The sequence below is a fragment of the Chionomys nivalis genome, chromosome 26 (assembly GCF_950005125.1).
Source record: "Chionomys nivalis chromosome 26, mChiNiv1.1, whole genome shotgun sequence".
In the NCBI taxonomy this organism is placed as follows: domain Eukaryota; kingdom Metazoa; phylum Chordata; class Mammalia; order Rodentia; family Cricetidae; genus Chionomys; species Chionomys nivalis.
In genome coordinates, this window is record NC_080111.1 from 34,995,525 (window position 1) to 35,067,613 (window position 72,089).

At 38.2% G+C, this 72,089-nt stretch overlaps 2 protein-coding genes across 2 annotated transcripts; one reads left to right on the plus strand and one right to left on the minus strand.

Annotated features, from left to right (window-relative positions):
* Positions 1-5,634: 5,634 nt before the first annotated feature.
* LOC130866942 (zinc finger protein 431-like) lies at positions 5,635-9,184 on the minus strand. Its single transcript, XM_057758603.1, has 5 exons — positions 9,151-9,184; positions 8,899-8,959; positions 8,094-8,102; positions 7,696-7,747; positions 5,635-7,617 (listed from the first exon to the last, which is right to left on the minus strand). The coding sequence occupies exons 1-5, from the start codon at positions 9,182-9,184 to the stop codon at positions 5,635-5,637; spliced, it is 2,139 nt and encodes a 712-aa protein (XP_057614586.1).
* Positions 9,185-14,716: 5,532 nt separating this feature from the next.
* Positions 14,717-59,148, plus strand: LOC130866852 (zinc finger protein 431-like). Its single transcript, XM_057758466.1, has 6 exons — positions 14,717-14,749; positions 19,080-19,145; positions 53,221-53,409; positions 55,866-55,992; positions 56,193-56,253; positions 57,669-59,148. The coding sequence occupies exons 1-6, from the start codon at positions 14,717-14,719 to the stop codon at positions 59,146-59,148; spliced, it is 1,956 nt and encodes a 651-aa protein (XP_057614449.1).
* Positions 59,149-72,089: the final 12,941 nt, after the last annotated feature.

The window sequence follows — 72,089 nt, forward strand, 5'->3', positions numbered from 1 at the left end:
GAGCTAGTTCCAGGACAGGCTCCGTAGCTACAGAGAAACCCTGTCTCAAAAAAAAAACAAATAAACAAAAAAGGAACATCTGTTGACAGCAACATCTTGTAAAACCTGAAAACATACAATGGCACAAAATATCATTACTATTCCAAAAGGGCAAAATGGAAACACTGTGAGGGACAAATGGACTAATGAAAAATGGAAGCAGACCAGGACAAGCAACAAATCCTGTAGCTCTCTTCTCAGATGTATGGGCTTCAGTTTCAAATGGTTTAAATGGACCCGTTCTTGCAACTTCTCATACATTTCTCTCTTTGGTAACTTCGACTCACTATAAGCAGCTAGATCTCAATGGAAGTAGTGTCATAACTTAGTTATCTTAACATTTTTGGGCTCAAAATGCAGCCCAGGCTGTTGTGGAATGATATTTTGAAATGTGTTATTTTGTTTATGCTGTGGAACATTTGTTTTAATGATGCAAAGAAGTGCTGCACTATTTTTATGCTGCATTGGTTTAGCTCTGTGAAGTTCTGATATTTTGCCTAACTAAAATACCTGGTTGGTCTAAAAAAATGTGTGACCAATCACATGGCAAGAAAGGATAGGAAGGGCTGGCAGGCAAAGAGAATAAATAGGATGAAAAATCTGGGAGGATAAAAAAAGAAGAAGCAACAAAAGGAGAGAACAACAGGAGCCATTAATCTAGTTAGTTACAGAGCAAGCCATGGAATAAGAAATAAAGAGAGGAATACAGAATAAAGATAAAGCCAGAGGGAAAAGGTAGAAAGAATAATTGAAAATCAACCTGCCTTGAAACAAGCCAAAGCAACCTAACGTCAGGCATTTATAAGAAAAAAATAAGCCTCCATATGTGAAATTTAATTGAGAACCGGGTGGCAGTGTCTAAAAGAACACAAGAATAAAAGAAACAACCAACAACACCAGACTTCAATCCTCACAGCTTCATTCAATAAACTCCCACTCTGTCCTCACTGGGCTTCAGACTCTGCCAAACACAAACGCCTGCAACAATGATAAACTGTAACTATAAACTAAAAATCCATGATCTTAAATTTTGATTCTTTCTTGTTTCCAAGACAACACATTATTGGTGATGCTGCGAAGTTGTTTTTTATAAATGCAAAGGATACTAACATGCCTGGACCACAGGTGCAGAATGTTTTGAATGAAGTAGTTTCCTAACACTATGAATCATTTGGCTTATGCCTTCCCTAAATTGAAGGTTTATGTGGATAGAGTCTTACCCTTAGAGTACCTTGATAAGCTTCCACTCCAGAGCAATAGCTTTTTCTGAAATTATGATAAACTCTTTCAAAATTCCTGCCTGTATTAACACATAAATACCCTTTGAAACTGCCTTTTTATTTTCATTCATTTCTGTCCTACTAGTTTTTTTCTACTGTGCACCTAAACGAGTCATCAGTGATAACCACTGAACAGCTTCAATATTCCATTTAAGACATTAGCCCATTACCTTTTAATTTGGCATTGCTACATTTCCAAGGCATAGGCAGAATAAGAAAAAAATTAGAGCTAAAATATCACAAAGAGCTGGGCGATAGGGAAAAACACCTTTAATCCCAGCACTCGGAGGCAGAGTTTGAGGCATGCCTGGTCTACAAGGGCAGGTTCCAGGAGAGGTAGGATTGTTACACAGGGAATCCCTGTCTTGGTAAAACAAAAACAACAACAAAAAATCAGACAAAAGAACTCAGGCTTAACTTTTTTATTGAGTTTATTTTAAAATCTTATGATCTCAGTACCCACTTTCTGCCATTACATTTACATTTTCCTGGTCCTAGAAGAACAGTTTTTCTGACTCTCTCAAACTTTCTTTCTTTTTTAATTCCTCTCATTTCTTCCTTTGGTGTGTAGGTATGAAAAATTTTCAAATACAGAAAAATAACTTGAGATAAATTTACAATAAATAGCTGTAGTGCTTAGATTCCAGTGACTATGACAAAGATACCCATGAGAACAATTCAAGGACAGAAAAAAATCAGAGGTTCAGTAGGTCCAGTCAAAGATTATGCTAATGCAGAAACACAACTCTACTATGGAGGGCTATTTTGAAGTTTATAGAATCTGTGTGCAGGGGTGACTTGAGGTGGCACTCTTGCCAATATACTTGGCAGGCCAAGTAAGGAGAAAGCATACCTCCTCTATTAGTAGATTTCCCTGCCAATAGTCAGTCCTTGAGTACACAGAAGTGCACTGTAGTTGACTCACTATGATTAGGTTGTGGTTTATCTCCTGATGAAATGTGTTTATATATTATATTACAGCTAAAGTTATTTCCATAACAGCAGTCTTCTTGTTTACATTAACTAGGACACAAAACTCTTGAAATAAATTGTGACAAAGTTGGTAGTTTCTGTAACTATTTCAAGTATTATGAGAACCTAGCTTGGATTGTGATTTGAGTATTATTAGAGTGCACTGGCTTTGCAATAAAGTATGCAGTTGTATCTTCTACCCTGCATCCCTTGTGTTCTGATTTCTGTGGTACTACCCAGAGTCATCCATAACCGAGGTAGTTGGGAAAGAGACCCCAACAATTGGTGCCTGAAACAGGGACCCTGATAGAATGTCAGGAGTGATGGATAATAAGAAACGTAATTACCAGGTAATGGGACAAGGTAACTTTTCTCTGCTTCTGTCTATGACTAAGCATTTGCTGGAAACTCATAGCACCCATGTATCTATATGAGACTTAGAGATGTGTCTTGAAACTATCAAGGAATATAATCCTTAGTTTCCCTCAGATGATAATTTAATGGATATGGAAAATTGGGCTTAGGTTCAGATCAATGAGGTGAGGAGGATGCTAACTCAAAGACAGGAATGACATTGTAGTCAGATACTTACTGACCACTGTGCTGTGCTTTCTTCTGTCTTTGTATTTAAGGAAGTTCTGAAAGAAATCCTGAGCTGTTTGGCTGCTTCAGCATGACTGGACACAACTCTCGATTCCATCCTGTCTTCTGTTTCTTCTGACTTTTCTTTGGCCTTGAGGATCGATCCCCTATCCAGGAACCCTAGCTGACCTTGTAGGAGCAGCTCCTACAGGTGACCTCCAGTTGTGCAGCTTTCTGGGAAGGGGTGTCTTCATAGGGACACCGCAAATTCCAATGGTGCTGTGAGGTGCATTAAGGATATCCCAGGAGTATCAGTAGTTGCACGGTGTAAATATGAAAAAGAGGTTAGCAGCACAGCATGAAAAACAATAAGTAACTCAAGTATAATTGTAAAATAAGTCATAGAATAAGAAGTAACTTGTATATAATTTTTAAAAAGGAAATAGCAAAGAGGTGCTTCTACATTACTTATAGATATTTTTAAAGGTCAGGGGTACTAAGGAAGGACAACAATAATTACTTCAGTTTTTGAAATGTATAAAAGATGTGTGCTCCTGGTTTCCTACAGAATGAAGTATAAATCTAGAGCTTTAAAAAGATGTGTGTGAATAAATGAGTGCATGTTTTGTAGGTCTGTGTTTTGACTGTTACTACATTGCTGTTTTGTGTGATTATCTTTCTAGAAATGTTAAGTGGTACCAGTACCTGCTTGTCTGTCATAACTGTACATTTTTGTCTATTCACCCTTTTTATCCTGAAAGTGTTAAGACAGGAAGCCTCTACCTTTAGCCTCCTGTGAATTTTTATTGGATCAGTACGAGAACTTTGGGTCCCAAAATGAAAGCTTCTCAAAGAAAGGCAAGACACTGATCACCTTCCTATGTTGTTCTCTAGCCCAGAGCCTGCCAGCAGCTCCTAGAGAGGGCAGGGGTGCACGTGCATGCTCATGTGGGCAGAGATCCTACAGAGAGACATGCTCATGAAAATGGGGCAGCAGCAAAGGATTGTCTGCTTGCAGTTAAAGAGCTGCAGGGATGTGAAACAAAAAAATCTTTGATTGTGGCCAGAGAAGTTAAAAGTGATCCACCACTTCTGAGATGAGTTCAATTTTCATAAGGCTTTCAAAACAGAAGTAACAATTGTATGTCAGCAAAACTCGAGAAGTTTTTGAAGCATTCCAGTGAAAGAATGTCTTCACACAAATGCCCATGTGAGCATGCACATGCTCCACTGCCCTCTTATATGAGAGGGAAGAAATCAGGAATATAAATACCACTGCCAGTGTTGAATAGGACAGGTGCATACTGAATTGGCATATGGCTCATATACAGCTTCTTAGGATCAGGGGGCGTCCAAGGAGATTTTGAATGAGGGGAATTTGTTAGAGTTTAATCCCTGATCCTGAGCAAGATCAGAGATGGGCTAGATTTCATACTGAAGGATTGGTTACTTTTGTGCTCACTTGGAGAAGGGTGGAGTGTGGGGCTTTATTATTTGGTTGTGTTTTGAGAGTGAGTTTCTTTCACTGGCACTTTTTAATATTCGGGCTGTTTTCAGGGAGGTGTTGTTTCTTTAACTAGTTCCAGATTCAGAGAAAAAGTGCTTTGCTTTGGCTCTGCTTTCAGGTCTGAGGTGTGTTTCTTTGACTAGACCTTTCTCCTACTCCTAAGGCTCCAAAAAACATTTTGCATATTAGTTTGCTGGTTCAAACAAAATAAAAAGAGATATCATAGTGCTTGAACATATTTTTACACTATCCATTTTTTCTACACAATAACTGATGTCAGTTAACTATGTGTGTGTGTGTGTGTTGGCTTAAGATCTTTAAAAAATAAGTTCTAATAAGCCCTCAGTTTCTTCCACACGTCCAAATGATTAGGGTAATATGCATAAGCTTTATCAGATTGATTACACACAAAAGTCTTACTCCTGTATGAAGTACAAAACATTAAAACACTAAATTCACTTATAGAGTTTCACTATAGTATGATTTTTCTCATGGTTTGAAAAATACACATATTAAATTGATAGAGATTTTCTGAAAGATGGTTTATTTTATGTATTTGCAGATTGTGACAAAGGATTTACCACAGATTCCATTGACAGTTATCTCTCCAGTCTGTGTTCTTTTATGCATTTGAAGATGAATAAGATGTGAAAAATCTTCCTTACACTGATATACATTCATAAAATTTCCCTACACTGTGTGATCTCTTATTACCTTGAAGAGTACAGTGGTCTTCAAAGAGCTAACCACACTGATTACATTCATAGAGGTTCTCTCTACTCTGTGATCCTTTGTACGTTTGAAGATGACTGTGTTTTGCAAAGGCCTTGCCAAAGTGATTACGATTATAGGGTTTCTCACGAGAATGTATTTTTTCTGCAATTTAAAAAGACTGCAACTTGCAATGGCCTTACCACACTGATTGTATTCATAGTGTTTCTAACCAGTATGTGACGTGCAAAGGCCTTTTAACACTAAAAACATTCATAGGGTTTCTTTCTCTCCAGTATGTGTTGTTTTATGCAGTTGAAGATGACTGTGACAGGCAAAGGCCTTACAACACTGATTACATTCATAGGGTTTCTCTCCAGTATGTGTTGTTTTATGCAGTTGAAGATGACTGTGACATGCAAAGGCCTTACAACACTCATTACATTCATAGGGTTTCTCTCCAGTATGTGTTCTTTTATGCTTTTGAAGAGTACTGTTTTCAGCAAAGGCCTTACCACACTGATTACATTCATAAGGTTTCTCTCAAGTATGTGTTCCTTTATGCACTTGAAGATGACTGTGACGTGCAAAGGCCTTACCACACTGATTACATTCATAGAGTTTCTCTCCAGTATGAGTTCTTTTATGCAATTGAAGATAACTGTGATGTGCAAAGGCCTTACCACACTGATTACATTCATAAGGTTTTTCTCCAGTATGTGTTCTTTTATGCTTTTGAAGAGTACTGGTTTCAGCAAAGGCCTTACCACATTGATTACATTCATAGGGTTTCTCTCCAGTATGTGTTCTTTTATGCACATGAAGATGACTGTGACGTGTAAAGGCCTTACCACACTGATTACATTCATAGGGTTTCTCTCCAGTATGTATTCTTTTATGCCTTTGAAGATCGCTGTGACATGCGAAGGCCTTACAACACTGATTACATTCATAAGGTTTCTCTCCAGTATGTATTCTTTTATGCCTTTGAAGATCGCTGTGACATGCAAAGGCCTTACAACACTGATTACATTTATAAGGTTTGTTTCCAGTATGTGTATTTTTATGCTTTTGAAGACTACTCTGAGTTGCAAAGGCCTTACCACACTGATTACATTCATAAGGAATCTCTCTAGTATGTGTTCCTTTATGCACTTGAAGATGACTGTGACGTGCAAAGGCCTTACCACACTGATTACATTCATAGGGTTTCTCTCCAGTATGTATTCTTTTATGCCTTTGAAGATCGCTGTGACATGCAAAGGCCTTACAACACTGATTACATTCATAAGGTTTCTCTCCAGTATGTATTCTTTTATGCCTTTGAAGATCGCTGTGACATGCAAAGGCCTTACAACACTGATTACATTCATAAGATTTGTTTCCAGTATGTGTATTTTTATGCTTTTGAAGACTACTCTGAGTTGCAAAGGCCTTACCACACTGATTACATTCATATGGTTTCTCTCCGGTATGTGTTCTTTTATGCTTTTGAAGAGTACTGGTTTCAGCAAAGGCCTTACCACATTGATTACATTCATAGGGTTTCTCTCCAGTATGTGTTCTTTTATGTACTTGAAGATGACTGTGACGTGTAAAGGCCTTACCACACTGATTACATTCATAGGGTTTCTCTCCAGTATGTATTCTTTTATGCCTTTGAAGATCGCTGTGACATGCAAAGGCCTTACAACACTGATTACATTCATATGGTTTCTCTCCAGTATGTATTCTTTTATGCCTTTGAAGATTGCTGTGACATGCAAAGGCCTTAAAACACTGATTACATTTATAAAGTTTGTTTCCAGTATGTGTACTTTTATGCTTTTGAAGACTACTCTGAGCTGCAAAGGCCTTACCACACTGATTACATTCATATGATTTTTCTCCAGTATGTGTTCTTATATGCAATTGAAGATAACTGTGATGTGCAAAGGCCTTACCACACTGATTACATTCATAAGGTTTTTCTCCAGTATGTGTTCTTTTATGCTTTTGAAGAGTACTGTTTTCAGCAAAGGCCTTACCGCACTGATTACATTCATAGGGTTTCTCTCCAGTATGTATTCTTTTATGCACTTGAAAATGACTATGACGTGCAAAGGCCTTACAACACTGATTACATCCATAGGGTTTCTCTCCAGTATGTATTCTTTTATGCACTTGAAGATTACTGTGTTGTGCAAAGTCCTTACCACACTGATTACATTTATAGGGTTTCTCTCCAGTATGTGTTCTTTTCTGCCTTTGAAGATCACTGTGACATGCAAAGGCCTTATTACACTGATTACATTCATAGGGTTTCTCTCCAGTATGTGTTCTTTTATGCCTTTGAAGATGACTGTTTTGTGCAAAGGCCTTACCACATTGGTTACATTCATAATGTTTCTCTCCAGTATGTGTTCTTTTATGGCTTTGAAGATCACTGTAACATGCAAAGGCCTTACCACACAGATTACATTCATAGGGTTTGTCTCCAGTATGTATTCTTTTATGCTTTTGAAGTTCAGTTTCACGTGAATAGGCCTTACCACACTGATCGCATTCATAAGGCTTCTCTCCAGTATGTGTTCTTTTATGACTTTGATGAGTTTCATAAAGAACAAAGTCTTTATCACCTTGACTATATTCATAGGGTTTATTTCCCGTGTGTTTTCTTTTAAGCACTTGAATATAACTGTGATAAGCAAAGGCTTTCCCACACTGCTTAATTTTAGACCATTTTTCTCCAGTATTTGTTTTTTCATTCTTTAGAAAGTGGCTGTCATCAGAAAAGGCTTTAACACATTGAGTATACACTGAAAGTTTCTTCTCACCATTTTGGTTTCTTTCAATCCTGCAAGGATAATTGGCACATTTTAAAGCTTTACGACATTCAATACACTGTTGAACCTTATATCTGTATGAATTTATTTTGTAACTTGTTTCAATTCTAAATAGGAATTAGTCATTAAGGTTTCATAACTCCATTTGAAATCATGTTTGCTTTTTAATTTGGGGACAGTTTGCATCTAGGAAAATAAGTACGATGATAAATTCCTTTCTTTCATGGTTTAGCATTTCACATTTACAAAAATATTTTTATATCATATTATTCACACCTTTGAAGACAACTGAATACACTGAGAGCTTTACCAACTTTACTGCATTCATAAATTTTACTATACTGTGAATCATATTTCATTTGCTAAGTGAACTAGGACATTCAGAAGTATTTGCACAGACTTAGAATTCACGGGGCATTTTTGTAATGTTTTTATATTAATAATGATTGTAGAAAACTATCAGTATTGTATACTTGAATCAAATTCAACAAGTATACTCTACATGGGAAATACTGCCTATCTTCTTTTTGTTCTTAAGATAGGTATGTTAAATCTTTCCATGTCTCTATGCTCATAAGCTTATATCAAGTGTAGTGTCTGATACATATAGGAAAGGAAGAATAATTCATATACATGAAATTGAGGTATATGAGCCGGGCGTTGTTGGTGCACGCCTTTAATCCCAGCACTTGGGAGGCAGAGACAGGCGGATCTCTGTGAGTTCGAGACCAGCCTGGTCTACAAGAGCTAGTTCCAGGACAGGCTCCAAAACCACAGAGAAACCCTGTCTCGAAAAACCAAAAAAAAAAAAAAAAAAAAAAAAAAAAAAAAGAAATTGAGGTATATGGATTTGTGATTATTTCATAACCATCTATGCACTTAAAGCTGTGCTTCTTTGCATTGCTGCTTTTATTTAAAAGTTCTAGGACAAAGTGCAGTCTCATCAGAGGCACATTGTTATCAACTTACACATGAAAATTACCTTGCATGTCTTTTAGAACATTGCCAAAGTTCTTCAGTGTTATGGTCTTCCCAAATGTATCCTAAAATACAGGACCAGAATATATGTTATATCATTTAACAATGTGCAAGATTTAGCTTATTATCTTAAGTGCACCTAAGAACTATGACTGCTGTATTCACCTCATTCTTTCTAAATCAAATTGCAGAACAACATCCTTAACCATGGAAAAGTTGTTTCCATATTTTGAAACAAGAAAGAAATTCATTTTACCTATAGAAATGAGGTTCTTGTAGGTTTCCAGCATTACATCTTTATAGAGATTCTTCTGGGAAGGATTCAGCAAATCCCACTCTTCCCGGGTGAAATTGATGTGCACATCATCATAGGTCACCGCCTTCTAAAATACACCACACATGCATAAAATGGAAAGCACCACAGTGACAAAGATGGAAATGCATACTTCTTTCAAGGTATAGACAGATGATTCTGGTGTTCCTTACTCTTATGCCATGACGTAGACAGTCACTTTAAAGGGAAATTGAAAAGCAGAGTCAACTCTGACATAAGAGGAAGGTCTATTGAGAGCAAGAGACAACCAAAAAGATCAACACTATATAGTATGCATGAGAAAATTGTATGAAGAGTTACAGAGCACACAAAAAATAATATGGACACACTGAGGGTATTGGTATATTGTGCCTTTAACTATAACACTCAGAAAACAGAGGTGGGTATATTTGTCTCTGAGTTAATGCCAGTCAAGTCAATGCAATCAATCAGGTCCAGGACAGGTGGACATAAACATTAAGACACTGTCTCCAGTGTAAAAATCAGTGAAACCAACAAATGGGATAGAAAGAACTGAAAGGCTTTTATTGAAGTTCTTCTAAATAATTTTCCATTCACTCTACTTCTGTATTCATTTTTCAGATATCTGAAGTGTCATAATTTAAACTATAAGTCTAATAACATTTTGTAGAAAGGAACTTCATGTGTAAAGCAGTTAAAATGCACAGATGAAAACACTAAAAATATACATGTTGGTCATGAATAATCAACAAAGGGCTGGAGAGAAGGTAGAGTAATTCAGAGTTCTTGCTGGTCTTGAATGGAGCTGGGCACATTTTCCAGTACTTACATGGGGATCACAACTTTCCATTGTTCTATGATGAGGAATTCTGAGATCTTTAGATCACCTTGATGACCAGGTACCCAGGTAATGAATATCCATGCAGACATATAAAATAGACATATTGATTTAAAAAATCAAATCAAACATAACAAACCAGAAGAAGTTCATGCACCTGCAATTAACTGACTCAGAATGCTCAGGCAGTATTCATGTCATAAATACATGGAATCCTGGGAATCAGAGTGATACCCTCTTTCAAATTTTAAAATTCAAGATATACGTGAAGCTCAGCACAGCAGCATATACTTGACATATAAAAAAATCTATATTACAGGGCTATCACCCAATAAAAATATCTCATTTTTACCTATAGAATATAGGAAAGATATAGAATGTAGAGATCAAACCTATAATGTTGGCAAAAAAATTTCAGTATAAGTAGGAAGTTGGCTGATTAATGTCAAGCACAAAACAGTAGATATAAATGTTAGGAAATTAGTTCATGATATTGAGACTCATTATGTATAATGAGGAATATCATCTAGACAGGCTTCTCCTACTAAAGATTCACAGGAAGTTGAAAGAAAGCCACCAAAGAGAGAAACTTGTTCAAATACGTGATCTTTTCTGGGAGGTTGTTCATCCAATCAAGTTCATTCTGACCCCAGCCACTATTGGTTCATAGTCAACAATGGAAAAATTGCATTTTGTCATTTCAAGGATAGACATTTAATGATCCTCATCTGCAATGGTCTCTACACTGTCCAAATGTGTAATGTTTCCTCTGGCACTCAAGATAATCTGTTCACAGCAACATCTTGTAAAACCTGAAAACATGTTAACTCTTTCTAACATCAGTGGCACAAAATACCATTAACATTCCAAAAGAGAAAAATAAAGACACAGTAAGGGAAGACTGAACCAAGGCAAGAGTGAAGCAGAGCAAGACAATCATCAAATCCAATAGCTCTCTTGTCAGATGTATGGGCTTCAGTTTCAAATGACTTAAATGGCCCTACCCTTGCAAGTTCTCATGTATTTCTCTGTTTGGTAACTTCCCATCACTGTAAGCAGCTCGGTCTCCATGGAAGTTGTGTCGTAACTTTGGTATCTTAACACCTTTGGGTTCAAAATGGAACCCACTGTGCTGTGAAATCACATTTTTAAATGTGTTAAATTTATTTATGCTGTGGAACATTTGTTTTAATGATGCAAAGAATTACTACATTGGTTTAGCTCTGTGAAGCTGTGATACTTTGCCTATCTAAAATAACTCGTTGGTCTAAAACATTTGAGTAACATGTCACATGACAAGAAAGGACAGGCAGGGCTGCAAGGAAAAGAGAATCAATGGGAGGGGAAATCTGGGAGGAAAAAAGAAATAAGAGGCAACAGAAGGAGAAAACAACAGGAGCCTTTAATCCAGCTACACAGCAAGCCATGGAGTAAGAAATAAAGAGAGGAATACAGAATAAAGATAAAGGCCAGGAGGAAACTGTAGAGAGAACAATTAAGTTAAAAACAACCTGTCTCATAACAAGCCAAAGTCAAGCATTTATCAGAAAAAAGTAAGCCTCCGTGTGTGAAATTTAATTGACAACTGGGTGGCAGGCCCTAAAGGAACAAGAGAGGAAAAGAAAACATGACACCCAGCTTCAGTCCTCACAGTTTCATGCAATGAACTCTCACTGTCTCCTTGCTGGACTTCTGACTTTGCCAAACACAGATGCCTGCAACAATGGTAAACTCTAACCATAAGCTAAAAAGCCATGATCTTAAATTTTGATTATTTCATGTTCCCAAGACCAGCACATTACTGGTGATGCTGAGAAGTAGGGGTTTTTATTTTTTTAATGCAGAGAACACTAACGAGCTTGTACCACAAGTGCAGGTTTCCTGTGACTATGAATCAATTTGCTCAACCATCCCTAAATTGAAGGTTTATGTATATGGAGTCTTAGGGAACCTTGATAAGCTTCCACTGCACAGTAATGGCTTTTCTGTAATGATAATAAACTCTTTGAAAATTCCTGCCTGTATTAACACATAAATGTCCTTTGAAGCTACCTATTTATTTTCATTTATTTCTGCCCTACTTGGGTACTTATACTGCACACCTAAAGGAGTCATCAGTGATAACCATTGAACAGCTTCAATATTCCATTAAAGACATTAGTCCATTACATTTTAATTTGGCATTACTAAATTTCTAGAGCATAGTCAGAATAAGAAAAAATTTGGAACTAAAATATACACAAAAGTCTGGATGGTGGCGACACACACCTTTAACCCCAGCACTGGGGAGGCAGAGGCAGGTGAATCCCTCTGAGTTTGAGGCCAGCCTGGTCTACAAGGGCTAGTTCCAGTAGTTCCAGGACAGGTAGGACTGTTACACTGGGAATCCCTGTCTTGGAAAACCAAAAAAAAAAAAAAAATTAGACAAAAGACTTCAGGTTTGGTTTTTTTTTCTTTTTGTTTTCAGAGACAGGGTTTCTCTGTAGCTTTGGAGCCTGTCCTGGAACTAGCTCTTATAGACCAGTCTCTTCTCGAACTCACAGATCCACCTGCCTCTGCCTCCCAAGTGCTGGGACTGAAGGCGTGTGCCACCACTGCCTGGCGTGCTTGGTTTTTTTTAATCAAGTTTATTTTCAACTGAAATCCTATGATCTCAATACCCACTATCTGCCATTACATTTTCATTTTCGTGGTCTTACAAGAACAGTTAATTATGTTCAAGTTTCTATTTTTTGTCACATAAAAATCTTGATATCTGCCTCAGTTGGTAGACCAATCCCTCATCATGCTGACTTCTTTGTTCATCTTCTCCCTCCTTCTGCCTTTCAACTGGACCTTGGGAGCTCAGTCCATTCCTCTGATGTGGGTCTTTGTCTCTATCTCCATCCGTTGCTGGATAAAGATTCTATGGTGATATTCAAGATAATCATCAGTGGGATTCTGGGACAAGGACTGTTCAGGCACCCTCTCCCCTGCTGTTCAAGGCCCTAGCTGGGGACATCCCCATGGACACCTGGGATCCCCTCTAGATCCAAGTCTCTTGCCAACTTTAATTTGGATGCTTTAATGTAGCTATTTTCTTCCCTGCTCCTATATCAGCCCTTCCTCCATCTCCACCCTCCACCTCCCCCAAGCTCTTGCCAGTCCTTCCCTTCTCCCTTCCCTCTCCCCCTCTCCCCTTTCCCCCAGCCTCACTCTCATGCCTGTCCCCTCCCCCATGCTCACAACTTTTGCCCTGCAATCTTGTTTGCTTCCAATTTCCAGTAGGATCTATGAATGTTTTTCTTTGGAATCACCTTGTTATTTGGTTTCTCTAGGCTTGTGAACTATAGGCTTAATGACCATGGTTTATGGCTAGAGTCCACAAATGAGTGACTACATACCATATTCATCTTTTTGGGTCTGGGTTATCTCACTCAGGATAGTGTTTTCTATTTCCATCCATTTGCAAGCAAAATTCAAGATGTCCTTGTTTTTTTACTGCTGAGTCGTACTCTAATGCGTATATATTCTACACTTTCTGTTCTAATGTGAGCACACCAAGTCTAGCTGGACCGGGTCCGAATGAGCATGTGATCAAACCAGACTCTTTGATTGTGGCTGACAATGGGGGCTGACTGAGAAGCCATTGAAAAAAGCACTGGGACTTATTTTTACCACATGTTCTGGCTTTCTGGGACCCTATCTACATGAATGCACAGGTCCCTAGGCCTGGATGTAGGAGGGGTGGCCTTGTACTTCCCAAAGGGCAGGGTTCCCTGCCCTCCCTCAAGCAGGGTGGGAGAGGGAGGAGAGGGTGTGGAGGAGTTGGAGGGGATAGGGAAGAGGGAAGGAGGTATAAATAATTAAATGGAAAAATAAAAAAAAGAAAAAAAACTTGATATCTTCCACACTCTGGCAAAAGTCATCATTCTTATACTAACAAACAAAATCAACTTTTGTGTTGTAATTGTTTGTGCTAACCTGCTTTTATGCTATTATGATTAAATCCTCAAACTGAAAGCATCTCAGGCAGTAAAAGGTATTATTTCATTGACTGTGTCAAATCACACTCAATCACTTTGGAAGTGTAGGAGAAACTGCAAGCTAACAATTGAAGGCAGAGCACACTTGCTAAGGCTGTTTACAGCCTTACTCTCTTGCCTAGTCTCTACCTCATGCTCAGAATGCTCCATATCCCAGCACAGGTCCACCTTCTTAGGGGCTTCCTACATCAGTCATCAATCAACACAGTCTCTCACAAACACAGCAGTTTCTGGCTATTATGAACAGAGTCAAGCAAGTATCCATGTGGTAGGAGTGAAGAGCATGTTTTAGGAATATACACAGAGTGGGACACCTGGGTCTTGGGTAGATTGACTCCCAATATTCTGAGGATTGCATATTGATTTCCACAGTGGCTGGACAAGTTAGAACTGCAAGAGCAATGAGTTCCCTTTCTCCACATCCTTGAAGCCTTAGCTGTCACTTGTGTTGTTAAACTTATCCTTTCTGTCAGGTTTATGATGAAATCTCCTGATGGCTAATGATACTGAACATATTTTTAAATGTGTCTCATCTATTTTAGATTTCTCTACTGAGAATTCTGTTTCGAGGTGTACCCCAACATATTTGAATTATTTGGTTGCTGTCTTGTTGCACGACTATTTTTTATCCTGAGTGAGGCAACCCAGAAGAACATAAACCAACATGGTTTACTCAGTTACAAGTGGATATGAGCAGGTATGTAAAGTACAACCATAGTAATCACAGTCAATCACAGTACAAGCCATAGATGCAGAAAGGCTAAGTAACAAGCACAGCTCTGGGGGACATGCATGGTTTCTCTGGCAAGACAGAATAGAATAGATTTTGTGGGTGCACTGGAGGAAGGTGGGGATGGGAACAGGAAAGATCAAGTAAGCAAGGGACAGAGATGAAGAATAGGAGGGAGAGATGACAGGAATAAGGGAGCTGTTTGCAGGAGATGTGGAAACAGTACACTGCAAACTTCCAGAACTACAAGAAAGACACTATTGAAGATTCCTAGTAGTGAGGAATGCAGAGGCTGAACCAGCTTTGTTCTATAAATACATACGGCTGCCATTGGTGGGATTGGGACACAAAGTCAGTCACTAAACTTAGAACTACACTTGTTCTGCTAGCAAGATACACTGGGGAAAAGGGGCCTCAGAGTTTGTGAAGTGAACAACCAATGATGGTCTAACTTTTAGTCCAAGCTGTGAGAGGAAGCCAATGTCTGATACTGCAGGATGGCCAGGAACCAGAACTTGATGGCCTCCAGAATGGGTAGAACCAAATACAACTGAACAAGAAAAAAAGAAATGAAATGAGTCATATCTAAAATCATAGATTGATTCCCAGCACAAATGTCACCAGACAGAATTCTTCCAGCAGCTGATGGTTACACATGCAGAGATCCCTACACAAACTTTACCTTGAGTTGTTGGAATCCTGTGCAAGGAAGGGGTAAAAAATGTAGCATCAGGAGGGGTTGAGGAAAACAGGAAAACCAAAGCTACAGAATCAACAAGTCTCATAGTGTCTCAGACAAAATGAAGTGACAATCATGGAACATGAACAGCTCTGTATCTGCTTTGGTTGTTAGCTTGGGGTGTTTGTGTGATTATTAACTGTAGAACTCTTGGTGTCTCTTACTCTTGCCAATTTTTGTGACCTTTTCCTTCCTATTAATTTTCTTTGTCCAGTTTTGATAAGGGATTTTACCTAGTTTTCTTGACCCTTTTTATGAAGGGTTTCTTTGATATCCCATGGAGACTTTCTATTATGTGACAGACGAAAAAGGAGCAATGGACCTGGGGGAATGAGGATTGGGGGAAACTGGAAGAAGTGTAGAAAGTGGAAGCTGCAGTCAACATGTATTGTATGAGAGAAGAATGAATAAAAGAGAAAAGATGAAAACACATTTAGTCTGAGTTCTTTGATCTTCATAATCTGTAATAACCCATATAGCACAAATATCCCAAAACTCTTCTGGATTGAATTCCAGCCAACCCTTTGTCTGACACATCTTGAGATTTCAAGTAAAAAATGATGGATTTCCAACATGCAATGGCATAGGATAAACTCCCACTCAGAAAAAGGAATATAGCCGGGCGATGGTGGCGCACGCCTTTAATCCCAGCACTTGGGAGGCAGAGGCAGGCAGATCTCTGTGAGTTTGAGACCATCCTGGTCTACAGAGCTAGTTCCAGGACAGGCTTCAAAGCCACAGAGAAACCCTGTCTCGAAAAACCAAAAAAAAAAGGGAATATATTTGTACTTCATCCCCAAATTCAAGCAGAAAATCCTTGCTCATGTGCACATCATCCCAGCCAGAAGAACAGGTAGGCAGTCCACCAGTCTATGAATCTAACACACTCACTGCATTCCCAGACACAATCCCCAACCAATTATACAGTTACCACAACCTACACATTGGGTGGAAAGCCTCCGCTCAAGAACAGGACACACCACATGAAGAACAAGTAGATAAACTGAGGAAAAGAACACATGCTGGACCAGAGGCCATGGCAACCATCAAAAATTCACATAGACTTCTTCAATTCTTTCAAAAACCCTCAACACTAAACCAAAAACCCACTTTTCTCATCATGTCTGTATTGTAGCTTCCAACCTGGGTGGAGACCCCTGGCTCAAAACAAACCACCTGCCAGAATTCCATGTACCTCCCCACAGACCTCCCCAAATCTTCCCTACACCCTCAACAATTTCCCCAAGTTCCCCTTCTTTTCTGTTTACTGTCCTAACCTCCTTAGGCTCATACTCCATGCTTTAATAAGGCTACCCATACTGCAAGAATTTCAGTCCCAAAATTGGTGTAGTGCATGTACTGGCTTTTTGGGAACCTAGTCTCTTTGGATGATACCTTGCTCAGGCTAGATACAGTAGGGAGGGTTGTGTAATTACCCCATGCAGTGTGCCTGTGCCTTACCCTCTCTGAAATTTGAATAGTGGGGTGGGAGGGTATGTGGAGGCAATAAGTGGAGGAGAGGGAACAGCAACTTTGATTGGTATGTATAAAGAAAATAGATTGTTTTCTTATTTTAAAAAAATAAGTACCAAAAGACCTTAAAAAGAACCTCAGTTCAATCCTATGCCACACAGACTAGATTACCAGAGAACAAACAGAAATCAGGGAAGCAAACACCCATCCAACAAAGACAAACTGAGAGATTGGCACTTAAACCACAATCTCAAGCCCAAATTCTTGGACAAAAGGAAAGAACACAATCAACAACAGACAGAGTAATGTGTCACTACCAGATTCCAGCAATCTTACTGCACCAAACCCTGCAAATCAAAATGACTCTGAAATACCATCTCACACCAGTCAGTATGGCTTACATCAAAAATATCAATGATTGCTTAGGCTGGAGAGGATGTTGAGAAAGGGGAACACTCATCCATTGCTAGTGGGAATGCAAACTTGTACAACCACCCTGGAAATTATTGCAGTTTCTCAGAAAATTGGGAATCAACCTACCTCAGGACAAAGAAAATAATTCTTGGGCATATACATAAAAGATGCACAACCAAATAATTCTACATGAATATTTGTTCAACTATGTGCATAGCAACATTATTAGTAAAAACCCAAACCTGGATACCACCTAGATGCTCCTCAACCAAAGAACAGATAAAGAAAATGTTATATGTAGTAAAGTTCAAAAGTTAAAAAACCAAAATATGTGCAGAATTCATAAACTTAATTTTAACCTACTTGATAGAAACTTAAACATAAATTAATGGATAGGAAGTAAGAAGAAGACTTATTTTAGAATTAGTAGTTATAATGCAAACTCTAATTGGCCTTATTCATAAAACCTGGAATCAGATATTAGGGTGAAAGCCAAAAAGTCCAAGAAGCAGAGCAGCCAGCCACTAGTCATTAGCTCTATGAAATCCTGAGACCAATGTGGGAGTCCACATATAACTCAGTTTCTATTTAGAGTTCTTTTTGTCTTAAAAAAGTCAATTGAGTGCAAGCTTGCCTGCTCTGCATTTTTCAGTAACCTTGAGGGCTGTGTTAGCCCACAGAAAGAACATTTTTCCCAGTTCAAAGAGCACACTTTTTAAATTAATATTTGGGCTGGTGTAGGCCAGCAATACCAAGTCATCCTTAGAGATTAGAATCTGCTTAGCTGAATAAGATAATGTAACTCTTTGACCTGTATTCCAATGATAGTGCAGAAAAAATGGTTACCTGACTTAACTGCTCTTTGTTCTGCCTATTGACTGTATCTAGTATATATACTGGCTGAGAAATAAACTCAGGGCTATTTGGTATTGACCTTCAGTCCTCCCAGTCTATTCTATGTTTCTGTCTTCATTTATCTTAATCTAAATTTTTCTCAGCCTCAGAATCCACTCACATGGAATGGCCAGGAAAATTCCAATGAGTGGGCTTCGAGAGATTGGCACCAAATGCTGGGATGTGCAAGGGGGTGGGAGGAACAACACAAGGACACCTCAGGATGAAAGAGTGTACTCATTACTCAGTTAAAGGGACATCTGCAGTGAGTATTCTCAGGAAACCATTGCTGTACATACAAAGGAAAGTTAATGCAGGACAAAAGAGGTTAGTTATGCAGCATGAAAAAATAATTTAGTAACTGTTGTGTAAGTGTAAAATAAGGAAAGAATTAACTTGAATAAGAAGTAACTTTCATATAAATGTAAAAAGTAATTATGGGACAAAAAACAGCAAACAGCAGTTTGTACATTTATTCAGGTATATTTTAAAACCCATAGGTTCTAAGGTAGGGTTCAGCAACTGTATAAATTTTTGGAATTTATTGAAAGAATTTGTCCTTGGTTTCCTGAGCAGGGAACCTTGAATGCAGATATGAGGGGGTGTAGTGGAGTTAAAATACAGCAATATTATGATGTACATGGTCCAGAGAACATTTCAGTGGATATTTTCAGCCTCTTGGCACTTATTCATGACAGCTTAGTTCTTTGTCCTGAAAGACAGAAATTGCACCCAAACTGAAGTAAAAGTAAAACTAAGTTTTCTGTTTCATTGAAGGAACTGTTTAATGCAAATGCTTCTGAAAAGTCGACTGATGATGTCACATCAGATACTGATGATGAGGTAAAATTTAAAAGAGAGGTTCCTGACAATGAGGTGAAATCAAAAAAAGGGACTTCTAAGTGTCCTGATTCCGATTTCCCACATTATCTATGAATGTTGAAGAATAGTCATGTAAATGATCTAAGACAGTTGAAAAACAGTCAGAGACTAAGGGGCTGAGGAATCTGATGGACTCTTTAAATAAAAAACTGGAAGCAGTCCAAATTTCTTCCTGGAAAAAAAAAAAACTCATGAAGGATCTCACAAAGAGTTCACGGAGAAGCTCAAGAATGAGCACCCCCTCGCCTTCCCTCAGAGAGAAGACAGATTTAGATTCTCCTGAGAATTATACTATTAAAGAAAAGAAATTTCCTATGATGTCTATGGTCCAGAAGCCTGCAAATTCTTAGCAGACTTTGACTGTTAGCCCATTATATCGAAGTATTAGAAGAGGAACCAAGAAAGAAGTCATTCAAGGTTTTAATTTATTTCCAGTTATAGAACATCAAGATGCTCAAGGAAACGTTCTGAGAGTTCACACATTTTTCCTTTTACACAACTTAAAGAATTAAAAAACACTGGTTCTCAAATTGGGCCAAAAACTCTTTTCAAGCAATTTTGTAGACAATAGTGGTTAAAGCTTTGCCTATGGTGGATTGGAAACAACTGGCTAGAGCTTGTTTTTCTGGTGGAGATTATTGTATTGTGGAATCATAATTCCATGAGTATGTGAACTTAAAGCTAATATTAACAAAGCTCAAAACATGCCTGTTAATTTTGACATGCTGGCAGGAGAAGGTAATTATAAAGATTTAGATCATCAGTTGAACTCTGATATGGCAGGATATGCTCAACTTAATATTCCAGCCAAAAAATGGTCTTGTATAAATTACCTGGCACTGGAAAGAAAACAGAATAATAGTCTAAGATAAGACAGAGACATGATGAATTGTTTCACGATTTTGTTTCTCAATTGATGACAACTGCAGGGAGACGTTTAAGAGATTCACAGACTGAACTTTCCTTAAAAGTAGTATATATGCTGTCTGAGAAATAAACTCAGAGCTGTTTGGTAGTGGCCTTGAGTCCTCCTGGTCTAACTTATGTCCTCATTTCTCTTAATCTAAATTTTCCTCAGTCTCAATGTCCCTTTTCAAGGAAACCCATAACTGAATTCTGCTGGACAGACCATATGGGGTAACCTTATCAAGCTTGAACAAAATTGACTACAGGTTCTGTATGATGTTGGCCTGAGATAAGGAATTTTGCTTTATATGCTTTCCATAAATTAAGAGATTAGCTAGCCAGGTGGTGGTGGTGCACGCCTTTAATCCCAGCACTCAGGAGGCAGATACAGGCAGATCTCTATGAGTTCGACGCCAGCCTGGTCTATAAGAGCTAGTTCCAGGTCAGGTTCCAAAGCCACAGAGAAACCCTGTCTCGAAAAACCAAAAAAAAAAAAAAAAAAAAAAGAGAGAGAGAGAGAGAGATTATCTAGATACAGTCTTACACTGTATGGCACATTACTTGGCTTTCAATGCAGAGCAAGGGTCTCCCCTTTAATGGTGCCAAATCCTTGAAAATCCCTCTTTTTCACCACTGGACTGCCATCTGAAATTACCTAATGTTTTCTTTCTTTTCGTTCCATTCTCTGTGATTTTTTTTCACTGTAGACCTAAAGCAGTCAGCAGTAATAATTATCCAACAGAAATAATTTTTTTTTCTAAAATATCAGTCTATTACTCTTTAATTGTGCCTTAATAACCTTCTTGGCATATGGAAATATTAAGAAAGATTTGGGGCCAAAGATTCACAAAAATAATCTCTAGGAAAATTTTTATAAAGACTTCTAAGCACCTGTACTTACTTACCAGACCAATGTCACCTAATAGAGCCACAAGGAATGAGTACAGACTTGGGCTGGACGGACCTGAGCTAGATGATGCTAAGAAAGTTAATTGAGAGCAATCAGAATTTTTATATATTTATCAGAATCAGAAGTTAATGGCAATTTCTAGGCTCAATAAAGTTGTGGTTTACTGGGTGCCATGAAGATTGTAAGCTATACAGGGAATACAAGTTTATTGTCTCAGTCCTGTTGCCCTGTAAAGCTTCCAAGCTTTCTTGACTACTAAAGGATTATAAAGAGAAACACAAATTAGCCTGAATGCCTCTGCCTGAGTGAGTCCCTCAATCTGTCAGGAACTGGAAGTCACATTGTGCTCCAGTAGCCATTGACTTAACCTGAAATCCCTAAGACACAGACCTCTCAGGAGGGATAGGCCAGATCAGCTATCTCCTTATTTCTCTGTAGGGCATTTTGCCCACTAAACTCCTATGACCTCAACCTCCACTGCCTGATATAACTCTCAGCATTCCAGTCTTTCAAGTCCTAGAAGAACAATCAATTATGCTCTGTGTAGAGTTTTCCTTGATTTTTGCCATCTAAAGTATTGATATCTTCAAAATTCTTCCAAAATCCATATCTCCAAGTCCATTGCAGCAATAAAATCAATTTTCAGGTATCATTTTTTTATTCCTACTTTCATCTCTGTTGCTGTGATTAAATTATCTAACCAAAAGGAACTCTGGTAATGACAGGTTTATTTGGTTGTTACCTTTAAGTAAGAGTCCACCATTGTGGGAGCTTAGGATTGAAACTCAAGATGATCACTGAAGGCAAAACATGCAGAACCATTGTTTCCTGGTTTTCTCTTTTGCTTTGTCGCTGTCTTATGCTCATCTAGCTCTCTTAATCAGACCGGGTCCACTTGCTTAGAGACATTGCCAACTCAGGGGAAGATCTTCCAACATCAGTCATCAATCAATACATTGTCTTTAAGATGGAGATCAGACATTCTGATCTAAGCACATGGCTAACTGATGTTCTCTCAGATGAATCTAGATTTTGTCATGTTGAAAACTGAGGCTAATTAGCACACAGACACAATAATATATGAGAAGGTTTTAGAGAACCAAAGACAATGTATTAATCTTGACAATGACTTAAGCAGTGTTGAACTTTAAGCTGAGCCCTCTCAGCCTCAGTGACTTAGTGTTACCCCCTCCCTGGGAATCTAACAACTACACATGCACATACTAAAATGTTGGGAACTTTCCATCATCTTCCTGAGTCTTTGTGAATGTTCTCCAAATAAAACTCAGTTATTAAATAGGGGCAAGAAAACCCTTAGGTGTTGACTCCATTCCTGGTGTTTTGACTCAGTCCCTGGGAAAGGGGCAAAGTGACCCTCAGATGTTCCCTCTTACCTCATCTGATCTGGCAATTGCTCTCCACCCAATTATTGGTGATACCCTTTTAAATAAGCCAATCATAATGTAAAAAACAACCCACAGATACCCCCTTTGTTTTTATGCCTTTTTGCTTTAAAATTGCCTGTACCAGCTATTCAGGGTCTTTTTGGCTTCTTCAATGCTGAAAGACCCTGTCATGACAGAATTAATAAAATCTTCATTACATTAACTGTGGTGTGAGAGATGGTCTCTTGTGAAAACTCTTCCTGGTAGTTTGACTTCAAGGACCAGCAGCAGAAAAACCAAACATGAAGAAAACACCAAGTAGAAAACACAGACATGCTAGAAAATGGAAAGGGACAAGCATCTAAGATCAATAAGAGAAAGCTAAAACTGTTTATCACAGAAACTATTTAAAAATGAACAATTAAGGATCATATAGCATAAGCAATATTCTGAATACAAATTGGTGAATGTCTATAGTTTTCAGGAAAATGAATGTTTTAACAAGATTATGGATCAAAAAATCAAAAATATAGATGGCAGCATTATAGAACATGACACAAGCACAATAATATATAATATATATTATATATTAGTAGATTTGGTCCATTAAACAAGAACGACAAGATACTAACTAATCAAAATCAAACTCCAAGAAATCACAGGCATCCTATACACTCCAGTTCTCTCCTTTATCATTAATAGAAAATATGTTGGGGGAGTAGGGCTGTTCCAAAAAGTCACAAGATTCACTTGAAGTCTTCTGATGTTTTTACTTTGTAGAAAATAGTTTTGCTTACTAAAACATCTCATTGTCTTATAATAAAATATAATGTGCTTTAGGATCACTTAGATAACATTTTGTTAACTACTATTGGTGAATTAATCTATGTCTACATCACAGTGAGGAAATGAAAACTGTTTAAAAGAAATTTCAAAAGAACAGATTTTTGAAGAATCAGGGTAGCCGGGCGATGGTGGTGCATGCCTTTAATCCCAGCACTCAGGAGGCAGAGGCAGGCAGATCTCTGCGAGTTTGAGACCATCCTGGTCTACAGAGCTAGTTCCAGGACACGCTCCAAATACCACAGAGAAACCCTGTCTCATGGCTAAAATCAAAAACACCAAGGATAGCCTTTGCTGGAGAGGTTGTGGAGAAAGGGGTACCCTCATCCATTGCTGGTGGGACTGCAAACTTGTGCAACCACTTTGGAAATCAGTGTGGCGGTTTCTCAGAAAAATTGGGATCAATCTACCCCTGGACCCAGCAATACCACTCTTGGGAATATACCCAAGAGATGCCCTATCATATGACAAAAGCATTTGTCCAACTATGTTCATAGCAGCATTATTTGTAATAGCCAGAACCTGGAAGCAACCTAGATGCCCTTCAATGGAAGAATGGATGAAGAAAGTGTGGAATATATACACATTAGAGTACTACTCTGCGGTAAAAAACAATGACTTCTCGAATTTTGCATGCAAATGGATGGAAATAGAAAATACGATCCTTAGTGAGGTAACCCAGACCCAAAAAGAAGAACATGGGATGTACTCACTCATAATTGGTTTCTAGCCATGGATAGGGGCCACTGAGTCTATAATTTGTGATCCTAAAGAAGCTAAACAAGAGGGTAAACCCAAGGGAAAACATATAGATATCCTCCCAGCTATGGGAAATAGTCATGACTGATGGGCAAAAAATTGGAATCTTGGGGGTGGGGTGGGATGGGGATGAGGGGTGATGGGGAGAGAAAAGTGTGAAGGAGAGGATGAGGGGAACTGGGGGAATCGGGGTGAATGGGGATAAAGAAAGGTTGGATAGGGGAGCAGGGAAACTCATACCTTAGGTAAGGGAACCACCTAAGGGGTGACAAGAGACTTGAACTTGGAATGGCTACCAGATGCCCAGGGCAATGTCCCCAGTTAGTTCATTGGGGCACCTGAGGATAGGGAACCTGAAATGAACCTATCCTATAATCTTACTGATGAATATCTTGCATATCGCCATAGAACCTTCATCTAGCGATGGATGGAGATAGAGCCAGAGACCCACACTGGAGCACCGGACTGAGCTCCCAAGGTTATAATGAGGAGCAGAAGGAGAGAGAACATGAACAAGGAAGTCAGGACCATGAGGGGTGCACCCAACCACTGAGACAGTGGGGCCGATCTATTGGGAGCTCACCAAGGTCAGCTGGACTGCTACTGAAAAAAACATGGGATAAAACCGGACTCTCGGAATGTGGCGGACAATGAGAGCTGACGAGAGGCCAAGGAGAATGGCACAGGAACATTCATCTGGCGATGGATCGAGAGAGAGACAGAGACCCAATTTGGATCAACCGTCTGAGCTCTTAAGGTCCAAATGAGGAGCAGAAGGAGGGAGAACATGAGCAAGGAAATCAGGACCACGAGGCGTGCACCCACCCACAGTGACAGTGGAACTGATCTATTGGGAGCTCTCCAAGGCCAGCTGGACTGGGACTGAATAAGCATGGGTTGAAACTGGACTCTCTGAACATGGCGGACAATGAAGGCTGATGAGAAGCCAAGGACAATGGCACTAGGTTTCGATCCTAATACATGAACTGGCTTTGTGGGAGCTTAGCCTGTTTTGATGCTCACCTTCCTGGGCCTGGATGGAAGTGGGAGGACCTTGGTCTTCCTGTAGGGCAGGGAATTTGGACTGCTCTTCAGTAGCGAGAGGGAGGGGGAATGGACGGGGGGGGGGGGGAGGAGAAGAGGAGTGGGGATAGGGGAGGGGAGTGGGGGGAGGGGGCAATGTGTGGGAGGAGGGGAGGGAAATGGGAAACGGGGAGCAGTTGGAAATTTTAATTAAAAAAGAATAAAAAAAAAAAAAAAAAAAAAAAAAGAAAAAAAAAAGAAAAAAGCATCAGGGTATATGCAAAGCAACTTCCTTTGCTCCAACTTTATGTCATAAGCACTTTGAAAATAAGGTTACTGCTATTTTTTGTGTATGTTTGTGTATGAGAGAGAATGACTTGCAGATGTATACAGGTGACATACAAAAAAAGGAGATTGGTAAATCTGCTGGATTGTGAATAGTAGAAATTTATTAATGTCTCACTTTGAGTGTAACTATCTGAACTCAGGTCACCCACAAAAAGAATATGTGCTGAGCCACTTGCCAAGACACATAAAACCTTTTATCCAATAAGTCAAGTCTATTTAAGATCGATAAAAACAAGAAAAATCAGGCATAAATAAATAATGAAGTAAAGAAATGATCCATAAGAAAATGATGTATCAAAATTAAGATTTTGTGTCTGGTAAATTTCCACAATTAAATGAATGGAATTCAATAACTTTGTCCAACAAATTATAACAGTAAAGCTAAATACAAAGCTACATTCACAGTGGAAACACAAAGAATGCTCAAGGGGATTATGTATTGATCATACCAACACTTTACTATCAAATATTCAAATATGAAGATAGCAACAACCGAAAAACACAGATATATACCAGTAAATGGAAAGAGGCAGGTATATAGATAAAAAAAATTGAGTCTCTCCACAGAAACTGTATTAATAAACAAAACTTAAGTAACTGATAACATAAGAGACTTTCTGAATAAAATTTGTGAAGGTCTACCATTTTGAAGAAAATTAATAATATAGTTAAATTAGTCATACATTACATAAAAAAGATTCATATAATATGACTTCTTTATGTTCCAGAAATGCACATTAATCAAGAATGTGTACAAAATTTGTGAAAAAACAAAGGGGTTGGAGAGAAACAAAGAACAAAAGCAGTGAAATATTGTCAAGAAAGCAGTGAAATATTGTCAAGTTTAAATCAAAAGATCAATGAAAACTTAGGTAATGAAAAAAATGAACCTGACCAACATTACCCAGCTACCTTTGATAATAAGTGAACAGAAATTAAATAATCACAAAATTCACAACTTTCACAAAGTTTTTTTAAAGTGATCCTTAAACTGTTATTTCTGATCCCCCAAGTTACTGATGTCTTCCAAAGAAAGAAGCCTCATGATATAGATGCTGTCTCTCAAATGGAGATTTCTCTCAATGGCTCTCCTGCCCATCATGCTTTCCTCTGGTTTCTGAGACAGGCAGCCCCACTGATGCTCAATCCAAAACAACCAAAAATGATTTAAAATTTACTTCCTGCTACATGGAATATGGCAGGAGATGTGGATTGTGCCCTATCTACCTGACTAACACAATGCACACCTGAGAAGTCTGCAAATCAGAAATTCCTTGTTTTCTGGAACTTAGCATCAATGTATTACATCATTGTAGCTAGCAGCACATCACATTAAAAGCCTTCAAAACATGTATTGCTGTAAGAAGTTTGATATCATCATTTTCCTACCAGTTACCAAACTATTTAAAACCTTTATAACACAAACCTGAAATTAGAAATAGATATTCAAAACTTCTGGAATCAAGACCCTCAGCTTTCTAATCTCACTTCCCACTGCACAACAAAAGCAGTGCCCATGTGGATATTCTGGACAGTGACACAACCTGCATCATAGTCTCCATTTCCAGGGCTCCAGAATCTCCCTTTACCCTGTAAATCCATACAGAAGGAGGCTCAGAGAACAAGGGCCTTAGCCAACATGAACCATATGGACCAACATGACTACAGTCTGTCTTATGGTCCATCCAAGTCACAGCAGAAATGATGGTTCAACAGACCTGCTCTGAACAATTTCCACTCAACATGGTATACCTTGTGGTCTTCCTACTGCAGAGTCAGAAGAGAATCATGGAAAGAACCCAATAACCTGCCACTAGTACTCCTGATTGCTAACCATTCCCAAAATCTCTACTTGGCTAGGGTCACCCAGGTGGCCTTCAGAATATTAGCAGCTCCCCTACAAGACGATTAGAAATCAAATGACTCAGACAACACGGGCCTTTCAGTTCTGCCCTCCCAGCTCAACAGACAGTTCCCTAGTTCACTTTGTGTTTAGTACACATTATTCCACTCTCCTAGAGCACATCCTCTTCCTAATCCAAAGTACAGCGTCCTCTGTTTGCACATTCCATTGCACACTCACTTCCCAGTGCAGCCATCCCATTGCCTCAGAGATGGGAAATCCTGCAGACAAATACAGGTCACATTCATAAAGTAATTACTGTTACTATGTAACTGTTGTTACTTTGTAACTGTTGTTAAAGAAAAACAGAACAGGAATTAGAAAACAATTGGGGTCATGTTAGGGCTTGGAGGGAGCAAAGAGAATGTGAATATGATACAGGTTTAATCTCAAAATTCATTTTGAAAAGGTGAAACAGACTTTATGGCCATGTGCTCCAGAGACTAGGGAATTGTATTAGAGCACATTAAAGATGTCTTATATATTTTCTCTAAAGATGAAAATCTTTATCCAGAAAAGTAACAGTTCGTTTCAGCAGGACCAAAACATTTTACCCAGGTCTTCTATTTTGGATGAATCATATTGAATATTGCAATTAGGTTTTAAAATAAGGTCTGTAACTTACCCAGATTCTTGATTTCCATGGTCTGTGCATGGCAAGCAATGGTCAATCAGCATAATCATACCACATCTACAATGGACTGCTGATTCCACATAGCTAATCTCAACTACTCTTGAAAGAGGAAAGCTCTCACCCTCCATCCATCCTCTCCCTTCTGCACTGTGTCTCTACAGCTTCAAAGTTGGTCAATGAGCTCAATTCTTACACAGGTCCCTTTTCTTCTTAGTCCCCAATAAAATCCAGAAAGATCAGCAGACACTCATTAACTGTTCTATTTTTCTTTCTCCAGGCCAAACCTGGAAGAAGTTGCAGGTTTGTTTTCCCAGCACTGGATAGCAGAGGCAGGATTAGGTGTTCAAAATGATTCTTAGTTACGTAGCATGAGGCAAAACTAAATTATAGAAGACAGTCACCATCATGAGAGAAATGAAATGAAACTGGTAATGATTTAGAAACATTGGAGAACAGAAACAAATAAAGAACAACAATACACTTATATTAAATATTAAAAACGATTCCAAGAAGTGATTTCTAAAGTGATAAAAAATACTACATTTTTAAGATTAAATGAAACTTTGCTATATTGATGCTGAAAAAGATTAGGCCCTTCTCTAAGAGAGAGGACATCATTAATAAGAGATAGATTGATCTTGCCCATATGCATATGTTGGCTGCTGAGTTCTAAAACCTGACAAGAAGAGTTACAATCAATAGCTTCTTTTCCAAATCTCTGAGCAGAAACAACTGTGTCAAGCAAGATCATTCATATCTTCATAATATTGTTTCCTAATTGCAAATTCAATTGTTTCACAATAACCTTCCCAAAGTGTTCATCACTCACCATCTGGTCTGTATTCATGAATTAAAATAAAGCATACTGGGAAATTACAAAATCACTTCCCCTACCACACTTTGGCCCTTTTTTCATAATGATGGCACCAACACCTGATTGCCTGTGCTGTGTCCCCCGCACTGTACACAATAATCTATTCCTCCTATTGTGGTCTGAAGACAGAAGGAATGCTCCATATGCAAATCCTTTCCCTGTGGCTCCATTGGATAGTCAACGCCATGACTCAATTGCATAATTTTAAAGCTGTGAGGTGGTAACATCTTTTTATTTAAGAATTTTGAAAGTATAAAATGGAGGACATCAAGGTCATTGCCCTGGACAGCAATAGACCAAGGACACCTAAGTCAATATAACAGAAGTTGTCTCAGAAACAATTTTTCTTTTTTTTTCTTTTTCTTTTTGTTTTTTGAGACAGGGTTTCTCTGTGGTTTTGGAGCCTGTCCTGGAACTAGCTCTTGTAGACCAGGCTGGTCTCAAATTCACAGAGATCCACCTGCCTCTGCCTCCCAAGTGCTGGGATTAAAGGCGTGAGCCACCACCGCCCGGCAGAAACAATTTTTCTAACAAGATGGAAATGCAGCTGTTCTAGAACAGATATGCCTTTCCATTGAGAAACTACTTCACTCACTTAGGAAATTAATAAAGAAAAATCTGTTTACTGATGGCATGCATCCATCTCTGGCTAATGCTCAAAGAGGAGCAAACTAAGAGAGATTTTGAGTTCCACATATGCTATTATCCTTGAGAGTCCTTTAGGTTCAGGCTCCAGGCTACACCTTGAACAACTGAAATAAAAACAGACAACTTGCCAGGCTAGACATTTAGGCAGACTGGAGAGTTACACGTCAAAGTTATTCTCAGAATAATTTCTTAAGTACAAGGGTGACCCGAAGCAGCAGGGCATTCTTCACTGACAGGGTTCTGACATGAAGGTCACGGGATGAGAAAAACAGGACGAGTAAAATGTAAACAGGATGAGTAAAATATAAACAGGACAGAAGAACTTTCCTAGGTGCTGAGTTGATTTGGGACTGAAAATCCTAGCTCCATATGCTGGGAAGAGTTGGTTTCTCAGGACTTGAAGAAACTTCTTCACAATGGACTTGTCCCCAGACCATTACCAGCTCTTCCAAACATATTCCTTGCTTTAGATAAGGAGCTCTGTTTTATTAGCAATACATCAGGCCCTTAGGAAATGCTCCCAGGAATGTTCTTTCTCCCTGCATGAGGTCCTAAATGAAAGCCTTGATTGACTAGTTCAGTCTTTACCAAAACAATATTTTGCTTTTCAAATATTTGTCACCTGATGTCACTTTGCACATCTGGCAGAACTATGCTTTTCTTACAAAGAAAGGGGAACTTTAAGGCACACCAGGCCTTAAGGTTGGTTATGACCCTGTAATGCCTCCTTGAGCAGCTTGTTAGAAGCCTGTTTTTTGATATGGCGAAGGGCCATGTGACTGGTTTTTTGGCTTCCTTGTCGTGGTTTGGAACCAAATATCTGAGCATTCTGGTTGAAAAATGTGTACACGAGCATTCTAACATCTAACAGCCCTGGTTAACATATACTTAGGTTTTGGATGTTTTAGATGCAGTAGAATTTTAGCTAAATTCTACTTTGTTAGCCTATGCATTAAGCATTGGCAGTGGAGTGCTACCCAACACATGAGAAGCCGTGGATGAGCTCCACAAATTTAAAATTAATGATGACTATATGCGAAGGTTAAATGAAAACTACTGAATGTCAGGAAGATACTGGAGAAACTAGGCCTCTCCAAGTTTGCCAATGGTTTTCCATGAATGTATCATGCCTGCAGAAATTGACTAGAAAGACATTTCTACACACAGCTCCCTGCTCCCAACTCTCTAAGCAAATTAAGCCCACAGAGCAGAGTTATTCAGAGGCCTGCCCACAGGTCCATGAATTAGCAAGGACCGCATGGGACTTCACAACACAGGAAAACTGGTGGCAGGTTCCCACCCAGATCTGAGGAAAACGCACCTCACCTCACCCTCTGCTCCTCCCCATCTGGAGAAAGCATTCCCTTGCTCACCATGTTGTGGTTCTCCAGCTCATCAAAGCTCTCAGTTCATCATCTCCCTGCAGCAGCAAAGGCAGACAGCACATAATCCACTGGTGGCAGCTCCTCTGGAAAGCCTAACATGGCGGCAGGTCGCAGGAAGAGCACTGCACCACTTCTGACTGGCAGGTCAACTGGAGGGTCTGATTGGCTAGTGAGGCCTGAGTGGGATGAACCTTCCCAAAGGGCTATAGTTTGCTTAAAGAGACAGCACAATGGTTCCTGGCCATTCCTTTCTGCTCCCATCAAAAGTCTTTTCTAGATCTGCAAAAACATGCATTTCAATAACACTTGCCTGAGCCTCCAATAGCAGACACTGCCACAATCCTGCACTCCATAGGAATCTTGCCTTTTTCCTCCAGGACACAATGTGGCTAGCTAGCTTATACAGTGAGCTGTGCTAGGTGGGTGCAGTGATTTCTCTCCCACAGGTAGAAGGCAGCCCAGAATATTAACAGCTAAAGACAATTTTTAGATCACAAAAGGAAATGTTTGTTGTGTGATTTTATGCTGAGGTCAGATGAACTAAAGGTACAGTTTACCTCACTGTCACAGGGATTTCAGACAATCATGAGAAAAAAGCAGGAACCAGATCTTTAAAAAGACCTTTCCCCCAACAGAAGGCTGGGTGGTGGCTCCATGGCTTTACAAGTTTTATTTCTGAAATTCAGAGCAAATTCCAGGCAAAGGAAAAATATTAAAGAGAGTAGGGTTCATGGAAATTTAAATACATAGAGAATAATGGAGCCAGGAAGAATGTCTTTATGAGCACTGCTGTGAATAAAATATACAGCTGTGTTACAGCATGAACAAGACAGGGCAAATGAACTCACCATTTTAGTAGAAATTGGGCTTATGACAAAGTCTCAAAAGCTGTGGTCCAGGTCATCTTAAAAATAGCTGTCTACTAATGGAATTTGGAAGAATTCAGTCGATTTCTGCACAGCCTTTTTTCTATGATCAAGTGAAGAATCCAGTAGTTGTTCAGTCCATGAGGTTCAGTGTTTCACCTGGCTTTCAATATACATCAAAATTCCAAAGAAGTCGACTCTAATGCTAATAATGGAATCAACTCAGTAGCCAGAATTTGATACCAGAGCAAAAAGAGAGCTTCTTTCTTCAATATCCTTTCTATTATTCCAGCTGCAATCATCTAGAAGGTGAGATCTAGGTTAAAGGTGGATTATAGTCTTTGTTTGGATTTTTGTTTGTTTGTTATTTCTGTTTTTGTTTTGTTTGGATTGGTGTTTTCAAGATAAGATTTATCTATGTAGACCTGAAACTCATTCTGTAGGCCAGACTGGTCTCAAACTCAAAAAATCCCACTGTCTCAGCCTCTTGAGTGATAATATTAAAGGTGTGCACTGCCACCAAGCAGCTAAAAGTGGAGCTTGCAGGGTGGTGATGGTGTATGCCTTTAAACCCAGGAACTGAATGCAGAGGCAGGTAGACCTCTGTGAGTTCGAGTCCAACCTGGTCTACAAGAGCTAGTTCCAGGACAGGCTCCAAAACCACAGAGAAACCCTGTTTCAATAAAACAAAAAACAAAAAAATGAAAAGAAAAAAAAAGAAAGAAATAGTTCCAAAACAGGGTCCAAAGCTACAGTGAAACTCTGTTGCAAAACACCAAAAAAAAAAAAATGTGGAGCTTACCACCTCAGATGACCCACATGAATGAAGGGTTTACCTATTCAAAACCTTTAATTAAATAAAATATCTCTCAGGTATAATCAATTCTTTGTGTAGTTGATAATCCCAGAAGTAGTCAGTGTTTGACTACCAAGAATAGCCAACTCAAGAGCCAAGATAGAGAAATGAGAAAATTTTCATCCCTGCATTAGGTATAGAAAGCATAGGAGTTTTTTTTTTTTTTCAAAGAAGTCTTTTTCCTAAAAAGGGAAGGATGGAAATTTTACATAGGGAGTCTGGACATGCTCACATAATATTCTTCCTCTTTTTAAGCATGCTCCATCAGCGAATCCATTTCTAAACATGATCCCAATGTAAAAGCAAAGACATTTAGTGACATTCTTACCTCATTCATGCTGGAACATATATACATTATAAAAAAGCGCCGGGCGGTGGTGGCGCACGCCTTTAATCCCAGCACTCGGGAGGCAGAGGCAGGCGGATCTCTGTGAGTTCGAGACCAGCCTGGTCTACAAGAGCTAGTTCCAGGACAGGCTCCAAAACCACAGAGAAACCCTGTCTCGAAAAACCAAAAAAAAAAAAAAAAAAAAAAAAAAAAAAAAAAAAATGGTGGAAAGAAATGTCTCTGGCATGTTCATATTGCACCACAATGTTTTATTTGAAAATCCAGTAAATGACACTGTGAAAAGTTGATTGTCAACCTTAATGTTTGATCTAAAATAATAACTGGACCAATACCTGAATTCTCACAGAAACAAAAGATAGAGAACACAAAACCAGAAAACTTCAAGGTAAAGTCACCTAACAGCACTGCATACTGAGAGAAGGAGACAGAGAAAGAAAGAAGAAAACTGAATAACATACAAGAAATGAATCACTTGAAACCTGGGACAATATCGTGTTCACAGTGGCAAAGACAGGGGATAGGCATGAGCTCAACAACATGGACTTGCATTCACAATGGCTGACCTGACTAAAGCTGCTGCTGATTGTCAGATGACCAAACAGTAGAGACCAAAATTAAGCCTCAGATATGACACCATTGCTGCAGTAACCAGCCATCAACCTACTGGGAGGTTAACTATACTGGACAACTTCCTCCATGGAAAGGACAAGTTTTTGACTTAGGCTTCTTTCCACCTCTCCCCATAGCTGTTCAGTCACAATGAAGCACACAAAGGCTTACATTAATTATAAACTGGTTGACCTATTAGCTCAGGCTTCTTATTAACTCTTACATCATTCATTAACCCATAAATATTGCTGTGTTACCCACGTGGCTTGGTACCTTTCATCAGTGAGGCTTTATCATCTTGCTTCAATTTACTCAGGTGAGATTGCAGATTCAGCCATTCCTCTTCCAGAACTCCCCTATTCTGGTTGCCCCACATAAACTTCCTGCCTTGTTACTGGCCAATCAGCCTTCTACTAAAGCAATACAAGCAACAAAACTTTATAGGGTAGAAGACAATTGTCCCTCAGCAACAAGTTTTTGTCCTTATAGGAGTAGATACTTATTCTGGTTATGGATTTGCCTTTCCTACAAGTAATGCTTCTATAAAACCCTGATCAATGTATTTACAGAATGCCTTATCCATGGACATTGTATTCCCTACAGTATTGCTTCTGAACAGGGATCTCTCTTCCCAGCCAGAGAACCCTGAGAGTGGTCCTACAATCATGGAATCCTCTGCTATTAACATGTTCTCCAGCATCCTGAAGAAGCTGGACTGATAAAAAGGTTGAAAGAACTTTATTCATTTGAAAAAAAGAGTTACAGCACCAATTAGCTTTCAGCGTCTTGACAGCTGGGACAAGTTTCTCCAGAAAGCCATATATGCTCTGAATATACACAATATATGGTATGGTTTCTCCTGTAGCCAGGATCCATTGGTCCAGGAATTTAGGGCTGAAAAGGAAATATTTCCACTGACTATTACTACTAGGGTCCATCTATGAAAGTTTGTTCTTCCTATATCTGCCACCAAAGTTCTGATGGCCTGGACGTTTTGGTACCAAAGGGGAAGAGCTCCTGTTAAGAGACACATCAAAGTCTAGTTTCTTGAGTTCTTTATATATTTTGGAGATCAGACCTTTGTCTGTTGCAGGGTTGGTGAAGATCTTCTCCCAGTCAGTGGGTTGCCTTTTTGTCTTAGTGACAGTGTCCTTTGCTTTACAGAAGCTACTAAGTTTCAGGAGGTCCCATTTATTCAATGTTGTCCTTAATGTCTGTGCTGCTGGGGATAAACGTAGGAAGTGATCTCCTGTAACCATATGTTGTAGAGTACTTCCAATAAAAAAATGGGGCACTGAACTGAACAGAGAATTCTCAACAGAAGAAATTCAAATGGCCAAAAGACACTTAAGGTCATGCTCAACCTCCTTAGCGATAAGGGAAATGCAAATTAAAACAACTTTGAGATACCATCTTACACCTGTCAGAATGGCTAAAATCAAAAACACCAATGATAGCCTTTGCTGGAGAGGTTGTGGAGGAAGGGGCACACTCATTCATTGCTGGTGGGAATGCAAACTTGTGCAACCACTTTGGAAATCAGTGTGGCGATTTCTCAGGAAATTTGGGATCAACCTACCCCAAGATCCAGTAATACCACTATTGGAAATATACCCAAGAGATGCCCCATCAAATGACAAAAGTATCTGTTCAACTATGTTGATAGCAGCATTGTTTGTAATAGCCAGAACCTGGAGGCAACCTAGATGCCCTTCAATGGAGGAATGGATGAAGAAAGTGTGGAATATATACACATTAGAGTACTACTCAGTGGTAAAAAACAATGACTTCTCGAATTTTGCGTGCAAATGGATGGAAATAGAAAACACTATCCTGAGTGAGGTATCCCAGACCCAAAAAGAGGAACATGGGATGTACTCACTCATAATCGGTTTCTAGCCATAAATAAAGGACATTGAGCTTATAATTTGTGATTCTAGAGAAGCTAAATAAGAAAGTGAACCCAAAGAAAATCATATAGTCATCCGCCTGGAGAGGGGAAGTAGACAAGATTGCAGTTCAATAACTGGGAACTTGCGGGTGAGGTGGCAAGGGGCAAAGGGGAAATGGGATGAGAAACATGAGAAGGGGAGGATGGGAGGAGCTCAGGGGATTGGGATGGTTGGGATATAGGAAGGGAGGATACGGGAGCAGCGAAGTATATATCCTAACTAAGGGAGCCATCTTAGGGTTGGCAAGAAACTTGACTCTAGAGGGGTTCGCAGGTGTCCAGGGAGATGTCCCCAGCTGGTACCTTGGGCAATTGAGGAGAGGGAACCTGAAATGACCCTATCCTATACTGATAAATATCTTACATATCACCTTAGAACCTTCATCTGGCGATGGATCGATATTGAGACAGAGACTCAATTTGGAGCAACGGTCTGAGCTCTTAAGGTCCAAATGAGGAGCAGAAGGAGGGAGAACATGAGCAAGGAAATCAGGACCACGAGGGATGCACCCACCCACTGTGACAGTGGAACTGATTTATTGTGAGCCCACCAAGGCCAGCTGGTCTGGGACTGAATAAGCATGGGTTGAAACTGGACTCTCTGAGCATGGCGGACAATGAAGGCTGATGAGAAGCCAAGGACAATGGCACTAGGTTTCGATCCTAATACATGAACTGGCTTTGTGGGTGCTTAGCCTGTTTAGACGCTCACCTTCCTGGACATAGATAGAAGACCTTCGTCTTCCCGCAGGGCAGAGAATTTGGACTGCTCTCCAGTATCGAGAGGGAAGGGGAATGGTGTGGGGGGAGGAGAAGAGGAGTGGGGATAGGGGGAGGGGACTGGGGGGAGGGGGCAATATTTGGGAGGAGGGGAGGGAAATGGGAAACGGGGAGCAGGTGGAAATTTTAATTAAAAAAGAATAAAAAAAATAAAATAAAAAAAGAGACACATCAAATATTCTATTGAACTTTAAAAGCAGACTTCCAACTCATCATATGTGCTCAAATGCGCTTAAGTCCACAGACAAAGAAGGGAAAAACAACCTGAGGCATGGTAATATATCCAAATTTCCATGCGGAAATTGAATTACCTCTGCACAATGGAGGTAAGAAGGATTATGTCTGGAGTGCAGGAGATCCTTTAGGACATCTCTTTGTGGTACTGTGCCTTGTGATTAAAGTTAATGGGAAACTCTAACACCTTATCCAGGAAGGATAAAAAAAGAAGGTATGGGTCACTTCTTAGGAAAAGCCCCAGGACCATGTGATGTGCTAGCAGAGGGTGAAAGAAAGTATAATAGAGAATGGCCTGGCATTCTCCATCATCCTGAAGAAATTTACCTCAGAGAAAGACTGAATGAACTTTGTTCTTTTGAAGAAACAGTTACAGTACGAATAAGGTCTCAGCATTGTGAGGACTGGGGCAAGTTTCTCCAGAAAGTACTATAAGCACCGAATCTGCATGCAATATATGGTATTGTTTTTCCTGTAAGCAGAATCGATAAGTCCAGGAATCAAGGTCTGAAAATGGAATATTTCCACTCACTTTTGCCACCAGCAAACATCTAGGAAAATTTCTGCTTCCAGTTTCTGCCACCCTAAGTTCTGCTGGCCTGGCCTAGAACTGTTGTTACCAAAATGAAGGAACTCCTGTCAGGAGACACAACAAATATTGTATTGAACTTTCAATGCAGACTTTCCTCTGGTTACTTTGGCTTCAAATACTCTTAAACCAACAAAATAAGAAAGGAATAACAACCTTTGACAGGGTGATATATCCAGATTACTTTGGGGGAATTGAATTGCCTCTGCATGATGAAAATAAGAAGGATTATGTCTTGAATGCAACAAATCCTTTGGGGTGTCTCAATCTGACATTGTACCTTGTGATTAAAATTAATGGGAAATGACAAAAATCTAATACAATAAGTATGGCAAAGGTCACATATCCATCAGGAATATGGGATAGGTCACTTCTCTAGGAAAAGGCCCAAGACCATGTAAAGTGCTTGAAGAGGGTAAAAGAAATACAGAATGTGTAATAGAGATGGCAGTTATACATACCATCTGAGACATGTGACCATTGCAGAAAGGAGACTTAACTGACATGAGTGCTTCTGTGGTATTTTGTTGATAATGCATTTGTACAGTTACTTCTATGTTCTTTTAATTTTCTTTTTTTATATTTATTTATTTATTTATTTATTTATTATGTATACAATATTCTGTCTGTGTGTATGCCTGAAGGCCAGAAGAGGGCGCCAGACCTCTTTACAGATGGTTGTGAGCCACCATGTGGTTGCTGGGAATTGAACTCAGGATCTTTGGAAGAGCAGGCAATGCTCTTAACCACTGAGCCATCTCTCCAGCCCCTAATTTTCTAAACATACGTTGCAATATGAATTTTGAGTATATTTGTGGTTATTAGAAATAATTTTGAAATAATAGGAAAAAATGTGCTCCAAGGGACATTGCCACTATTCTAAATAGATAATGCATTTGCAATTGTATTTGGTATACTTATGTTATGCTTAGGCATAATTACAACCTGGTTATTGATTTCAATTTGGAAATTAATAAGTTGATATGACTGTATGCCAAGTTGACAAGTGATTGATTATGAAAGCTGTTTTTGGTTGTTAACTTTGCTACACTTGGAATGAACTATAACTCTAAAATGGAGAAAAAAATTGTGATCAGGACCTTAAGGCAGGAAGACATGCCTTTGACCCAGATACTGAGGATGGATGACTCCTGCCTCTAATCTAGACCTTGAGGCTGGAAGGTACATGTTTAGTCTGAGTTCATATTCTGCTCGAAGGAATGTGGGCTGTTATTGCTCTCTCTGCTTTCCCTCACCTTGTCAGCACATATATTCATTGTCATTGAAGTCTATTTCTCTGGGATTCCAGCACATACACTAAACAGCTTAGACACCCAGTCTGGTGGGACTGAGTAAATATGAGATCTTGCACTTTCTAGTCACTGACAGCAATTGTTGGAGTGCAGCCTTTAAGTTATTCCAATAAATCCCCATACACACACACACACAGAGACAGACAGACAACAGACAGACAGATATATAGATGGAGAGAGAGATTTAGACCTTAAGTTCTGTTACTCTAGAGAATCCTGACTAATATACTGTTATTTTTTAGTCAATTAAATTTTTAAACTTCTAGCTCCCAATTTTTTATTTATGTCATAATTACACACCTGAAACACTTTTAGCTAATACTTGAGTATCACATTATATACATATGAAGAAAATAACCTTTCATGCAGTAATAGTCCAAAGAGATTGGGAAAAATAAACTGTAATATTGAGTGTTATTTCTGATGAAAAATTTATCAAACAGTATGAGCCATTAGATGTATGGAAGATTTTATCATTTGTTTTGATCAAGTTGAAGGTGCTTATAAGTAGAAATCTATTTCTCTTTAAATTTTATCTTGCTGTCATTTATTCACATCTATTAAAATTTAAAATTAAGTAAATGGATGCTTAAAAGGGATATACCACCTTTAAAGGTTAAAGCACAGCAAGGTAAAACCCACTGACATTTTGTTTTGGATCTGTTGAATTAACAATCTGAAATTTTTTTCCAAGGTAGATTTCCCTCATAATTTCTCAAGTCCCTAGCTAGTAAATCGTTGCATATTTAATTCAAACATTTTTAAGATTATTTTAACAGGCTCACTTATTTAAAAGAGTGAAGAGTGCTTAGCGAGTATTTCTCCCCTTGAGAATTATGATTTAGAATCTACAGTAAGTGCTAATCAGTTCTCCATTTTCATTTTGGGTATTGGTTTCAGCATTTCCAAACAAATGGGTCGACCTTTGTTAGGTTTAAGAAATGTTAAAAAGAACAGCCGTCTGAAACGTTTGGGGAGGGGAAGTTTTGTTGACCAGGGTCTCACAAGATACCTTAGCCTGGTTTGAATCTATTAGTGATACTCCTGCATCAACTTGCTATGTACTGAATGAAATCTAAAGTATGAACCACCAAAATCAGCACGAATGTTTATTTAATGTTTTCTTTTGAGACAGTTCTTGCTATGTAGACTAGCCTGACCTGAAAGGCAAAAATCCTCCTGTCTCCATATTCAATGTGTTGGGATTACTGGTGGGGAACAATGTGCCCAGCAGAAATCTGTCTCATTTGTCAAGCTCTAATTGGTTTTAAGGCCCTCAGCCTTGAGCTGGGGAGATTGCTGAGAGGCTAAAATCACTTCCTGCCCAAAAGAATGATCTCAGTTCTATTCCCCATATCCATAGGGATTTGGAGGGGCAAGAAGTGAATGTGGCTGTTGTGTTGCTTCTCTGTTCTCTCAGCTTTACCCAAATATCTGACTCTGGGATTTTGTTAATACTACTAAATAGGATCACCCTTCAATCAATCATCTAGAATGTATCACCTCACTACTTATTTCTAAAGTAGACTACTTTAGTAAGTTTTCATGCTTCTTCTTGTCCATCCCTTTCTGTGCTGGGGCTATGCATGCTTTAAGTTGGTCATTGAACTCAATTTGTACACAATCCATCTTTATTTTTAAGTTTGCATTATAACCCAGAAAAGTAGGAGGTTTATTTTTTTACCGGTCTATTTTTTTCTCACTGACCAGTTAAGGTCCAGCCATGAAGCAGTTGGAGGACTTTTCAGCACTTGGAAGCAGAAGCAGGATAGGGTGTGCAATGAAATTCTCAATGGCATTGTGTGTGGCCAGCCTAAGTTACAGGAGACATTGCTTAAACATAAATAAGTAAGAAAAACAAAACTGACAAAAACATAAAACAAAAGGACTTCAAAGATACAGAAACCCCTGTCTCGAGAAACTGAAAAGCAAACAATCAAGCAATAAGTGAAGAAACTTAAAAACTAAAGTTTAAGAAATATACTCATGATCCATTGGACCCTGAATTCTACAGGTCCCATTCTGCCCCAAATCTCCTATTACATCCCTACAAACCCCCTGCCACAACCTCAATGGAACTCTGAAACACAGCCTGCTACTACTCAGAGAGGACCAGGAGGTGAGTGATTACCCATGCAGCAGGACACCCCACTCTCTATGTCCTCCATACCAGAACAAAATCCCAGGACACCCCACCAGTGGCCTCAGCTTCCCTAGCCAGATAGCCCGTGAGTTTCCTGAAAGTAGGCTGCTGCAACAGCCCCATCACATCAATTGAACCTTGAATACCTCTGCAAAGTGTGGAAAGGGGCAGCTGTATACTGAATGAGCATATGGCTCCAATAAGACTTCTTAATAACAGAGAGCAAAGGAGATTTTGATGGTGGGAATTTGCTGGATTTCAATCCCTGATCCTGAAAAAGCTCAGGGACGGGCTTGATTTTCTGCCAAGGGATTTGTTGCTTTTGTGCTCAATTGGACAAGGATAGAGTTTGTTTTTATGGATCTGGTTTGAGAGCCAAATTGTGTTTCTTTACTGGCCCCTTTTAATGTTTTAGCTGTTTTCAGAGAGAGGTTGTTTCTTTAACTATTTCTAGATTCAGAGACAAGGTGCTTTCTTTTGGGTCTGGTTTCAGGACCAATGCATGTTTCTTTGAATACCCTTTCTCCAACCAATAATGCCTCATAAAATGTTTGTTCATTAGTTTGCCACTTCAAACTAAAATAAAAAGATGTATCATGATGCTTGAACAAATTGTTGACACTACAAAATTCTTTTCTATACAATAACTGCTTTTGGTTAAAGAATAATTTACAATAAGCCCTCAGTTTTTTCCTCAGGTCCAATGATTATGGTAATATGCACAAACTTAATCAGATTGATTACACACAAAAATTCTTACACCTATATGAAGCACAAAACATTCTGACACTGATTTTTATAGAGTATCACTACAGTATGATTTTTCTCATGGTTTTAAAGAACACACACATTAAACTCAGAGTTTCTCAATAGGATGTCTTATTGTACATATTTGGAGATGATTGGGAAAAAGGATTCACGTCAGATTCCATTCACATGTATCTCTCTAGTATGTGTTCTTTTATGCAATTGAAGATGATTGTGACATGCAAAGTCTTTACCACATTGATATCATTCATAGGGTTTCTCTCCAGTATGTGTTCTTTTATGCAATTGAAAAGCACAGTCTCTGAGCAAAGACCTTATCACATTCATCACATTCATAGGGCTTCTCTCCAGTATGTCCTCTTTTATGTGTTTGAAGGTGACTGTGTTGAGCAAAGGTCTTACCACACTGATTACATTCATAGGGTTTCTCTCCAGTATGTGTTCTTTTATGCAATTGAAGATGATCCTGACATGCAAAATACTTACCACATTGATGACATTCATAGGGTTTCTCTCCAGTATGTGTTCTTTTATGATTTTGAAGAGCACAGTTGTAAGCAAAGGCCTTACCACACTGATTACATTCATAGGGTTTCTCTCCAGTATGTGTTCCTTTATATGTTTGAAGATTACCGCGTTGAGCAAAGGCCTTACCACACTGATTGCATTCATAAGGTTTCTCTCCAGAATGTGTTCTTTTATGCAATTGAAGTTCACAGTGATGTGCAAAGGCCTTACCACACTGATTACATTCATAGGGTTTCTCTCTAGTATTTCTTCTTTTATTCTTTTGAAGATGGCTGAGATTAGCAAAGGCCTTACCAAGCAGATTAAATTCATATGATTTTTCTTCATTATGTGTTCTTTTATGACTTTGATGATTTTCATAAAGAACAAAGTCTTTAACATCTAGACTATATTCATAGGGTTTCTCTCCAGTGTATGTTCTTTCATGCATTTGAAGATGACTGTGATAAGCAAAGGCTTTACCACATTGCTTCATTTCACAGCAATTTTCTCCAGTATGTGTTTTTTCATTTCTTAGAAGGAGAGTGTCATAAGACAAGGCTTTATCACATTCAGAATATACTGAAAACTTCTCTCCAGTTTGATTTCTTTCAATACTGCAAGGATAATTGACACATGTAAAAGCTTTACCACATTCAATACACTGTTGAACCTCATATCTGTATGAATTAATTTCATAGTTTGTTCCAATTGTAAAAATGAATCAAATATTAAGATCTTATAACTTTGTTTAAAATCATGTTTTCTTTCATTAGGGGTCATTTTGCATCTGGAAGAATATTTGTGATGATAAATTCATTTGTGTCATGGTTTACTATTTCATTTATACCTATCCCTATATTTTTCTATGATATTTTTCACATTTTTGAAAAGAACTACATACACTGAGTGACTTACCAACTTTACTGCATTCATAAATTTTACTATACTATGAATCATTATACATTGGCTAAGTGAACTAAGACACCAAGAAGTATTTGCAGACCTAGAACTCATAAGGCTTTTTCGTAATGTGAGGTTGTTTATGTATTAACAATGATGGTACAAAACCAATTACTTGTATACTTGGATTTAATTGAACAAGTTTACTATCCATGGGAAGTACAGTTTATTTTCTAATTGTTCTTAATAAGATGTATGCTACATCTTTCCATATCCATATTCTCATACACTTGTGTAGAGTAACATATAATATACATAGTAAAGGAAGAATAGTGAATAAAAGATTTTCACATTGAATCCTCATGGCTTGACTTGCTGTTCCTCATAGACTTGTGGATAGATATTAAGGTTTCTCCACAACAACAGCCCCTTGACCCTTGACTCTAACTGCTACTTTCACTAAACTTAACAAGTCACAAAAATATATGAGTAATCCAAATCTTACCATAGGCTATTGATTAGTAGAAAGTTTGCAGCCATACTCATCATAAAATGTGTATACATTTTTTGTCATAAGTAGCAAGAAACAAATGGACTGGCAGATCTACTACATAGCTCTCATGTTGCTATGACTTAAATGGTGATATCTGTTTAGTCATTGCTTCCTTGACTTTTTCTTAAGCCTTGCAAATGCAATTCACATATGAGAAATTGAGAAATATGGATTTGTGAGAATTTAATAATCATTAATGCATTTAAAGCATGCTTATTTACACTGCTGCTTCCAGGACATATTACAAACTCATCAGAGGCACATTGTTATAAACTTGCACAAGAAAATTACCTTTCAGGTCTTCTAGAACATTGACTATGTTCTTCAGTGTTACAGTCCTCCAAAATGTACCCTGAAATACAGTACCAGAATATGTATGTTATATTATTTAATATGGTACAACAGTTAGCTCATTATCTTAATCACACCTAAGAACTATGATTGTGTTATTCATCTCATTTTCTTCTTTCTAAATCAAATTACAGAACAACATTATAAGCCAAGGAAAAGTTGTCTCCATATTTTGAAACATGAAGGAAATTCATTTTTACCTATAGTAGTGAGGTTCCTGAAGGTCTCCAGCATCACAGCTTTGTAGAGATTCTTCTGGGAAAGATTCAGCAAATCCCACTCTTCCTGAGTGAAGTTGAAGATCATCATAGGTCACTGCCTTCAAAGATATACCATATATGTGTACAATGTAAGCATGACAGTGACATCATTGGAAATGCATACTTCTTTGAAAGTATAGTTGTATGATTCTGGTGTTCCCCACTCTTATTCCATGATATAGTCAGTTACTTAAAATAAAATTGAAAAGGAGAGACTATTCTGTTATTTCTACACACTTTGAATGGGATTTCACCTTTTAAGAACAATGTCTATTAACAGGGTGGAACAAGAAAAAAAGATCAACAGTAAATTGCATGCTTGAGAAATCTGTATGAAAAATTAATCACTACAGAAAGGAAAAAAGATAGACAAATGGGTGTAATGGTATATTGTGCCTTTAACCACAATACTCAGAAAACAGAGGTTGGTATATTTGTCACTGAGTTGAATGCCAGTCAAGTCAATGCAATAAGGTCCAAGAGAGGTGGCAGTATACATTAAGACTCTGTCTCCATTGCAAACCTCAATAAAATAAACAATGGGATAGAAAAACTAACAGGCTTTTATTGAAATTTCTACAAAGAGTTGTTTTCACTCCAGTTATGTAGTCATCTTCCAGATCCTAAAGTACCCTAATATAAACTGCAATACCAATAACTTTTTGAAGAAAAAGAACTTCCTGTATAAAACAGTTACAAGTGGACAGATGAAAAGAGTAGAAATATAAATGTTGGTTGTAAATAATCAACACAGACCTGAAGAGAGAACAGATTAATTCAGCACTCTTGCTGGTCTTGAATGGAGTTCAACAAATTTGCCTGTATTTACATGGGGATTACAATTATCCATTTTTCCAGGGTCAGGATTTCTGATATCCTTTGACCACTCTCATGGTACATATCCATGCAGGCATATAAAACAGTCATATTGATTTAAAAAAATCAAAGCAGGCATAACAAGCAAGAAGATGTTCATACAACTGCAATTTAATGACTCAAAATACTCAGGCAGTATTAATTCTATCAACCCACAAGATGGCATCCTAGGAATCAGAGTGATATTCTCTGTCAGATTTTAAATTTCAAGATAACCATGAAGCTCAGCACAGCAGAATATACTTGACATAAAAAATACCTGCATTCCAGGGCCATCATCCAATAACATAGAAACAAATAGAGCCAGGAATGATGCCTCCCTTTAGTTTCAGGAATTTAGAGCCACACAATTACTCAGATAAGCAAACAAAACAATTAAACCAGCAGGTTACCAAACTCTTAAACACTGAATAACAACTGTTTCTGCTCTATCTTATGTGATTTAGAGACTGAGCCTATAATGATGGTAAAAAGCATTTCAGTATAAGTAGGAAGTTGACTGATTAATGTCAAGCACCACACAGTAGATATAAATGTCAGGAAATTACTTTAGGGTATTGAAACTCATAGCATACAATGAGGAATTTCATCTAGAAAGGCTTCTCCTACTAAATATCCACAGAAAATTGAAATAAAACCAATAAGGAGAGAAAGTTCTCCAAACACATTATGTTTTCTGGGAGGTTGTTCATTCAGTCAAGTACATTCTGAACCCAGTCACTATTGGTCCATCGTCAAAAACTGAAATGAATCATTTCATCACTTCAAAGACTCACATTTAATGATCCTTAAAGAAGGACACTTAAAAGAAATGCAACACTAGCTCAGAACAGAGAAATAGAAGTTTATTTATTAATGATAGACTCACAAATCAGAATCCTTTGCTTGAACTGAGATCAGAAACCAAATCATGCAGCTGGAAAAGAGGCTGGACTCATGCTCTATACTGGCATTTTTAGTACAAGAGGCCATGCCCCAGTGGTCGGGCAACTACTGGCTGTTAAGCCTTCCTACAGCACCCCGTCTTTTGTCTAAATAAGAGAGTAATAAGCCCAATACACAATTATATACAACAAGAACAATATATTCATTAATTATCCTATCTTAACTAGTTTATGTCTTGTATAATTACTTGGCCAAATCATGACAGGAAAGTAACTTCAACTGGTGGTAATGCAAACTGGTACAGTCCCTTTGGATGTCAGTGTGGCAATTTTTCTGAAAATTAGGAAACAACCTTTCTCAAGAACCAGTAATACCACTTTGGGATAAGTAACCAAAGGATGCTCAATCATACCACAAGGGCATGTGCTCAACTACTTTTATAGCAGCTTTGTTTGTCATAGTCAGAACCTGAAAACAACCTAAATGCCCCTTCATAGAAGAATGGATAAAAAATGTGGTACATTTACACAATGGAGTGCTACACAGCAGAAAAAAAAATAATGACATCTTAAATTTTACAGGAAAATGAATGGATAAAGAAAACATTATTTTGAGTGAGTTAATCCAGACACAGAAAGATAATTACCACATGTACTCACTCCTAGGCAGTTTTTAAGCATAAAACAAAGAAAAACAGCCTACAAACCACAATCCCAGATCTTTGACAAAAATGAGGATGCTAAAAGAGACTGACATACCTCTAATATATATGGGAAGTATAAAGTATAAAAATACAAGACTCCAGAGTAAATTGGGTGCATGGGGACCTTGGGAGAGGGTTGAAGTGGGGAGTCTAGAGGCAGGGAGTGAAGCAAAGAAAATTGTAGAGCTCAGTAAATTTCAATTAAAAAAAAGATCGATCATATCTGCAGAGGATAGTTGCCTAATTGCAAATTCAATGTTCCTTCACTCAAGATAACTTTCCTAATCTGGACACCCACACAATCTGGTCTGTGTTCATTCACATGACATTAATTTACACATGTTGGGCAATTACAAACCACTACTACTACCTCAGTCAGGCCCTTTTCCATAGTGATGGCTCCAACAATTCATTGCCTATGCTGTGCCAACTGCATTAACACAATAATCTATTCTTCCAGTTGTGGTCTGAGGACAGATGAAATGCTCCATATGCAAATCCTTTTCTTGCGACTGCGTTGGGTAGTCAACTACATGAATCAAATGCATTATGTTATTTTATTTTATTTTAATTTATTGGTTTGGTTTGAGACAGGGATGAAAAGCAGGTCTGCTCGCCTCCCTTCTACAGGTAACGCTGTAGCTTTGGTGCCTATCTGGGAACTAGCTCTTGTAGACTATGCTGGCTTGTATCTCACAGAGATCTGCCTAACTCTGCCTCCCAAGTGCTTGGATTAAAGGCATGCACCACCACTGTCTGGCATATACATAATTTTAAAACTGTGAATTTGTACAGTCATTTAAGAAATTTGATGGTGAGCCAGGTGGTGGTGATGAATGCCTTTAATCCCAGCACTCCAGAGACAGAGGCAGGTGGATCTCTGTGAGTTTGAGGCCAGCCTAGTCTACCTGAGTGAGTTACAGGACAGGCTCCAAAGCCACAGAGAAACCCTGTCTCAAAAAAACAAAAAAAGGAACTTTGATGGTGTAATATAGAGGACACTCAAGGTCACTGTCCAGGAAAGCAACAGACAGGGACCAAGGTCACCTGAGTCAACATAACAGAAGTTGTCTCAGAAACAGTATTTCTATCTGGATGGAAATGCAGCTCTTCTAGAATTAATATGCCTTTCCACTGAGAAATCATATCACACACTTAGAATATTAACAAAGAATAGCCTTTTTAATGATGTTATGCATTGATCTCTGTCCAATGCTCAAGGGGAGCTAGGTTAGATAGATTTTCCATTCAATATATGCTGTTATCCATAAGTATCCCTTAGGATAATGGTCCAGATTATACTCTGAACAATTGAAATAGAAACAAGCAACTTGTCAGTCTAAATATTTAGGCAAAAATATTCTCAGACTATTTTCTCAAGTATGCCCGTGACCTGTTACAGCAGGTCATTCTACACTGACAGGGTTCTAAGGTGAAGATCACAAGGGAGGAGAAAGACTGGACTGGACAAGTAAAAGATAAAAAAGATAGGGTGGAGAGGTGTTGCAGAAGATACTTGCCATGCCTAGTAAGCTTCTGAAGAAAAATAGCATCTTTGCTGGGTGGTGGTGGGGCTCGCCTTTAATCCCTGCACTTTTCAAGAAAGGGTTTCTCAGTACCTGAGGAGCCTGTCCTAGAACTCTTGTACATCAGGCTGCCCTTGAACTCAAAGAAATCCATCTTCCTCTGCCTCAAGAGTGCTGAATTAAAGGTGTGCACAACCACCGCCTTTAAATCAGTGATGGCTTCTTTGAAATGGTTTGGAGTCAAATACCTGGACAATCCAAGTGAACAATGCATACACGGGCATTCTAATCTCTTCCAGCCCTAATTAGCATATACTTACATTTTGGGCCTTTTAGACGCAGTTCTGCCTCTGCTAAATTTTACTTTGTGGGACTTAATTATTTTTTAAGCATCGGTCAATCTATTGTATCACCAATTCTACTCTTCAACATTATGGTACAGTAGTGGAAAGCTACACAATACATGAGATGCTTTGATAACCTCCACAAATTTAATATAGATTCAGATTATATTTAAAGCTTATATGCAAAGTGCTCGATATCGAGAAGATACTGGCGAAACGAGGCTTCTCTGAGTTTGCCAACTTGTGTCCATGAATCCATGAACCCTGTTGAAGTTGACTAGGAAGGAGTTTGGGAGCTTCCTGCTCCCAATACTCTAAGGAGATGAAGCCACAGAGCAAAGTTATTCAGACGCCTGCCCCTAGGCCCATGAGTTAGCAGGGACCATGAGGGACTTCACAATACAGGGAATATGACAGCAGGTTCCCACCCAGACCCATGGAGGTAACACCATAGTGTCTTCCACACCTCGCCCTCTGCTCCTCCCCATCCGGAGACAGCATTTCCTCACTCACCATGTTGTGCTTCTCCATTTTGCCAAAGTTCTCAGCTCATCATCTCTCTGCAACAGCAACTGCACCCTAGAACAAGAATCCACTGGCGCCAGCTCCTCTTCAAAGCAGAGACTGAAGGCGGCTGCCTGGAAGAGACCTGCACTGCTTCTGACTGGCAGCTCACCTGGAGTGCATGATTAGTTAATGAGTTTTGAGTGGCACGAGCACCTCACATAGGGCTATAGTGTGCTTAAAGAGACAGAATACTGATTCCTGTCCAATCCATTCACACCAACAGAGAACTTCTCCAGATCTGAGAATATATGCATTTTAATAGCACTTGCCCCTGGCTACAAAAGCAATCAATGTCATTTCCATGCACTCCTAGGAACTTTCCCTTTTTCTTCCAGCACACTATGTGACTTGTAAGGAGCACTGTGCTAGGTGGGTGGAGTAATTTCCTATCCCACAGAGAGAAAAATGCCTGGAATACTAAGAACTAAAGAGAGTTTTAAAGTTACAAAAGTAAATATTTGTTCTGTGGCTTCATTCTGAGGTCAGATGAACTGAAGGTACTTTTTACATGGTTTTCACAGGGATTTTATACATCAGGAAAGAGAAAAGCAGGAACCACATCTCAATCAAGATGACTGGTCTTTCCCCCATCAGAAAGCTTGATGATGACTCCATTACTTTATGTGTTTTATTCCTTAATTCAAAGCAAACTCCAGGCAAATGAATAATAATAAAAAGAGTAGTGTTCATGGAAATTTGAATACATAGAGAATAATGGAGCTAGAAAGAATGTCTTCATAAGCACAATTATTAGTTAGTACATCTCTTTCCATGGTCAGGTGAATAAAATATACAACTGCAATATTTAAGATTCTCTACATCAACAAGACAGGTAGAATAAATCTCACCATTATGTAAAAAGCGAGCTTATTAGAATGTCTGACAAGTTGTTGTTCAGGTAACTTAAGAACATCTGCTTACCAATGGAATTGAAGAATCCAATAGCTTGCTTCTCAGCCTTTTGTCTAAGATCAGGTGAAGAATCCAGTCATTGTTCTACCCACAAGGCTCTGTGACTCAGCTGATTTTAAGTATTCACCAAAATTACAATGAAGTAGGTACTAATGCTAGTAAAGGAATGAGTTTGGTAACCAGAGCTAGAGCACAAAGGCAAAAAAGGACTTTATTTATTTATTTATTTATTTATTTATTTATTATACAATATTCTGTCTGTATGTCTGCAGGCCAGAAGAGGGCAACAGACATTATTACAGATGGTTGTGAGCCACGATGTGGTTGCCGGGAATTGAACTCAGGACCTTTGGAAGAGCTGGCAATGCTCTTAACCACTGAGCCATCTCTCCAGCCCAAAATAGGACTTTTCTTCTTCAAAATACTTTATATGTGTCTGCTGCTACCAGAACGGGAGATGCTGATCAAAACTGGGTCATAGTCTTTGTTTGATTTAGTTTTTTTTTGTGTGTGTATGTGTGATTTCAAGACAGGATTTTTCTGTGTATTTGTAGAACTCATTCTGTAGGCCAGACTGATCTCAAACCAGAAAATCCCACTACTTCTGTTCATGAGTGATGGTGTTAAAAATGTGCACAAACACAGGCAGGAGAGATGGCTCACTGGTTAGGTGTGCACAGACATAAAGCAGCTTATGTTGTGTCTGATCATTTCAACTTATACAGATTAATGGAGGACTTTCCCATTTCAAAACCTTGAAGTAAAATCTCTCAGGTATAATTATTTCTTTACGTATAAGATGATCCCAGGGGTAGTCAGTTTTGACTACCAAAAATAGCCATTTCAACAGCTAAGACAGAAGAAATGAGAAAAAAAAGTCTTGCCTGCAGGAGGCACAAAGAGCTTGGGAGTTGTTTTCAAAACAGTGTTTTTCCTCAACAAATGAAGCATGGGGATTTTACATAGGGAGTCTGAACATGCTCATGCAATGTTCTCCCTTTCCTGAAGCATGCTCGGTTAACAAATCCACTTCTAACCATAATCACAATGTAAAAGCAGAGACATTTAAGGACATTATCCAACTTAACCAAAAAGCAGAGAGAGAACATCCAAATTAACAAAATCATAAATGGAAAGGTGGGCATAGCAACAGACACTGAGAAAATCCAGAGAATCATTTCATCATACCTCAAATCCTATATTCCACAATACTGGTAAAAGTAAGGTAAATGGATAATTTTCTGAATGAACACCACATACCAAAATTAAATCAAAAGCCAGGCGGTGGTGGCGCACACCTTTAATCCCAGCATTCAGGAGGCAGAGGCAGGCGAATCTCTGGGAGTTCGAGGCCAACCTGGTCTACAAGAGCTAGTACCAGGACAGGAACCAAAAGCTACAAAGAAACCATGTCTTGAAAATCCAAAAAAAAAAAAAATTAAATCAAGACCTGGTGAACAATTCAAACAGACCTATAACCTTCAAGTAAATAGAAACAGACATCAAAAGCCTCCCTTTACCTAAAAAAACGCTAAGGACTGGATGGTTTTAGTGAATAATTCTACTAGAACTTCAAAGAAGAGGTAACAACTATACTCCTCAAATAGCTACACAAAATAAAAACGGAAGGAACATTTCCATACAAACATTTCCATTTTATGATGGTACAGTTACCCTGATACTAATTCCACACAAATAATCAAAAAGGAGAATTATATGTCAATCACCCTCATGATCACTAATGCAAAAATACTCAATAAAATACTGACAAACTGAATCAAAGAACACACCAAAAAAATTATTCACTATGATGAAATTAGCTTCAACCCAAGGATGCAGAATGGCTTAACACATGAAGTATATGGTCTGTCAATGTAATCCACCATATAAATAAATTGAAAGAAAAAACATAATCCTCTCATTAGATGCTGAAAAGACATTTGACAAAATCCAATACCCCTTCACGATAAAGGTCTTGGAGACATCAGGGATACAAGGAAGATATCTTAACATAATAAAAGAAATATACAGAAAACATAGAGCAAATTAAATGGAGAGAAACTCAAAATGATCCCAGTAAAATTAGGAACAATTCAAGGCTGTCCTCTCTCACCATATCTAGTAAACATAGTTCATGAAATTCTAGCTAGAGGAAAAAGAAAACAAAAGAAGATCATGGGGATCCAAACTGGAAAGGAAGAAGTTAAGCTTTTGCTACTCACAGATGATATGATAGTATAAATAAGTGAGCCCACAAACTCTATCAGGGAACTCCTACAGCCCATAAACACCTTCAGTAATTTGTCAGGAAACAAGATCAGCTCAAAAAAATCAGTAGCCCTCCTATATAGAAATAAAAAAGAAGCTAAGAAAGAAATCAGAGGAGCATTACCATTTATAATAGCCACAAATAATTTAAAATATCTTCAGGTAACAATAACCAAAGAAGTGAAAGACCTGTTATTTCAAAACTTTAAGTCTTTAAAGAAAGAAATTGAAGAAAATACAAGAAAATGGAAAGATGATCTTGCATAGGTAGAATCAACCTAATAAAAATGGCAACCCTACCAAAATCAATTAATATATTTAATGTAATCTCCATCAACATACCAAACTCTTCTTCCCAGACCTTGAAAGCACACTACTCAAATTCATAGCAGAAAACAAAACACACACAATAGCCAGTCTCATGGACTGAATAATTACTGAATTCTTCACTTCATCTTAGACAAAACATTGAGAAGTGATGTCCTGGATTTTTCCAATTACCATGGTAGGCAGCTACTTTTAAGTTACCTGGACCACAGCTTGTGAGACATTCTAATAAGCCCACTTCTTACAATCATGGTGAGATTCATTCTACCTGTTCTGCTCATGTAGAAAATCTTGAATACTGCAGTTGTATATTTTATTTACCTGACCAAGGAAAGAGATGTGCTGGCTAACAATAGTTCTCAAGAGACATTCTTCCTAGCTCCATTATTATCTATGTATTCAAATTTTTATGAACACTACACTTTTTTATTATTATTCATTTGCCTGGAATTTGCTTTGAATTTCAGGAATAGAATCCATAAAGAAATGAAGCCATCATCCAGCCATCAGTTGGGGAAAGACTAATCATCTTGTTTAAGATCTGGTTCCTTCTTTTCTTTTTTTCTGTTGTATGAAATCCCTGTGAAAACCATGTAAAAAAGTACCTTATATTCATGTGACCTCAGCAGGAAGCCTGAGAACAATCATCTTTTGTGACCTTAAAGTTATCTTTAGCTGTTAATATTCTGTGCACCCGTCCCCCTGTAGGACAAGAAATCACTGCGCACACCTAGCACAGCACAGTGCACAGTACAAGCTATCTAGCCACATTGTGTACTGGAGGAAAAAGGAAAAGTTCCTATGGAGTGCAAGATTGTGAAAGTGTCTCCTTTTGGAGCAAGGGGCAAGTGCTATTGAAATTCAAAGCTTGGTCAATCTAGAAAAGATCTTTGACTCAGGTGGAAGGAATGGCCAGGAACTAATGTACTGTGTCTTTAAGCACACTATAGCCCTGTGGAGAGTGTTCTTGCCACTCAGACTGCACCAGCCAATCAGGCCCTCCAGGTGACCTGCCAGTCAGAAACAGTGCAGGGCTCTTCCGGGCACCACCTGCAGACTCGGCTTTGTGGAGGAGTTTGTGCCAGTTGTTTCCTGTGCTGTGGTGAAGTTGCTGCTGCAGGGAGAGGACAATCTGAGAGCTTTGGCGATCTGGGGAACCACAACATGGTGAGCGAGGGAATGCTGTCTCCAGATGGGGAGGAGCAGAGGGTGAAGTGCGGCAAACAGCATGGTGCATCCTTGCTGGATCTCTGTGGGAATCTGCCGCCATATTCTCTGCCTCGTGAATTCCCATGTGGTCCTGTTAATTCGTAGACCTAGTGCTGTGGGCTTAATCTGCTTAGAGAATTGGGAGCAGGGTGTGTGTGTACCTTATCAATCAAGGGTTTTATTTATTCCCTCAGGCAAGGATCAGGGACATTCCTGGAGATCTAGTAACAGCCTGGGGGCTAATCCTTATGAGTTTCCTGAAGACCTGCTGTGGTGATAATAAAACAGAGCTCCTTCTCTAAAACCAGGAATATGCTTTGGAGAGCTGGTAATGGTCTGGTGCCAAGGCCTTTGTGGAGGGGTTCCTTTAGGTCCTAAGAACCCAACCCTTTCATCATATGGAGCTATGGTTATCAGTCCCCAGACCACTGTGCTCTTAGTAAAGTTCTTCAGATAACCTTGTTCCAATTAGGTAGAATTGTCTGACCTCCTCCCAAATTCATATGATATTGTTTATTGACTTCTTAAAATTCTTCCATTTCCCCTCTGGAAGTATCCAAGATGCTATTCTTCTTTTACTCCTTTTATTAAAATTTTTTGAAACAGTGTTTCTCTGTAGGACTTGTCCTACATTACACCTTTAAAATCTTAAATGATTCTACCAGCAGTTTCAAAGTTATAAATTTGAGTTATGAAACTGAATATCCATTGCAGGTAAAGGAAAAGGAAAAGGATTTGCATGTGGAGAGTGGTTTCTACCTCAGTCCAGAATAGAAGCAAAAGATAGGATAGACTTCACCTTAATTTGCCAGTTTTTCCTTTTCATTTATCTACTTTTTTATCTCCAGAATTCCTTCAGCTTGCTTTTTTTTTTTTACTTGCTTCTATTTCAATTTTCAGTTTGAACTGATCTATTCATTTCTGTCAACTGTTTGCTTGTCTGGCTTTCTTTAAGGGGTTTATTATTATTCTCCAAGATTTCATTTATCTTTCCCTTGCTTATTTTAAAGAATTCATTCACTTCCTTCATAAGGACATATAACATCTTCATAGTTGATCTAACTTAATTGTACTTTGGCCGTGTTGGAATACTCAGGGTGTGCTGTAGTAGGAGAGTGTGAATATGGCAGTGACACATTGCTCTGTCTGTTGTTGATCATGTTGTGCTCTTGTCAGCTTTCTGGGTTTGAGGTGACCTATAATAAAAGTAGAATTTTTCCCCATTTTGGGGTCTGGAAGACTTTCAGTAGGCATGACTTTAGTACTGCCTAAGCATTTGGAGTCATTGAATTGTAGGTGCATGAACTTCTTCCTGCTTGTTATGCTTACTTTACATTTTTAAAATTAATATAACTATTTTATGTATCGGCATGACTATGCACCAAATGGATACCTGGTCCTCAACATGATCAAAGTATCTCAGAATTTGTGAACTTGGAATAATGGATAGTTATGATTCCCAAATAAGTACTGGCAATTCTGCCACCTCTATTCAAGACCATGAAAGGCTAGGTACTAAACAGTCATCTCTCTCCCAGCCTGGGTTTATTAATTATGCCCAAGATATATATTGCTAATGTTTTCATCTGTCCATTTGTAACTGTTTTAAACATAAAGCTATGTTTGTAAAAATTATTGGTATTACAATTTAAATAGAGCACTTCAGATGTTCGGAAGATAAATAGAGAAGTTGAGTGAATGCATACTTCTTTGTAGGAACTTCAGTAAAAACCTCTGAATTCTTCTATTCTTCTTGCTTGATTCACTGATTTTTGCAATGGAGACAGTACCTTTCTATTTATTTGTTGTTTTTTATTGTTTATTTGATTTTTGAGACAGGGTTTCTCTGTAGCTTTGGAGCCTGTCCTGGAACTAGCTCTCATAGAACAGACTGGCCTCAAACTCAGAGAGACCCACCTGCCTCCGCCTCTTGATTTCTGGGATTAAAGGCATGCATCACCACTTCTTGGATGATAAGGTCTTACTATGTACTTCCACCTGTCCTGGGCCTCATTGCATAGACATGTCTGGCATTTAACTCAGAGAAAAGTATACCTGCCTCCACTTTTGAAGGTCTGATCTTAAAGGCATGAGTCAATACACCCAGTTTGTCCAACTTATTTTTCTATTTGTAGTTAGTTAATCTTCATTAAAATTTTTCATTTGTACTATGAACTGTTCATCTGTTTCCTTGTTTCTCTCTGCTAATAGATATTTCTCTTGTAAGGTGATATCTCATTCAAAGAGTACAGAAATGACAGAGAAGACTCTCCTATTCAATTTCCTTGTAAAATGACTGTCTATGTCTTGTAATATGATTAGGGAACAGCAGAATTACATGACTATCCTATCAAAGAAGTATACATTTACAATGTTGTCACTATCATGTCACTATCATATATGGCATATTTTAGAAGGCAGTGACCTATGATGATGTGCATATCAACTTCACTGAGGAAGAGTGGAATTTGCTGGATCCTTCCCAGAAGAATCTCTACAAAGATGTGATGCTAGAGACCTACAGGAACCTTATTACTATAGGTAAAAATGAATTTCCTTCATGTTTCAAAATAAAGGGACAACTTTTCCTTGGTTAATGATATTCTTCAATAACTTGATTTAGAGAGGAGAAGAATGAGGTGAATAAAGCAGGCATGTTTCTAAAGTTTACTTAAAATAGCTACTTAAATGTTGCACAGTATTCAATATTATAACATACATTTTCTGGTACTATATTTTAGGATACATTTGGGAGGAACATAATAGTAAAGAACATTGTCAACGTTCTAGAAGACATGAAAGGTAATTTTCTTGTGCATGCTGAAAATAATGATCCTCTGATGAAATAATAATGCATCCTAGAAGATTAAAGGCAACAGTGTGAATAAGCACAGCTTTAAGTGCATTTATGATTATTAACTTCTGAAAAATCCTTATAAAATTTTATGTAGGTGAATTGCATTTTCAAGGCATTCTTTAATTAAAAAGACAAGTGAGAAATGGCTAAACAGAAGTCACCATTTGAATCACAAAACCATGAAAGCTATCCTGTAGATCTGCCAGTCAATTTATTTCTTGCTACTCATAATACAAAATGTGTACACATTGAAGTGATGATAAGTATATCTGCAAGACTTTTTACTAAACCGAGAGCACATCGTAAATCTTGTATTACTCATATACTTCTTATTACTATATTAAGATTGGTGACAGAAGCAGTTAGAGTTAAGTGGCAGTTATTGTGAAGAAACTTTAATACCTCTATCACACATCTACGAGAAATAGAAAGTCACAGCGTGATAATTCAGTGTGGAAATTTTTTGTTTGTGATTCTTCCTTTACTGTGTACACCACATATTACTCTCGATACAAGCCTATGAGCATAGGAATATGGGAAAATGCTGCATACCTCTCTCTAAAAACAATTAGAAGATAAGCATTCGTCCCCATGTTGAGTACCCTTGCTGAAATTGATTCAACTATATAAATAATTGATTTTCACATATCATTGTTAATACATAAACAAACTCAGAGTGCAGAGAAGCCACATGAGTTCTAGAATTGTGCAAATACTTCTGATTGTCCTAGTTCAGTTAGCAAATGTAGTGTGATTCATAGTATAGGACAGTTTATGAATGTAATAAAGTTGTTCTGAGGTTATCCAATTCTCTTCAAATATAAGAAATATGTCAAATAGAAAAATGTTTCTGTAAAGGTGAAAAGTTAAACCACATAATAAAGAAATTTACCATGACAGGTGTCTTCAAAAATGCAAAACAACCCTTAAATACAGAAGAAAACATGAGTTAAAACACAGTTATAAAACCTTAATATCTGGGAGCTGGAGAGATGGCTCAGTGGTTAAGAGCATTGCCTGCTCTTCCAAAGGTCCTGAGTTCAGTTCCCAGCAACCACATGGTGGCTCACAACCATCTGTAATGAGGTCTGGTGCCCTCTTCTGGCCTGCATACATACACACAGACAGAATATTGTATACATAATAAATAAATAAAATAAAATAAAACCTTAATATCTGATTTCTTTTTACAATTGGACTCAATTACAAAAGTAATACATGGAGATATGTAGGTTAAATTCAGTATTGAATGTGGTAAGGCTTTTATATGTTCCAATTATGCTTGCAGGATTGAAAGAAACAATTCTGGAAAGAAAGTTTCAGTGCATCTTCAATGTGTTAAAGCCTTGGTATATGACAGGCATCTTCAGAGGAATAAAAAAACACATGATAGTAAGAAACCCTATGAATCTAATCAGTGTCATAAAGCCTTTGCTCATCACAATTCTCTTCAAATGCACAAAAGGACACATACTGAAGAGAAATCTTGTGAATGTAATCAGTGTTGTAAAGCCTTTGCACAGCCCTGTAATGTTCGATTGCATAAAATAACACATACTGGAGAAAAAGCCTATGCATGTAATCAGTGTGGTAAAGACTTTGGAGGGCCCCATACCCTTCAATTGCATAAAAGAACAAATACTGGAGAGAAACCGTATGAATGGAATCAGTGTGGTAAGGCCTTTGGAGGGCCCCATATCCTTCAAATGCATAAAAGAAAAAATACTGGAGAGAATTCCTATGAATGTAATCACTGTGGTAAGGCCTTTGCTGAAAACAGTACTCTTCAAAAGCATAAAAGAACACATACTGGAGAGAAACCGTATGCATGTAGTCAGTGTGGTAAGGCCTTTGCTCACTACAGTGCTCTTCGAATACATGAAAGAATACATACTGGAGAGAAACTCCATGCATGTAGTCAGTGTGGTAAGGCCTTTGCTCAACACAGTTATCTTCAAAAGCATAAAAGAACACATACTGGAGAGAAACCCTATGAATGTAATCAGTGTGGTAAGGACTTTGCTCACTACAGTGCTCTTCAAAGGCATAAAAGATCACATACTGGAGAAAAACCCTATGAATGTAATCAGTGTGGTAAGGCCTTTGCTCACCACAGTGCTCTTCAAAGGCATAAAAGATCACATACTGGAGAGAATCCCTATGCATGTAGTCTGTGTGGTAAGGCCTTTGCTGAAAACAGTACCCTTCAAAAGCATAAAAGAACACATACTGGAGAGAAACCCTATGCATGTAGTCGGTGTGGTAAGGCCTTTGCTGAAAACAGTACTCTTCAAAAGCATAAAAGGACACATACTGGAGAGAAACCATATGAGTGTAATCAGTGTGGTAAGTCCTTTGCAGAACACAGCAATCTTAAATTGCATAAAAGAACACACACTGGAGAGAAACCCTATGAATGTAATCTGTGTGGTAAGTCATTTGCTCAACACATTAATCTTCAAAGCCATAAAAGATCCCATACTGGAGAGAAACCTTATGAATGTCATCAGTGTGGTAAGGCCTTTGCACATCACAGCAATTTTCAAACGCATAAAAGAACACACACTGGAGAGAAACCCTATGAATGTAATCAGTGTGGTAAGGCCTTTACACATCATAGTCAACTTCAAAAGCATAAAAGGACACATACTGGAGAGAAACCCTATGAATGTAATCAGTGTGGTAAGGCCTTTGCACGTCACAGTCATCTGCAATTGCATAAAAGAACACATACTGGAGAGAAACCCTATGAATGTAATCAGTGTGGTAAGGCCTTTGTTCAACACAGTGCTCTTCAAAGGCATCAAAGAACACACACGGTTGTGAAACAGTATGCATGAAATGAGTTTGGAAAAGTCTTTTCATGTCTTATTCATCTTCAAATGCAGAAGAGAACACAGATTGGAGAGAAACTTGTGAATGGGATTTGTTTGGCAAATCCTTTGTAATAATAATCTCCAAATACACGAAACAAACCATCCTGGTGAGAAACTATACTTAAGCAGTGTAGTCTTCAAAAACATGAGAATAATCATTCTGTAGTGAAAAAATAAACTTAGTGTGCTATATGTTTTGCAGTTGTTATAGGAGTAAAACTCTTTGCGTGTAATCAATATGATAGTTTTTAGGTACCTGAAGCCATTACACTTACAGTCTATTAACCAACAGTGTTTATTCTGTAAAAAAAATGATAGTGTCAACAATCTGTTCAAGCATTATGATACCAGCTTTTATTTTATTTGCACCAAGAAACTGATGGACAAAACCTAATCTGTGATTTTTATGAAGTCTTATGGGAAGGAGATAGAGCCATATTAAGAATCACAACCTGGTACTGGAAATGAGATACAAAGGAAAACACTTTGACCCTAACTCCAGAACTAGTGAAAGGTACATCATCACCCTGAAAAAGCAGTCAATAATCAAAAACAGACAGTGAAAGAATTCTGCTTTGGCTCTCAAACCAGTACCAAAGAAATACAATCTACTCTTGTCTCTCTGAGTTCAAAACCAACCAATCCCAGAGCACAAAATCCAGCCCATCTCTGAGCTTCTTCAACCAAGGCATTTAAATCTGACCAATTCCCATCTTCTAAATCTCCTTAGAAGTGCTCTGAATCCAAGAAGCCCTATATGAGTCATCTGCTTCTCGGTTGGTAGCTGCCCCTTTCCTGCCTTGCAGAGGAAGTCGCAGTCTGGATTCTTCCCTCCCAAATAAATCTCTTGGAGTTGAATTGAGATACAGTTGACACCATTGTTTGAAAACTCACTTAACCCAGAAGAGCACAGCAGCAATGGACACCTCTTATGGGAGACTCCCTTAGGAGAGTGGAGCATATCTACAACAGACATTTCTGCTGGGAAGCTTTCATAGAAGAGTGGAGCAGAGAACAGCTGTAATGAATGTCTCTCCGAGAGGAAGAGAATTGCTACATCTAGTGGGGCAAACTTCTTTTCATAGCTGTTGGTATTGCTAAATTTTTGGTAATCAGCGTATCCTTCCTTCCAGAGTTTTAAGACTTGCAATATTAATTTGAACAATAATGTAACCCTTTTAGATTTTATACTTCTCTTCAACTGCATGGAATATGTAATCCAGGTGCAAATATTTATGGATGTGTACTACCTCCTTTTTGCTTGTGATATGATGTCTATTTCATAATATAAAAGCATTTTATTCAGGCCATGGTTCTATTAGATAACAGCATCATCATGAAAGAACCATGACAAAAAGTGTCAGATGGCACTAAAACTGGAACTTAAGAACTCCCAGCTGTAATCTTCCACATGAAGTAGTGTTGGAACTGCAACTGGTGTATGGATGTAAATTCTCATAGCCTAAATCTTCCCACATGATACCATCAACTTACAAGTATTAATTTCTCTTACTTCAAGTTTAAATTTGCTTTCTCTTTACATGAACCAATTATTCATGAAGAGAAACTCTGGGGGCTAGAGAGATGGTTCAACTGTTAAGAGCACTGCCTGGTTTTCCAAAGGTCCTGATTTCAATTCCCAGCAACCACATGGTGGCTCACAACCATCTGTAATAAGGTCTGGTGCCCTCTTCTGGCCTGCAGGCATAAACACAGAATATTGAGTACATAACAAATAAATAAATAAGTATTTTAAAATAAAACAACAAAAAAAGAAAAACTCTGTAAGTGAGCTGTAAGATGTCTGGACTCCTATTTTACATTAATAAATGCTTACAGGAGAAAAATTTTCGTGAGTGAAAAATTGTTTAAAAATTTGCTTATATTGTAATTGTGTGATGCGTGGGGGGGGATGTAATTGTGCATTATGTATCCTGGAAAAGTTAAACACTTTAGAATTTGTAGTAGAAATTACAGAAAGCTGTTAAAAATCTGACCTGAGTCCTTGGAATGAAGATTTCTTAGTCACCTAGCCATGACTCTAGTGCTATAAATATTTTAATGTCTATTTATATCTCATTGAATTTTGGAAATAGGAACAAACTCATAAAGCAGAAAGCCCTATTCATGAAAACAAATTTTAGTGACTTTAGCCATCAAAGTTGTCTTCAGCTTGAAGGAAAAGTATTTTTTATCATAGCTTTGAAGGAAGTAAATTATGTAACACATTCACTCAAGACTGATGCTGGAAATCATTGCAGTTTGGTTTCTATTTTGAAACATTTGAGGTACGTACTAAAGTGTTGTATATTGTGGCAACTCCATTTACTAAAATTTATTTTGTAGTCATTTTATTCCTTCTATGACTTTTGTTCAGCTTCTATTGTGCCTTTATCTAGTAATAGGTATTTTTGTGATGTAATATATAGAATGGCCTTCCCATCATTGAAGTGTCCCATTGGTTATTAAAATATTAGAACATGTCTGATCAAACTTTTCAAGTAAGGGTGTCAGTGGAAGGGTGACCAGAAGACGGTATCTAATCCCTTCTGACTGGAAGTACACAGAGTTGTGGGTGCTGGATATCAATGTTAGTCCCTGTGGATGAGTTACCAATTTTCTAAGTGCTGAGTCTCATGAACATGTCATTAGTAACAGTGTGATATAAATGGCTTATCTAAATCCATCTTTATCACAGCCTTGTTGACCCAGGAGAAATAAAAGTGTGATAGCATGGGAAACTAACTTAGTCTTGCTTCTTAAAGAATTTCTGAGCCCAAGTCTCCCAAAAATGAGGGAAAGATATAAAAAGTAATCAGGATGCAAACTGACAGTCTTTAAAAGGTAATTAACTATTTAATCAAAGCAATTGGCCACAATTGGAGCCTTGAAGCTCACATACCAGGTGTAACACTGTTTGAGTTCATTCCTCTTGTAAAAGAGAAAATAATAACTTGCAGGCATGAAGGCTGACTTGTAGAAATGGTACCATATTCTGTTTCCCAGGTTCTTGACAAACATTCAGTTAGGAGCTCTAAGTAGTGATGACTCAAGATAACATCCAGGTTGTGATGGCTTCCAGAGACAAAAAACTGAAGTCACTATTAGGTTCCGGTGATCAGGCATCCACAAAGCTATGGAATTTGAGTGAACTGATAGGAATGGAGGTTTGTGAAAGCCCAAGGATCAAATGCCAGAGAGCAGTGTTTAAGGTGCACCTGAGGACAAGCTGGCATGAACTGTTCTCTTCCTCCACTCAGCTGTGCTGGGTCTTCCCCCTCTGTGGCTGGCCTGGAACTCACTGTATAGACTTGCATTTCTACAATATCATAGAGATTTGTCCACCTTGTTCCCAGTGTACCTGAAATATAAGGGGGTTCATAACAGACAACTAATTTGTAATTTTTTTTTAGTTTTTCATGACAGATTATTTTTTAGCCTTGACATTTCTGAAATTAGTTATCTAGACCAGGATTGCCTTGGGTTTACAGAGATCCACCTGTCTGTGCATCCCAAGTGTTACGATCAAAGGCATACACCAGCCCCATGCAGTGTAGGTTTGTTCTTTTAGTTGACTTAATAAATACAAACTGCTAAGCCTGCTGGTTATGGTATCCAGGAAACAGGATGTGTCCTAAGTTCAGTAACAAAAGAAGGCTCCCATCAAATGCTGCCCTCTTGCCACAAAGTCCCTTGATTTTCAAGTCTGAGCAATATTGCTTTTCTTTATCTTTCAGTGTGCTATAATTCATCAAGGGACTAGGGCAGTGTGCTGTCCTTTTGCTACAGATGGTGAAATGCAGGCACACAGAGATAAGTGATTTTGATATACTTAAGTATAACCTATCATCTTAGGCATTCCAAAATTCAAATGATTCACTAAATAAAGTTGAAGTCAGCTATGCTGGGCATAATAAGATAGGCATATAACCATGATACTTAGAAAGTTGGAGGGAAATCATAATTTCAAAGTCACTTGAGGTAGGAAGGGTTAATGGGGTATGTATGTTTGGAGACCATTGGGGCATGGGGATACTGTGATTGGTGCAGGACAGTGGTCCATAGTCTTCTCTGAAGCTGTACAACTTCAAGGGCATGGCAAGTGTTGGCTTAGATAATCAAACTTCCAAGTTTCCTATTCTTACTAATGTTTTCTGTCAAAGGCAGTCTAGGTAACATAAAGCTAAAACTCACGTTGCTCAATAAAGATAAGAATTCTACTGTAAGTGGTTGATTTAGCCACATGCATGGATGATCTCCTTTATTTGTGTATTCAAAACAGCCTGTTTAGTCTTGAAACTATAACACACAGCCAACAGAAATGGTCCCAGCAGATTTTCCTCACTATTCACTCACACTTAACAAGCAAGAAATTCAAAGAATTTGGAAAGGCATATAGATAGGACAAGAAAGGGGGTAAAGTAATGGAATATATTTTACATAAAATGTGTAAGGATAATTTTTTAATAAAAATGTGGCTTGACATAGCTTAGCAATTATGAGCCATGGGTGTTTTTTGAAGAAGACAGGTTGTAATTGTATAACTTTAGCTACTTTGTTAAAAATCCGGTGTCCATTCTCTTTGGATGGATGCCTTGCTGAGCCTTGATATAGTAGGGAAGGCCTTGGACCTTCTACAAAGCAATGTGCCTATTCTCTCTGTGGAATGAATATGGGATTGGGTGGGAGGCTAACTGGAGAAAATGAGAGGAGGGGAGGGAGTGGAAACTTGGATTGATATGTATAATGGATAAAGATAGTTTGTTTTCTTTCAAAAAATAAAAGTAAAGAAATAATTATTCAAATAAATTAGAGTGTGATTCTAATTAGTATTATTAATAAAATCCCAGAGTCAGATTTTGGGGTAAACATAACTGAACAGATAAGCAAAAGAGCAGCCACATTCACTTCTTACCTCCCCAAATCCAAACCAAATGGGGGGACTAGAAACTTTTTTCAATGCCCAAATGCTGGGATTAAAGTCATGATCCACTTCCTGCCAGATCCTATGGTCCACTAGTGGTTGTTAGCTCTGCCCTCTAATATCCAGGCAAGATTTATTTGTCCGAACAAGAACAATATATCATATTAAAAATTGGTAAGCATAGTTATGAACATTTGTAGCATCAACAGACTAGGGCCTCAAGAACTGGGAGAAAAAGAACTTATTATGGAACCAAAATAGGACTGTGAAGACCATGTTAGAGATATAGCCCTTTGTGTTCATGGGTTTCATGTACATGAACATGATGATGCTATAGAAAAATAGGACCACAGCAAAGTGCTCCAAGCAGGTGGAAAAGCATTTGCAGGGCCTGCTGGCTGAAGGCACCTTTAGGAAGGTGCCCAGGATTGGCATGTCAGAAAGGCAAATGAGGAACTTGAGTAGAGGTAGCAGAAGGATGGCACCCACAAGGACAAAGTCATTGCTGACTGATGTGTCAACACACGCCAGCTTCAGCACATCCAGGACCTTACAGGTAAAGTGTCTGAATACTTTTTGGCCATAAAATGGCAGTGTCATGGCAATGACTGTTTTTGTCAACAACCCGAAGAGGTAGAGTACCCAGAAGACTCTTGGAGGCATGAAGGAAAAGCTGTGGCTCATGTGCACGGGTACCTGAGTTGCTGACAAATAGCAAGGTAGTGATCACAGGCCATGATGACAAGCAGCAGGTACTCTGTGGAGCCTGTGGAATGTCTCAGATGTATCTGGAAGTCACAGCTGTTAGAGAAGATGGTCTTCTGGGATTAGAGAAGGTGTAACAGCATCAGAGGCACAAAGGAGATGTGTAGCAGATTCTCTAAATGGAAATATTACTCAGAAATTGTATATGGGTGTGTGTAGGCAGAGATCCAAAATGCACACGGCCATGAAGACAGTGTTCCAAGCAGGGTCACCAGGTACATAACTGAGCACAGAAGAAAGAGTAAGTGCTCCAGTGATGAGTAGTCAGAAAATTCCTTCAAGATAAATGCAGAGACGTTTGTGCTGCTTCTGAGCTACACAACACAGAGTTATACCTGGATACACAGTAGAGTAAAAGGACAGAGGATGCAGGGTATTGAGAACAGAAAAATTGTTAAGGTCTTTTCCAACATGGAAACAAATTCTGTGACTTGGTGACAGTCTCCTCATCTTCAGTAGGTTACAGCGCATCCATGTGAATGGTGAGGATGATATCCCTAAGAGGGTATTTATGGAAGTATGAATAGGCAGACTGAAGAATCATACAGAGCCAATCCTGAATGAGAAATAAAGGTCTTTACTGTAGGACTTCTTGAAACCTTTAAATGGCTAATGTTTACTGATGGCTCTCCAAAAGAAATGTAGACTATGCACTTGCAAACATACCTGAACTTAGGTCCACTTCACCTCTTGTCCTATCCCCAAGAATAGACCTGCAAACAGCATTTGAGAGTTGACCGCCTAGATCAGAGGTCCTAAAACTTACACACATACTGGAATTATTTGGAAGCCTGGCAAAATACAGTGTGTTTTTCATAGTTTCTGGCTTAGGACAGATGTGTGCTACTGTTGATCTACTGGCATGGGGATGAATGTCTCTAAAGATCCTGCTGACTTTGCTGCAGCCTCTAAGCCATGGCTTGCACTGTTCTCACTATCTGGTATAGTAGCTTATCTGTCTCTTGGTTCTGCTTGCCACACTGCATGCTTTGTGTCTCAGGAAGGGGGCAGCTACTGACCTGTAAACCTGTGAGGAGGCAAACCCCAGAGAGATAATCTGTTAGGTGCTTTGTAGGGGCTACAGCTTTAGAAGATGTCTCCTTTCTGTTTATATCTCTACTTCAGAATCATAAATGGTTTTAGATTTAGACTATGACTATTCTTCTCTAAATTCAAGCATGATGTTAAAAGAAATTCACAATTTCTATCTCATGTCAACAGCTTTCTGGTATGGGACAGAAAGAAGATACATTTTAAAGGAATATTTTACTTTCCTTCATGCCCATTTTCTATATATCTTATATTTGACTGAAAATATGTTTACATGAACAATGTTTACATTTTCAACAATGAACAGCTTCCAAGAGGAAGATATTGGAGCCCCACAATGTCTCTACCTGATTGATATGATGGCATGATGCTGATAGCACTACTCTGAGACCGATTTATGGGTACAAGCTGCAGATATGGTGCACCTTCTTACAATATTCTGGCCAGAACTCCAAATAAGAAGTTCAGAAGAACCCTATCGAATACTCAGAAACCATTTGCAGTTATCAAAAACAGCAATCTTGAAATTTAACCATCACTTTACTTTATAATATCTTGTAGAAAGAACATCACCCCCATGACATCTGGAAGCAATTCTAGAAGATACCATCCCCTCTCCAAACAAAGTTTGTCTTCACGGACAGGGACAACATTTAAGAGTTGATTATTACTCATATAGGGTCGGGTGAAATTATGTATACCCCGAGATCTTAAAAAAGAGGAAAAATTGAATGGGATAATAGGTAGATTACTTATTCACACTAATAGTAGTGAGCAAAAGAATAATTTTGAGCTATTGTTTATGAATAATTTACATTGGTATAAATTTTGTATATTGATACAAATTTAAATTAAACTTATATAGAATATGTGCCTTTTTTGTTTAGAATATTGGTAATACCTATGCAAAGTTATTTTGTCAGAATTCACTACCCACCTACTCAAGTAATATTATTGTTCTTCTCAGGCCTTTGATGGGGTTGAAGATCCGATAATCATAGTGAACATACTCTTGTGGTCTAATCAAGCCATTCCTACTACAAGTCTTAGACTCCTTAGGATAGAATGTTTATCAAAACATTAGAATGTATTCCTTGTTTAATATGGTTTATGCTGGTTGTCATTCTAACTTTATACTTGATTCTGTTTCTTGTATACATAGTTTTTTATTGAGTTTGGAATTTCTTATTTAAGCTAAAGGGGTAGGTGCTGTGAGAGCTTCTTCAGGCAAAAGCCATTAAGATACCAATTCACTTGGGCATGTCTTTTATATTATAAATGAATCTGTAAAGTATGTGGTCACTTTCTTGATTCCAGCTCTTGATTCTGACTGCTAGATTTATTGTATACATGATCCATTCATTTGTAGGTGCTCATCGGACCTATAAAAGCCCAAGAAATTCTTACACTCTAACTTGGTATTTTCAAAAGTTAAAGATTCAATTAGTACTCACATAGTTCAGGGTTTGTCACTCTGACTTGTATAGCCTTCAAAATACAACATAAAAACATTAACTCAGTGTTTAATGCTGAATTTAGAATGAATGCAGCTATGTTAAGTAAAATCAAACGCTTCTCTCTCATGTGTATGTGTGTATGTATGATTATAGATTTAGGAACACGGGGAGATATGGTACAAATCTTTAATTTTCTTTTGGGAAATATGTGTGGATTGTTTTTAATTAAATATCATAAATCAGTTTGGCTTAGCAAGAGGAATTATTTTATTCAGGTACAAAATTAAGCAAAGTTCCAAATTTCAGCTATTCATTTCTTATGATCGCTTTATTTCACCCAATAACTACTGTGTACCAAGAGTTTAACTGTTTTTTTTATTCAACTATACATTTATCCACTACTCTCCCTTTCTCTCCCCTCCCCTTCTCCCATGATCCACATGCTCCAAATTTACTAAGATCTTGTCTTTCCCTATGTCCTATATAGAATAGATTTATGTATGTCGCTCTTTGTTTCCTCTTTGTTGTCTATGTTCTCTGGCATTGTGAATTGTAGGCTGGCTGTCCTCTATTACATCTAAAAGTCACTTAGGAATGAGTACATATTATATTTTTCTTTCTGGGTCTGGGTTAACTCACTCTTTTATGATGTTTTCTAGATCCATATATTTGCACAGGAATTACACGACGTAATTGTTTTTATCTACTGTGTAGTACTCTGTTGGGTAAATATACCACCATTTCTTTGTCCATTCTTCACTGGAGGGGATGTTTTCAGGTCCTGGCTCTGAACAAATAATGTTTCTGTGAACACAGTTGAGCACTTGTCCTTGTGGTATGATTGAGCATCCATTGGGTACTTATGCAAAGTGGTATTGCTGGGTTTTAAGATAAGTTGTTTCCTAATTTTCTTTCATTCTTTTTTTAAATTTTTGGTTTTCCAAGACATGGTTTCTCTTTAGCTTTGGAGCCTGTCTTGAAACCAGCTCTTGTAGACCAGGCTGACCTTGAAGTCACAGAAATCTGTCTCTGACTCCCAAGTGCAGGGATTAAAGGCATGCCTCACAACCAGGCAGTTGGCTTTCTAATTTTCAGAGGAATAACCATACTGATATCCAATGTAGCTGACTCAGTTTGTAACCCCACCAACAATTGAGCAGCCATATCTCCTCCAGCTTAAGTTGTCTTCAGTGTTTTGATCTTGCCTATTGTTACAGATGTAAGAGGAAATCTCAGAGTAGTTTTGGTTTTATTTCTCTAATGACTAAGGAGTTTGGAAATTTCCTTAAGTGTCTGTCAGCCATTTTAGATTCATATGTTGAAAGGTTTTTATTTAGGTCTGTACTCCATTTTTTATTATATTATTTGTTCTTTTGATGACCAAGTTTTTTACTTATTTGTATGTTTTGAAGATCAGTCCTCTGTCCAATGTGGGGTAGGTGAATCTCTTTTCCCATACTATAGGCTGCCTTTTTTGTATTGTTGATCATGTCCTTTGGTTTACAGAAACTTTTGCTCCAGGACATCTCGTTTATCATTTTCTCAGTGTCTGTGCTTCTGAGATTATAATTTGAAAGTAGTCTTCTTTACCAATGTGTTCACGTGTACTTCCGATATGCTGTTTTATGTGGTTCAGTGTGTTTGTCTTTATGTTATGGTCTTTGATCCATTTGGGCTTGAGTTTTGTTCATGATGATAGATGTGGATCTACTTTCATTCTTCCCCACATTGATATTCAGTTATGCCAGCACCATTTCTTAAATATGCTTTCTTTCTCCATTTTATATTTTTGGTGCTTTGTCAAAAATCAGGTGTAGTGGGTGAGTGGATTGTTATCTGGGTCTTAGAATCAGTTCCATTGGTCCTCCTATCTACATTTGTGCCAACACCAGGCTCTAATCAGTACTGGAGCTCTATAGTAGACTGAAGTCAGGGAATGTGATATCTTCAGAAATTACTTTTTATATATGATTGTTTTGGCTATCCTGCATTTTTTGGCTTTTCTATATGAAGTTGAGTGTTTTTATATTGAGGTCTGTGGAGAATTTTTCTGATATTTACATAGGGATGGTATTGAGCTGTAGATGGTTTTTGGAAAGGTTTTCATTTTTGCTATGATGATTTCTACATAACAAGAGCAAGGGACATCTTCCCATGCTCTGGTGTCTTCTTCAAAGATTTAATGTTCTTTTCCTACAGTCCTTTCACTTCTTTAGTTAGTTATTGCATATTTTATATTATTTGTGGCTATTGCTAGGGGTGATGTTTCCATCATATTAATTCTAGCCATTTTTCTTTTAAAAAAAATATTCCTTATAACCACCTTCTATCTACCTTCCTGATGACCACTCCCAATCTCCTGATAACCATAATTATACCGCAACTTCTAAGGGCACTTTTATACAAAGCATAAAAGTAAATGTATGAGAGATTTGACTCTTCATGCCTCTCATATTTCACTTCATGTTATCCTTGGAACTTAAACACATTGTTGAAACTGTTAGTAGTTTATGGTTTTGGTTTGAGAGCCAAATTGTGTTTCTTTCACTGGGCCTTTTTAATGTTTTGACTGTTTTCAGGGAGATATTGTTTCTCTATCTAGTTCTAGATTCAGAGACAAAGTTTTTTTCCTTTGGCTCTGGTTTGAGAACCAAAGTTGGAATACTGTTTCTGTAACCAATAAGGTTTTATCCATTACTTTGCTGGTTCAAACTAAAATAAAAAGAGGTATCCTAATGCTTAAAAAGATTGTTGACACAATCAAACTTTTTTCCTACACAATAACTGATTATGGTTAACTGACTGTAAGTGGCTTAACATATTAAAGAACAATTTAAAATAAGCTCTCAGTTTTTTCCTCAGGTCCAAAAGATTATGATAATATGCACAAGCTTTCTCAGATGATTACACACAAAGCCTTATTCCTATATGAAGCACAAAACATTGTGACACTGAATTAATTTATAGAGTTTCACTACTGTTGAGGGAGCTGCGGGCTGCATTCCTGCCATCCAGCTCCAGGCCGTCTGGCTAGCTTATGCCTCGAAATAACAACACACAAACTGTATTCATATAAACACTGCCTGGCCCATTATATCTAGCCTCTTTTGGCTAACTCTCACATCTTGCCTTAACCCATATTTAGTAATCTTTGTAGCACCAGTCTTACTGGGAAAGATTCAGCATGTCTGACCTGGCGGCTTGCATCATTGTGTCTGCTCTGTAGAGCAGTGACATGGCATCTGAGCTCACTTCCCTTCTTCCCAGCATTCTCTTCTGTCTACTCCAGCTACCTAATTTTCTGTCCTATCAGGGCCAAGGCAGTTTCTTTATTTAACCAATGACCTTGTTCCATCACACTACAGTATGATTTTTTTCTCATGTTTTTGAAGAATATACAAATTAACTTCAGAGTTTCTCTACAGGAGGGCTCATATTATGTATTTGGAGATGATTGTAAAAAAGGATTTACCACAGATTCCACTCACAGGTATCTCTAAAGTGTGTTTCCTTTTAAGCCTTTTAAGAGTACATGGGTCTACAATGGCCCTATCACACTGATTTCATTCATATGGTTTCTTTCAAGTATGGTTCATATGGTTTCTTTCTTCTATATATTCGAAGAGAACCGTGTTGTGCAAAGGCCTTACAACACTGAATACATTCATAGGGTTTCTCTCCAGTATGTATTCTTTTATGATTTTGAAGATGGCTGTGATGAGCAAAGGCTTTACCACACTGATTACATTCATAGGGTTTCTCTCCGGTATGTGTTCTTATATGGTATTTAAGGGGACTATGACGTGCAAATGCCTTACCACACTGGTTACATTCATAGGGTTTCTCTCCAGTATGTGTTCTCTTATTATTTTGAAGAGCACTGTGGTGAGCAAAGGCCTGACCATAGTGATTACATTCATAGGGTTTCTCTCCAGTATGTGTGTGAAGTTGATATGTACATCATCATAGGTCACTGCCTTCAAAAATATACCACACATGTGTACAATGTAAGCATGACAGTTAAGTTTATACTTCTATGAAAGTATAGTTTTATGATTCTGGTGTTCCCTATTATTATTCCAAAACATAGACAGCCACTTTAGAAGGAAATTGAAAAGGAGAATCAATTCTGTTATTTCTATACCCTTTGTATAGGATACCACCTTGTAAGAGCAATATCTATTCACAGGGAGAGAAAAAGAGAAAAGATCAACAGTACATTGTATGCATGAGAAACTTATATAGAAAATAAATGACTACAGAAAGAAAAACTAGATGGACAAACATGGTGTTTTGATGTATTTTGCCTATAACCACAACACTCAGAAAACAGAGGTGGGTATATTTGTCTCTGAGATGAATGACAGTCAAGTCTAAGCAGTTAGGTCCAGAAGTGGTAGAAGTACATAGTAAGACCCTGTCTCCATTGCAAACCTCAATGAAACAAACAATGCCATAGAAAAAATAAAAGTCTTTTATTAAAGTCCCAACAAAGAATTGTTTTCACTTCTGGTCTGTATGCATCTTTCTGACACTTGAATTACCCTAATATAAACTGCAATACCACTAACATTTTGTAGAAAAACAACTGTCTGTATAAAACAGTTACAGGTGGACAGATGAAAGCACTAGAAATATAAATGTTGGTTATAAATAATCAACACAGAGATGGAGAGAGGGCAGAGTAATACAGCACTCTTGCTGATCTT

Excerpts from the sequence above, each read along its gene's own strand:
- LOC130866942 (XM_057758603.1), bottom strand. The coding sequence starts at position 9,184 with ATGCTGGAAACCTACAAGAACCTCATTTCTATAG. Across the intron at positions 8,960-9,150 it reads CAAGAACCTCATTTCTATAG|GATACATTTGGGAAGACCAT; the intron begins GTAAAATGAATT and ends CCTGTATTTTAG. Across the intron at positions 7,618-7,695 it reads GTCAAGGTGATAAAGACTTT|GCCTATTCACGTGAAACTGA; the intron begins GTTCTTTATGAA and ends CAGTGTGGTAAG.
- LOC130866852 (XM_057758466.1), top strand. The coding sequence starts at position 14,717 with ATGGTTTACTCAGTTACAAGTGGATATGAGCAG. Across the intron at positions 14,750-19,079 it reads TTACAAGTGGATATGAGCAG|GAACTGTTTAATGCAAATGC; the intron begins GTATGTAAAGTA and ends GTTTCATTGAAG. Across the intron at positions 53,410-55,865 it reads ATCTGGGGAACCACAACATG|AAGGCAGTGACCTATGATGA; the intron begins GTGAGCGAGGGA and ends GGCATATTTTAG.